The sequence below is a fragment of the Cibotium barometz genome, chromosome 33, assembly GCF_041138505.1.
Source record: "Cibotium barometz isolate CiBa-2024 chromosome 33, ASM4113850v1, whole genome shotgun sequence".
Taxonomy (NCBI): Eukaryota; Viridiplantae; Streptophyta; class Polypodiopsida; order Cyatheales; family Cibotiaceae; genus Cibotium; species Cibotium barometz.
The window spans coordinates 4,645,733-4,717,821 of record NC_141078.1 but is presented as its reverse complement, the minus strand read 5'-3'; the positions used below and the strand labels follow the sequence as shown (position 1 = coordinate 4,717,821).

At 44.7% G+C, this 72,089-nt stretch overlaps 1 protein-coding gene across 2 annotated transcripts; it reads left to right on the top strand.

Moving 5' to 3' along the window:
• Positions 1–20,575: 20,575 nt before the first annotated feature.
• Positions 20,576–67,270, top strand: LOC147619213 (uncharacterized). Of its 2 annotated transcripts, XM_086772846.1 has the most exons (12): positions 20,576–20,709; positions 45,596–45,663; positions 46,360–46,444; positions 46,632–46,715; positions 47,033–47,072; positions 47,694–47,739; positions 64,390–64,448; positions 64,623–64,690; positions 66,267–66,353; positions 66,431–66,546; positions 66,695–66,835; positions 67,152–67,270. In XM_086772846.1, exons 1-11 carry the CDS (start codon positions 20,654–20,656, stop codon positions 66,796–66,798), a joined length of 813 nt encoding a protein of 270 aa, XP_086628972.1. In that variant the 5' UTR covers positions 20,576–20,653; the 3' UTR covers positions 66,799–66,835; positions 67,152–67,270. The 2 variants fall into 2 exon arrangements, 1 of the variants encoding a protein (XP_086628972.1); XR_015261819.1 differs by lacking the exon at positions 67,152–67,270 and having other exon boundaries at positions 66,241–66,353; positions 66,695–66,836.
• The last annotated feature ends 4,819 nt before the right edge of the window (positions 67,271–72,089 follow it).

The following is a 72,089-nucleotide window of genomic DNA, read 5'->3' as shown; positions in this document are numbered from 1 at the left end:
AGTTCACAGCTCAAATATCAACTCAAATGATGGCGTAGAACGCCTGTGGGAAGGAAAAAACCAGGCGCCTACTGGTTTTTCCATGGAAGCTTGCTCAAGCTTTTGTTAAAAGTGTTCATAAACACTAACAAGTGTTGATTAACACTAATCATGCTATTAATCTAGAAAAGGAGAGCCTCTTAAGAGTGTTTTTAAACACTAAGTGTGTTCGTGAATGCTAATGGTGAATCTAATCACCAACACAAGTATAATAGATACTAATAATGTGCTTTTAAGCACTAATAGTGTTGCTAAACACTAATGGTGATTTTATGATTTTAATCACCAAAGAAAGTGTTCCTTAACACTAATTAAGCTCTCTCAATCAATATTCATGGTTGGACACAAACCCTAAGTGCTAAACCATAAGCTTAACCATCTTAATCTTCTATTTATGCAACATCCTTGGCTTGATTAAGGGTTGTTGCACTCTCATAAGCCTTTCTCCTTCTAATTAAGCCTAAATATCATAAATTTTTGGTTTTTTCTTCTTCATAAATCATCCCATTACTCTCTAATAACCTCCTTCAATACCCAATTTCAAAGGAAAACACCTAAATCAAGAAGTTCTCGGGAGAGGGCTTCCACACTTGGCAAGTCCTTTTCAAGTACAACATGATGTCCAAAGGTTTTTGGCCATTCATCTCCGGCACTAAGGTTATTGATCGAACTAAGGCTGAAGATATTAAAGATGATGAGAGGGCACAAGCCATCATCGTGCGTCATCTTGATGAGGCTCTCATTCACCATGTGGACCAGCTTCCGACTGCAAAAAGGAGAAATGGGATGAGCTTGATAAGCTCTATGGAGCTCGTGGTAAGAATTCCAAGATCTCACTTAAAATTGAATTTTTCAGCTTGGAACTCAAAGAGGGAGACGGCATTGGAACCTTCATCTCTCACTTGAAGGGCCTTATGGCTCAACTTGCATCAGTGAATGCGATAATGGATGAAGATGATGCAGTGGCTGTTTTGCTAAAAGCAGTCAAGAAGGTGTACCCCACCTTAGTCACCACCCTGAAAAACATACCTAATCCCACCCTCAAAGGAGTCATTCAATCTTGTCTTGATGAAGAAAAGAGTCCAAAGGGAGGAGATGAATCTTCAAATGCAACAACTTCATCGAATATCGAACAAGCTTTGTTGCATCAAGTAAGATGTGCCCACTGCAAAAAGGTGGGTCATTTGGCAAATAATTGTTGGATCAAATATCCCAACAAAATGAAATGTAACAAGTGTAAACAAATAGGACATATCACTTCTACATGTCCTAACAAAGAGTCAGAGGCTAACTTTGTAGTATCAATCCTGACTCCTCTGAGCACCTGTTTTAAATCTCGATGTAACAACACCTAAATTCCTAAACCTTGTACGCCTAATGTTATAAAGGCAACCTATGTCCAATACCACCTATTCCAATTCTTTCATAGTTGGTATTGAGGGAGGGTATTAAAAGACTAAGGTCGTGTGAAAGGGTAGGAGAAGGGTGTGTGTGTGAATGGACTTATGGTCCACTAGCTCACCTATTTAAAGATGAAGCTAGGAGGCATTTTGTATTGAGCAAGGCCAAGCTGTACTCATAAACAACTTAATAAACAAGATATTTTCTTGTATTCTTTGAGTGAATCTCCCCCACATATCTCATCAACCACATTTTTGCAACAGATAAGGGTCATGTTTTGGAGCGGGAGAAGGATCTCCATTAGCATTTCAAGCTTGGGTAGCCTATCTAGGTGGAGAAGGTGGTTGATAAGGAGGTGGAGAAAAAGAGACCTACACAAAGGAGAGGTTAGTCGGGTTCTTTATCAATGTAGGCATCTACTAACTATTGGTCATTGTCTTGAGTTTCTCATTGTTTTATTTTACATGTGTAAGACAAAGACAAAATTGTGGAAGAGCAGCCAAGGGTGGACTTATTAGATGATGAGATAGACATGAATATTGAGGATGCTCATGATAATGGTAAGTCATTATCAACCTCTCTAGAATTAAGCTTGGAATATTCTTTTTGTTGTGTTGATAGTACATTATGTCAAGTTATGGTTTTTGACTTTTTGACTATCCTATCGAGACAATTGCATGAATAAGGAAAGTTTTTTGACTGTAAATCTTTATTTGGGTTATTTTCAAGATGAGGGCCTTAATGGCAAAACAACAGGGATCATTTCTAAAATAATGACAACATATGTCTACCACATTTGCCAATTTTGAATGTGTCATGTGGGGATGGTCCAAAGTGTTTGGCTTTTGTTGGGGATTATATTGCTGTTAGCAAGGGTTTTATGATTGGCACAAAGAATGTATCTTACACCATAGTTCATAAGCACATGCAAAACTTCTCACCCAAGGGCAGACAATATGCAAGGAAAGGGAGATCAGTTTCTTGGGCAGAGTTGATTTGATATTTTTGGACATCCCTTTTAGTGGAGTAGTACATGGTGCCGCCGACTCTAGGCCCTTGTGGGATACAGTATCTGAGGACCATTTATGGTATGGAGTTGGTTTGGCTGCATCGACTCTTGGTGATTCTGGCTGGTTGTTGATTATAGCATCGACTCTTGGTGATTCTGGCTGGTTGTTGATTATAGCATCGATGGGAGAGGTAATATTCCATGTGTTGGAAGCTTGCGAGCCTTTCCTTTTGTCTTGCAATTTGTTTGATAAAAGCTATGTTATGTTTTATAGGAGAGACAATATGGTAGATAAGACTATTGGTTGGTTACCATTGGGGTTGTTTGAACACACAAGCTCTATATTATGTAGGTGCTGAATGCACAAGAGTGGTTGAGTGACTTGCTTTGGTGTTGCTTGGGTTACTTGGGTTGCTTGGGTTGCTTGGGTTGCCATTCTTGTTGAACTTTAGGTGAAGCTGTTAGGGTTGAAGTCGGTGGTGAGGCTTTCTTTACGTTGTTCTATTTTGGCAACCATATGATGGGATTACCATCATATGGTTGTTCTATTTTGGTAACCATATGATGGGATTACCATCATAGTATCCCTGTTGTTGAAGCACATGCACAGGCACCCATCTTTGATGAATATTACAAATTGGTGGGGCTGATGCGTTTGGTGCTGAGGTTTCCTTCTTTATGCAAGCTTAGGGGACTTTGTGATGTGCTTGGAAATCCAAGCATTAGTATTTCCTTGGTAGTACCCTTGTGCTTGTAGTAGTAGTATTTTGGTGGGGCTGATGCGTTTGGTGCTGAGGTTTCCTTCTTTATGCAAGCTTAGGGGACTTTGTGATGTGCTTGGAAATCCAAGCATTAGTATTTCCTTGGTAGTACCCTTGTGCTTGTAGTAGTATTTTGGGTACCCACACTTGTTGACCTAGAGGAGTTCTTTGAGGAACTTGCATAGGCTTTTGTGGACAGTGTTGTGGATTACTTTTCTTTTTCCTTGGCCTCTGAGTGCTGCATTGAGGAAGAGGCTTTGACTGTCAAGGCACCCAAATTTGATTGGCGATGTGAACCATAATATGTTTATAGATCAACCCACTCTAAAAAAGGAGGACCTAATGAGAATGTTCAACAAGAGAACAACCCATCGCCTGGAATTTTCCTTCAAATTACAAACCTCTCCTAACGATGCTACCATCTTTGCAAATCAATGATCTCCAATATCTCTAGTCCGGATCCTTCCCTCTCTTCTCTCCCATTATTAACATCTTTTAGTATCCCCATTGACATAAATCACATGTAACCTTGCTTATGAGATTGCCAAAAACACAGTGAGCAAAAAACCCTTTTTAAAAAAATGCTCACACAAATATAAAAATGTAGTCACTCGCAAAAAACCCCACCCACCACTAGGACTTCCCAATAAACCACTAACCTTTTCATTCACTAACTAGATTTTCTTATTCCTTCCAGAGGAATAAACCACTAACCTTCCCAATAAACCACTAACCTTTTCATTCACTAACTAGATTTTCTTATTCCTCCCAGAGGAATAAAGACCATTGAATGTCACTCAACATCAAAGCCATCGACAAAGCTTGTCCATTCTCCCCACACAAAGGTCTTCAACGCAATCACGAGGATGCGATCGCCACTAGGAAGGGGGAAATGTTAACCCATTCCTAGGGTTAACAAGAGCTACTACCATTATCTTACATCAAGGAGTTAAGGTAGATACACCAAGGGGTCATACATTCAAGATATGAAGCAATGGTGTCTAAAGCTACAAATTGGACGGGCACCCATAATGGTCAGATGGAATACTTAAAGTGATTCCCGCTTCAAGAGCTTGTGGTAGTAAGTTAGGATGAAGTCCTAATAAGTGATGTACTTCATGGATATATTATAAGAGAAGTCATTGTAATAGCATTAGGCCTCTTATGAGCCTAAAGTTCTTGGTTGGCCACAATTTAAGTGAGTGTGAACACTTATGGCCATGTATATAAGTGAATTTCTCTCATAATACAATATACTCTTCCATTGTGCAATTGAGTCTTAGTCTTGCTAATCCTGTTGCTAATATCTCTCCCTATTGCATGCTAGTGAGTGTGTGTGAGTGATGTGAGGTGAGATGAGGGACAAGTACCCATAGTTCAACGCAGCGATGTGACAACGCTCGCGGGAGACATGGTGGAATTGCTTCTCAAGGAGTTGTAGAGCTTGGAGACCTCAAGGGTTACAAGCTCGGCCATTGGAAAGATCCTCATGACAGTTGTGGTTCACCAAGTAATCTCTTGTTGGATGTGTTTCAAGAGGGGTTAGGGTGAGCCATAACACCATTACTACTCCAACTTTACATCTGGGACCAATACTGTAAGGTGCGACGATGAGAACTTAGGATCAACCTCGAGTATCTGCCAATCCATCGTTTTGATGGGCATGGAATCTTTTCCATGAGGAGCATGGCCAAGAACCCAAAACTCATCTACAATTTCTCGTGGATTGCTCCTCCGACGCTGCATAACCCGTGCACCAAAGCTAGCATGCTCAAGTGCCTACATGAGTTCATCAGAGCAGATATGATCAAGCACTAGACCCCGCTGTGGTCGCCACAATCAGATTCTTCAATCTGATCATCACACTGTTGGAGACCTTCCCAGATTGGAGCCATTACCACCATGAAGGCACTCAAGGCTTGGTCTTTGATATCAACAAGGGGCCAACACTGAAGCAACTATTTGGCTATTATGAGCGCATCCAGCGGATGCCTCCCTGGTGCCTCCAAACCTTCAAGGATATGATGGAAACAACCTTTGGGGACGAGTTACCGCATCTTCCATCGAGCCTCCCCACATCCTACATTGCGACGTGACTTTGTTCGGGACCTACTCGATCTACTATTATTTTTTTGCAAGAGTATGCATACTCCATGCTCCTTCAATCACAATGGAGGTTATCTGTAAGAAGGGGGTGAGCACAATCATGTGCCTAAAGAGAAGAAAACTTAAGTATAACTCTAAGTATAGCTTGTCTTTCAAAAAGGTAATGTTAAAATTTTTGGTTGATGGAACATTGTGTGTTTTAGGGAGAACATGAATTTTGTTATTAGGGATGCATATGTGTGAACGTCTGAAGGGCCTTAAAGAAACTTATATGGTGTATGGTGTATGGTGCATAGTGTATGGTTTAAAGGGCCATAATGAAATTTGTATGGTGTATGGTGCATAGTGTATGGTTTAAAGGTTGATTTATGTTCATCTTATTGTAAACGGCTGAAGAAAAGTGTCATAAAGGTAAAAAGGAATGAGAAGGGTACATTCGCTAGACGTGGACTAATTTATAAATTCTAGGACATGATTGATGGAATCAAGTGATTTATGGAGAAAAGAGTACATTCCCTAGACATGTGGACTAATTTTATAAATTCTAGGACATGATGATTGATGAAATCAAGGGATTTATGGAGAAAATCAATGGTACATTACCTAGACATGTGGATTGGTCGATAAATTCTATGATATGATTAATGGAAGGGATTTATGAAAATAATCATAAAGTAAGATGTTTATCTTACAATTGCAAAAATGATGTATTAACACTCATGCTAGTGGGATATTTTCATGAAAAGATTGATGTATTTTGACTCCATTGTTTTTTAAAGCTCTTTTTACTCAACCTTCAATTATTCCCTCTTTGATTAAAGTTCAAACTTGGTATTACAGCTAGGATGAGGTGTTGACATATGAGCTAAATTAGTGTGGATATGAATGATACAATTGGATGGTAGCTCCGCACTTATGCTGCCACCACTGGCATAACTTTTGGTGAGATTATGGTTGATATGCCACTAGTGGTTTACACGCTATATGATAGCCACTTTGGTTTACTAGAGCTATGGCATAGTTGTATGACAATTGCTTTGGTTTCCTCTAGTTATGCGGGAGCTCATATAGTCCACCGATTCATGCTATGGACCTTATATGTTTTAGTAGAAGAGTGCTTTCCCTTATAGTATGTACTCTTATCTTTATGGACATTGTGTGTTTTAGGGAGAACATTGTTTTTATAACTGGATGCATATGTGTAAAGTTCAAAAAGGGCCTTAGAGCATATGAAACTTATATGATGTATGGGTTTAAAGGATAATTCATGCTCAGCAAACTGCAAATGGTTGAAGAAAAATGTCTCATAAAGATAAAAAAAAGGGACATAAAGGATATATTCCATAGATATGTGGATTAGTTGATAAATTCTAGGTCATGTTCGATGAAATCAAGGGATTTACAGAGAAAATCAAGGGTACATTCCCTATACATGTGGACTAGTTTATAAATTATAGGATATGATTGGGGATTTATGGAAAAAATCATAGAGGAAAACATAAATCTCAATGTTTATGTCGCAACCATAAAAAAGATATATTAACATTCACATTAGGGGGAGATTTTGATGAAGAGATTGATGTATTCTGAGTCCGTAGCTTTTTAAAGCTCTTTTTACTCAGCCTTTAAATATCCCCATTGCTCATGAGGTAGTGTTTTTTAAATCATCCTTAGATTCAAGTTTAAACTTGGTATCACAACTAGGATGAGATAGGCACCTCCTTGAAGGGCCCCCTTTTCCTTACCCATGTGTCAAAAATGAATGATTACTCCAAAATATCTCATTTTTTTATTAATACTTCATAATTTTGAACTAATAAACCTAGTACTTAGTCAACTCTTCATCTTATGTGGGCATTTACTCATTTTTGGGTATTTTCTTTTATTCTTTGGATTTATCTTGTCCCAACACTTGGATTAATCTTATTGGTCCATAGGGACCTTAATTGGACCATAATCAATTTTTTTTGAAATCTTGACCCTTAGGTGAAGGTCTTCTAAATCATTTTTAATTAATTCCAATTGCACCTTGGAAAATCTATTTTGATTTTTTGTTTTAGGAAAATATTTTTTTGATATTTGTAGAATTTATGTATCCAAAAATATCCCAATATTGATTTACGACTCTCTAGAATTTTTTTATCTCACTAGGCAAAACAAGGAAAAATAATATTTTCTTGTATTCAGAAATATAGAATGATTACAAGGGATTGAAGTAGAGGCTTAATCAATATACAGCCCGAGGAGGAATCTTACATCATCTCCTACTTGAAAAACGCGAGATGTCCTCATCTCACAAAGTGGGGGTAATCCTTTGCCAACTCTTCTTCTTTCTCCCAAGTGGCGTCTTCTAGAGGGAAGAACTTCCACTTTACTAAGAATTCTCTAAGGACTCTGCTCTTGAGAATCTTCTCTCGAACGTCAAGGATTTCCTCAGGTTAAAGTACCATCTGGCCTTGAGTCGGAGAGATCAATTGTTCATCGCATGTGACTCAGGCTAGGTACATACTTCTTAAGCAAACTAACATGGAATACATCATGTACCTTGAGATGGGGAGGCAGAAGAAGTTTGTAGGCTAGATTTGCCAAGGCTTTCTTGAGGGTGGTATAAGCCTATTGGCATTCCTCTGTCCACTCAAAGAGGATCAAGAGTCCGTAAAGGGGGGCAGCTATATCGACATTCATCAAAATGAAATGCCGATAATAACCAACATGTCCCATGAAGCGCTGGACTCCCTTAAAATTGTTTGGTGGGGGCAGCTCAAGAAAGAACCACACCTTGTTATCGTAAGTGGAGATTCCTTGTTTGGAGACAATGTGTCCCAGGAAAACTCCATACCTAACCTAGAACTGGAATTTGAGAGGGTTCAATGAAATACGGTACAACCTGCATCTTTCTAGCACCTTCCGTAAACATTCAAGGTGTGCATTCTGCGTGGAGTTGACACAGAGGTCATCCATAAAGACGTCAAGGAATTTCCCACTCACTTAAACTATGGCTAGTCGGGCACTTTAGGGTTATAAGGCCTAATGCTATTACAATGACTACTCTCATAATATATCCATGAAGTACATCACTTAGGACTTCATCCTATCTTGCTACCACACACTCTTGAAGTGGGAATCACCATAAATACTCCGTCACACCATTATGGGAACCCGTCCAAGTTGTAGCTTTGGACACTATTGCTTTATATCTTGAATGTATGACCCTTTGGTGTATCTATCGTGACTCCTTGATGTAAGATAATGGCGGTAGCTCTTGTTAACCCTAGAATTGGGTTAACATCCCCCCTTTCCTAATGGCGATCGCGTTCTCGTATCGCGTTGAAGACCTTTGTATGGGGAGAATGGACAAGCTTTGTCGATGGCTTTGAAGTTAATTGATGCTCAATGGTCTTTGTCCCTCTAGAAGGAATAAGAAAAGCTAGTTAGTGAATGAAAAGGTTAGTGGTTTATTGGGAATTCCTAACGGGGTGGAAGGTGGGGTTTTTTTGCGAATGATTACGTATTTGTGTGAGCATGTTTTGTTTTTGGCTTAGTTTATTTTTGGCAATCATCAGCAAGTGTACAATGTGATTTTTGTTAATGGGGACACTACGAGATGTTAATAATGGGAGAGAAGAGAGGGAAGGATCCGGAGGAACGTAGACTTAATCATCAGAATGAGATGGTGATTCTCAGTTCCTCATTTGATTCATTGAAGTGACATTCATCATTTGAAGAAATTGGCCTTTGATGATGTCCCTTTATGTGGCAGGATTCTTGTAGTATAGTGGTGAGTAGGACATGTTCCTGTCTTCTTCTGCCCATGTGCTTTTTATGTTTTTATGTATATTTAAGTTCTTTCTTATAAAGCAGATATACATGAAGTACAAGAATCGAGTCATATAGACTCTTATTGAATTGCTTTGTGTTGAAGTAGCAACTTGTTGGTGAGGATTATAAGAATTACGTCGACTTACGCGACTAATATAGATATCTTCACTAAGGATTTAAGATCATTGATTTGTGAAGATGTTGGTGTTGTTTGGAGAGGTTTGTAATTTGAAGGAAAATTCCAAGCGATGGGTTGTACGAATGACCAAACTTTTGCCCACCCTGGCCCCCTCCAAAGATGTACCTCGAAGTTATCAATGGTGAGGCTTTGGTGTAAATGTTCTCCAGTGCATGAGTATGGATATTGTTAACAATCTAGAAATGGGATTAATCATGGTAAAGGACATAGATTAAGCATAAGAATTAAGGTGGATTAAACCAAACTAAAAACTCCATGAGAGAGAGAGGGAGATTGCACACTCAACACTATTCCCTTGTATTGCATATCACAATGAACCATACAATGATATAGGCTCTCAAGCCTTATCCCACTTTACACATCATCATCCATGTGGCAACTCCTTTTCCACTCTTTTGGTCAACACTCACACACCATGCAATATTACATGTGGCATTCCTATCTCACCACAATATCTTGCACTTCTAGAGTGCTTTCCCACATACACACATACACACAATATCTTGCACCTCTAGGGTGCTTTCCCACATACACACAACACCACGATTACATCTCTCAACACCCCCTCTTAATCGAGGTGTTCCACAACTCACCCATCATCCATCATCCATACAATGTAGCATTGCACAAACACAATCGCTATCTCTCAACACTCCCCCTCAATGATACATGGGAGGTCCATCATCCAAACATGTGTGCGCGTGTCTACCATCTTAGACACCTAGTCCATTTTGAGCCGACTCATTGCTCGCAGAGCGGAACCACTGAGTCCGATTTGAACATGGAAGTTCGGGTGGGAACCAACCCATGCGCATGCACCTCACACGTGCATCGCTTTTGCACACATCACAACAACTACCATTTCGAGCTTCTAGGTGAGCTCGGGTAGGTTACCCTCATACCATGGATGATTACAAAAAATTCTGTTTTGAGCACGCATGCTCGTGGACGATTTGTCCATCATCATATTTGGGTGAGAAATTAAATAATTACAAAGCCTTTTTGGCCAAAGCCGGGGCAGCGGACCCAATGCAAAAAAGCATCCATGGTGGCTGAAGCCAATACTTGCTCAATGTTTTAGAGTCTAAGGGAGATACAATTATATTTTGCATATTAAACCATACTATGGGCAAAAAATGCAGGAAGAATATGCACCACAAAAATAGCGGCTAAGGTTGTGACCCTTATGGTTTTGAGCCACAAAATAAGGAGCAATCCGTCATCGTCTCCTTCTTGACAATCTCCACCAGTCTTTTGCAGAGTTGGGACGCCTCGCAACTATTGTGCTAGCATCTTCATCTTCCTGGTTGAACATTGAGGGCACACATGTTCTCTTTCCAGATCGCACCAGGCCAGTGGTGGCGGGCTGGTGTTCCATTTTGTGTCTATCTCCATGCTCATCAGCAGGGCATTTAACTTCTTCTTGTTAAAACTTCATCATCACCACCATTTACCGCACTGCACATGATTATGTTCCTTGCTTTCAGAAACCATCGCTCTCATTCTTTGTTGCTCTGCAGGTTCAATAGTGCAACCTTCAGTGCTGTCTGGGGCCTTTGCTGTAACTTCCATCCAAGCCATTTCTGCTACTAGCTTCTATGCCAGCTTTGCGGCTTGCCCCTTTGGCAATGTAGCATAGCCTTGCTTTGATTGTCTCCTTTGCGCTTTGGCCGCTCATCAACCTGCTCGTCTCTTTGCTGGCACTACTACCTTCCAAAGCTTTGCTCTACTGTACCTTGCTATGAGCTTGCCACAGCTCTTCCATGGCGCCATTGTCTGCTCATCCTACGAGAGCCTACAAGTCCTTCTTGCCCTGGTCGTCAAGCACTCCCCCATGATTCTGTCGCCTCTCATGCTGGCTGACTTCCCAGGCGGACGTGCTTACTACTAGAAATGCGAGTTTTTTATAAACTCTACCATCAATGCCACAGTTTGTTGCATAATGAACCAATTACACCTTCTTGAATGCCACTCTCTACTCTCTGCCTGTGCAACCTGAGCCTGCCATATCTCTTTCGGTTCACATAGCCATCATCGTAGCTACAATGAGCTCCTTGATGAGTTCCAAAACTTACATGCCCTCCTATTTGCATGCCAAATCTTGAAGGGTGCTTTCTCTTCATTGGTTTCCTTAGAGAAACCATAGGTGCACAATCTCTCTTGAAAGCCTTCAATGGCTTCCACACAATTTTGCTCACCTTTCATGAGCAAACTTTAACCATGCTCCACCCCTTTCAGTGAGCTCAATCATGGGCTTCATTCCTTGCCCACACTACTTGTCCCTTACTTGGACAAGCTTGCACCTTCTCATGCCTTTTGCCTAAGTGCAAGAGCCATGGGATCCACTCATCCCATCACATAGCAACCCTTATCAAAAATGAGCATTCTTCCATGCCCAAATACCAAATTAGAGAGGCAAAATCACCAAAAATACCTTCTCAAATCTCCTTAGCAGCTTTCTTGTTGACAGAAATCTCCATTTCCAACTCCATTTACATCTTCCCTTGATGCAAATCTTCTCTTTGTTGCAAAACTCCATTTGCAACTCTCTTGGGGGCAGCTTCTTTGATTTTGATGAGAAGACTCCATAGTCTTCATAATGCTGAAATCTCCATTTTCAGGTTCTTTGATGATGAGCAGGCTTTCCTTGTTGCAAAACTCCCTTTGCAACTCTCTTGGGCAGCTTCTTTGCAACCTCCTTGTTGCAAATCTCCTCTCAAATCCTCATCACAAATGCAAATCCAAATGATAATATGAGTGTGCATAATTTTTTTTTCTCATAATAACTGAAAATAATGCTTAATCAAACAAACACACAAACTAATATACATAATAATCACCCATGACCAAGAGCCCATTTGGCTCTGATACCATGTTAAGATTCTAGAAATGGGATTGATCATGGTGAAGGACATAGATTAAGCATAAGAATTAAGGTGGATTAAACCACACTAAAAACTCCATGAGAGAGAGAGGGAGATTGCACACTCAACACTATTCCCTTGTATTGCATATCACAATGAACCATACAATGATATAGGCTCTCAAGCCTTATCCCACTTTACACATCATCATCCATGTGGCAACTCCTTTTCCACTCTTTTGGTCAACACTCACACACCATGCAATATTACATGTGGCATTCCTATCTCACCACAATATCTTGCACTTCTAGAGTGCTTTCCCACATACACACATACACACAATATCTTGCACCTCTAGGGTGCTTTCCCACATACACACAACACCACGATTACATCTCTCAACATATATGTACTCATGGTTTTAACCAAAAGAATAATAAGCAATAATCTTAACAATATATATAATGGCTATTGAAGGTCGTTAGGAAGGTGTTAACGCGTGAGATGGCTTAATCTGTGATATGGCTTAAATCCGTGATATGGCTTAATCTGTGATATGGCTTAAATCGTGAAAGTGCAGGTTCTTAATTCGTGCGAAACCTGAACTCGTGAGATTGCATGTTTTTTGGCCGTGAAGGGATATTTCATGAAATAGCCTAATCCCATGAGATTGCAGGTTTTTTGGCCGTGAGATGTAATTCCGTGAGATGGAATTCTGTGAGATGCAATTCCGTTAGATTGCAGCTTTTTTTTTGGTCTAGTGGAAAATACGATTTTTTTTTTGGGGGGGGGGGGGATATTTTTTGAATTAAAATGAAGAGGATATGGGCATTTTCCCAAAAAGGTATAAATGATTCCCAAAATGGACAATTTGACAACTCATGAGCATCTACTCATTGAATGCTCATTAGCCTTAATGAGTTATATAAAAAAGATGATTAAGAATTAATCCAAGATTAATCCTTTTATTAATCTTTTCCTCTTTTACACTAATCAAGGACTCTAATTAACCACTAATCCCTAATTAATTCACACAATTGAGCACATCATTAGATAGAGCAAGGGAATGCTAATCTTCGTGCATCAACTAATGTGTAAATTAATCTAAAATAGGTGATTAATTAGACTCTCAATTGTGGTCTCCTCTTTTAAGGCAAAATTAAGCAAAGAGAGTCAAATTTCTCTAATTAATGAAAAAATTGATGTAATTAGGTGTTTTGATGCATCTAGATGCTCTCAAAATGCTCAAAAACAGCAATTTTGACTACTCGTATGATCAATTTAGACCCCAATTAATGCATTTTCTATTTTTTTACCTCTTGAACAAGATGAATCACCCTTAATGACAAAAACCAGTCCATTAAGAGAAAATTAGTCAAATTCAAGGGTTTCTTGATGGTTTTAAGAAATTTTTTGAAAGATTAAGCTACTCCTAATGCTTGCTAACACTCTAATGCAAACAATTTCAACAACAAACACACAATTAAGCTAAAATTAATGATTTTAGTTCTATGTTTAACACTAAAGAGAGCTAACATTCACTAAAAATTACATTTTATTGCATTGTTTGATGTAATGGATGCAAACTAAGCCTAATACAAACTATGTTCAAGCCCTAAGAACATGAAAAACCATAATAACAACAACAACAAAAACAACAAATTAAGCTAAAAATTGGGCAAAAGGCATTCTTTTCAAAAACGAAAGGAGAGCTATTCTACACCAAGTCACACAAATCACCATAAAATCCACATCTTTTTCATGGGAAACCATTAATCGAGATAATGGGCAATGGGTAATGCGTAGATTAGAGGAAAAATGATGGAAAAAGCCAAGGGATGGCTCCCCAACAGTGACGCCAAAAATGTTATGGCTCACCCTAACCCTCCTTTTGTGAAACACATCCAAAAAGAGATTACCTGGTGAACCACAACTGTCGTGAGGATCTTTCCAATGGCCGAGCTCATAACCCTTGAGGTCTCCAAGCTTTATAACTCCTTGAGAAGCAATTCCACCGTGCCTCTCGCGAGCTTTGTCACACAACTGCATTGCACTACGGGTACTCGTCCCTCCTCTCACCTCACTTCACTCACACACACTCACTAGCATGCATTAGGGAGATAAATTAGCAAGAGGATTAGCAAGAGCAAGACTCAATTGCACAATGGGAGAGTATCTTGTATTATGAGAGATATTCACTTATATACATAAGTGTTCACACTCACTTAAACTGTGGTTGGCCGGGCACTCTAGGCTCATAAAAGGCCTAATGCTATTACAATTACTACTCTCATAATATATCCATGAAGTACATCACTTAGGACTTTATCCTATCTTGCTACCACACACTCTTGAAGCATGAATCGCCATAAATACTATGTCACACCATTACGAGCGCCCGTCCAAGTTGTAGCCGGGCACTCTAGGCTCATAAAAGGCATAATGCTATTAAGTACATCACTTAGGACTTTATCCTATCTTGCTACCACACACTCTTGAAGCATGAATCGCCATAAATACTATGTCACACCATTACGAGCGCCCGTCCAAGTTGTAGCTTTGGACACTATTGCTTTATATCTTGAATGTATGACCCTTTGGTGTATCTATCGTGACTCCTTGATGTAAGATAATGGCGGTAGCTCTTGTGAACCCTAGAATTGGGTTAACAATCGTGCACCATACTAGCTCCCTCTTAGGGTAGAGATGGGGTTTACCAACCGGATCCGCCGGCTCTCCAATGTTGGGTCATTTGCTGCATTAATGTAGCGGCTAGCTGCTTGACCTGTTGTTGTCTCTAGGGTGGACTCCTTGCTTTTTTCTTCAGATCTGGTGCTGGTGGTCTTGAATGAGGCTTCCGATGTACTCTCATGAAGTTCTTAGGAACACATTCCCTTGAAGGTGTCCTTGAAGTCCATAGCATTCCTACAGCATTGCTCGAAGGAGGTATGGGCCAAGGTATACAAAAGATTATGTAGGGGTACACCGCCTTTCATTAGAGAACTTGTCTCTGGAACTACAACGAGAGTGCAGATATTTGACCTTGTTGATGTAATCTCGGATGGTTTCACCATCCTTTTGTTTAACATTGTGTTAATAGCACTCCATCTGGCTCCTTGATAAGAATATCCAACCTTGAAGGCCTCTTTCAAGGCTTCGAAGGTGGCCTTATCTTCCGTTTTCAAAGACCTAAACCATTGGTTGGCTTTACGATCTAGAGTGAGACCAAAGGCACTCACCTTAACTTGGTTATCCACATGGCCGAAGGCTTCATAGATCTGGTTAAACATCTTTAAGGGCGGTATGGGGTCTCTAGTCCCATCGAACTTAGTGATTAGTTTTAAGATGTTAGCGGGTTTTTTTCGCTCTTGTTTGGGTCCTTATATTGGTTGAGCTAGTGCTAGGGTCGTGATGCGGGAAGCTACCCCCCTCCCTATTTCCATAGCTATCCTTAACATTTCAAGGGTTAGCCTGGAGCAGGTACTAGTTGGGAAACAATAGGTGGAGGAGCTAGGCCAGGCAGATAATAGACCATTGGGGGTCCCTATCTCATTGGAGGATTGGGCTGTGCCTCATGTGGCCCTATATGGCACCTTGGATATGCTCCTCGAGGTGGGTATTTTTGGTATATTGGTGCCCTAGGCTGATATGACAAGACCGAGTAGGCCCTTTCTCTTTGATACGATGTCTCGGGCCCTTGGAGAGCTGGTTCTAGCCTTGGGTTTAGTATTGGTCTTTGGGCTTGGTATGAATTGGCCACCCTTGAGGCGGGCATGACGCTCTAAACTGGTGGGGGATGAGTCTGGGTTTGATTACTCTCACTTTGCCCTATTTCCACTCTATGATCTAGAGGTGGTGTGGGCTCTCTTTCCTATTGATTTTCCATACCTCTCTCCCTGGGATGTGGCTCGACTGACTGTGTGTTTCCCAAGATAAAGTTTCGAAGCCTCGAAGCAAGGCTGCTTTGTGAATGGGTAGGGGAGGTAGGGTCTTGCTCCAAGACAGGTGGTTTGTCCATGCATTGAGCCTCTAGTTCTTCTATCTCTAGGTCAAGAGTAACTCGACCTATGTTGGGATGATCTTCACTCTCACTAGTGCTGTGAAAGACTAGCACCATTTGGCTCTAAGCTGTGTTGACTGATGTGTCTGAGCAAGGGAGCGTCAGGAGAGTTTAGATCATCAAAAAGAGGGTTATTTCGCACCAATTTTCCCGAGTGTAGGTGCATGAATGTGTGGAATTACAGTGCTGGATTCCCCTGTGAATAATCTTTTTTTTTGGAATGGTACGGTCGTATGCTTTCAAGATGGTACGGGTGTACGCTTTGTTGAGGACACGGGCATACGCTTCAGAAGGAATGGGCATGGCAGAGATGACATGGGCGTATGCTATAGGAAGGAAGACACAGACGTGGCTATAGGAAGGAACGGACATGCACTTATGAAAGATGAAGGAACGGGCGTACACTCCAAAGGTACGGGCTTGGCAAAGTTGCCACTAGCATATGTTTGCTATGATAGGGAAGAAGGAATGGGCATGGCAAAATAGAGGGAACGTGGCAAAGTTGTCATGGGCGTGGCTTCAGAGAAGGAATGAATGTGTGCTTCAGATAGTATAGGCGTACGTGTTTAGTTTTCAGAGGTTTTTAATCGTGCGGGTTCTGACAGCCACCTACAAATATTCCTTGATAGTGCAACTGTACCCCTTGTTTAATGCACTTTATGCTCAATTAATGCAATTTATTCCCTTTTAAATGCCCTCTACCAAATTGAATGGTGGAGATATCAAAAGATCTATTCAGGAGAAGGGAACAGGCATGACAAAGTTTCCACGGCCGTGGCACTGAGAATGGTACAGGCGTATGCTTCTCAGAAACTCTTCCAGAGAGAAAATTCCACCTACTCTCCTCCCTTAGATTTTTGCTAATTTAGGTGTTTCCCAAATGTTTTTTTAAGGTTTTTTTTTATGGGAGGCTAGAGCAGTCCCTAGCTACCTATTGATACCTAGAATGCATAAGGAAACATAATTAATTGAGATTAATTAGATGATTAAGCTATTTGTGCAAACTTAACAAATGCTGAATAAAAATTAGAAATTCAAGAGAAAATTCAAGCACCTACTCGAATCCTTCTACTTAGGATAGATATGTCTCTTTGCCTATAGGTCACCCCCATTTTATAGATATGTCTCTTTGCCTATAGGTCACCCCCATTTTATCCTTGTCTTCATTTTTCAACCTATACCTGTTTACTCAATTTATTCCTTAACTACTTACTCTTTGATTTTAGCTTTTAATTGCTTTTAACCCTCTTTGGCACTTTGGCTTCCACCAACAAATGTGGATGGTTGAGTTTAGCTTTTAATTTCTTTTAATCCTCTTTAAAACTTTGGCTTCCACCAACAAATGTGGATGGTTGAGTTAGTAGCAGGGAGGTAGTAAGGTCTGGTGTATTTCTTGGGATCTAGGCAGGAGGCAGTCCTCTAAGTGGCTTATTCCTAATAGCAATACTAGGTTTCGTGCATTCCTTCCAAACAACTAGGTATACTTTCTGCTAGACCTAGGCATCATACTATCACTCTTGTCCTAGAACAAGACTATGTGAAAAAGGGTATAGTTTAGGTCCAAGCTCACTAGTCATAGCAATACACTGGGAAGTGATTGTTGCTGATCAATGAGGTTGACTATGTGAGATAAAAGGGTTCAAACATTTAAATCTGGAGACACAAAAGTACACTACATGCATTTATTTTATGTGGAAAGTAGTGTGCCCACAGGAGACCCACACATGCAAGAACAATAAAACGACATCATGTATGAATATGACAAGATGGATGAAAGTATAAATAATTCTTATTTTCATTAAGGAGATTTATTGACAGTTTATGGTTTCATGAATTGTAGAGAACACAATTACCAAAAGGTTACAATATTTTCAAAATGCCAAAAGGTCCAAAAGTTCCAGAATGCAAAAGTCCAAAAGTGCCAAAAGTCATTGGCAACTCCTTTTTTTAGTTCCCCAAAAATGTTTCCACCTACTACATGCTATTGCCTATATAATTAATGATTGTTTCTTCTATTTTATTAACTTGCTAACCTACCCTATCCTATTCCACTAATGGCTTTTCCTACTCTACTTTACTACTTGAACCCATCATCTGATTGATGTTTATAAGCTGCTTGCTTTGCCTGCTTGCACTAGTCCTTCTACTTGTGCTTTACCTGGTTGCACTAGTCCTTCTACTTGTGCTTTACCTGGTTGTGCTAGTCCTTTTGATTTGCTCCTTCTTTTACTGTTTTGCTCTAGCTTATGTTGCTTTTGTGGGCCGAAAATTGTGCAAGTTCTTCCACAATCCTTAAAAACATGGCTTAGTACATTACAAGATACACTTCACGATGTACTACAATAATCCAATTAGGTGATAGAGCACGGCATAACAACTTGTCATAGTAGTAGAAGTAGCATAGGAAAAAATCACTAGTGGTATAGGCTAGATTAGGTCATTAGGTTAGAAAAGTATAAGTTCTAGTCATATTTTATACGAAGGCCTAGGTAGCAACATGTCATAGGTAAAAAGCCTCTAGAAGTTGTGCCATGACAACAATAAAAAGGAGTCAAGGGACTTTTTTTCTTTTGGCTTTTTGACTTTTGGGTCATTTTGGCAAATTGATGTGACTTTAATATACTCCGAATCTTAAACGGTAAACAATGAAAATGGTAATCATCCATAATTATTTTTTACCATTCTTGTGTGTGCATTGCTCTAATTATAATAAATGCTTGTATTATAACTGTGTGTGCATTGCTCTAATTATAATAAATGCTTGTATTATAACTGTGTGGGAAGACCCAACATTTTTTCCCATGCATCGTAAACCTAATTGTTAGTAAAATTGCTTCCTAGTAGTTAAAGCTGGCGATCTAAGATTTGACATGCTGCCCTTTTCACTCTGACTTATTCCTAGGGTGGGGGTGATTAGAAGGTGAGAAGTCTAGGAGTAGGAGGTGAAACCCATAGAGGTAGGAAATCCCAATATTGCTACCGATAGAAAGCAAGTAAGCAGGATGAGTACATTGCTTTTGAGAGGTGAGACAAACATTGCCCCCTTTCCTTACCCACCTGACTAACCATAAGAGGTAGTAGAGGGAAATCGTTAAAAGACACTTGAGAATAAATGCAATCACTAGACCAACCAACAAGAGGTAGTAGAAGGGAAATGGTTAAAAGAAACTTGAGAACAAATGCAATTGGACCAACCACAAGAGGTAATGAAAGGGAAATGGTTTAAAAAGAACCCTTTCATACCCATCGGCCAACCACAAGAGATAGAAGAAGAAAGCAATCAACACCAAAAACAAATTGCCAAAAGAGGAAGTAAAGACGAAATTGCAAGGGAAAGCAATAGACAAACTTGAGCTAGCAAAAGAGGAAGTAAAGACGAAATTGCAAGGGAAAGCAATAGACAAACTTGAGCTAGCAAGTGAAGTGGTAGAGGACCTAAAAATATCAATGTATAAGTGAGAAAAAAAATACTAAAGACATAAAATCTATCATAATAAAAGGTAGGATAATTATCAAAAGAAGAAAGAACCAAAGAAAAACTACAAAAGGTGGCAATAGCTACACTTCTAAGAACGGTAGAGGTAAACACAATCACTAAGGAAGGTGAAGGGAACAAGGACATATTCTCCAAGAAGGGAAGTTAATGAAAAAAAGCCATCAAAGATTACCAAATAAACCGAAGGAAGCATGGTCTTGATAAAACTAAAGATAGTAAGTAGTGGAGAAAACTATGCAATAGTAGGATTGAAAGTAACAAGGAGAAAGAGATTTTGAGGAATGTGGGATGACAAAGTGGATTTTAGGAATGTGAGAAAGATATTTTGAGGAATGTGGGAGGACACCCCAGACAAAGAGGAACAAAAAGATAGAGAACGTGCCCAAACAAGCAAGGCACATGTTGACACTTATGCTCGCATTGTAAGAGGATACACAATGCACAGTGTATACAAAAGTGTGAAGGAAACTTTGATAGCTGATCCAAAAAACTACTGAGATGGAGGTTGTATGCTAGTAGGAGAGGTAGGGAGCAAACTCATGGATAAACTATGTGGAGAAGCGACCGGTTGTTGTTTCTATATAGGCCTATATAGGTGGACATGAGCGCACGTAGGTCCACAGTCATAGTGGGTGATGTTGTATAAGATGAACTAAAAATTGCCATGCCTTTTTCCCCATGCTCATCTTGGGCGTTCACAATGTTAGGAGAAGGTCTCTAAGGCCCATTACACATTGCCATACCCCTGCCTGCCCATGCTGATGTGGTGGGGGTATCCACCGCCCATAATTCATGGGCAGGCAATCTCCCCCGCCCATAGGGTATGTGTAATGGGCCTAAGAGTAAAGTCTACCTCGAATATAATAACTACTGGCTTACAACCAAAGAACAAGTGAGCGATGGCGTCTTTCGCTGCAGTCAGGGCCGATGTGCTCGATCGAGAAGAACGAAAACGGTAAGATTTTTCTCTACAAATTTTCGTCGTTTTCTTCTCCATCTTTAGCAGATTCGTTACGCAGGCCTCTGAAGAAAAGTTTTAGGCGGCCCTTGAGGATTTTTACTTTCTTTGTGTATTTGATGAGTCCTTGGCAACATGATCATCAACAGATTGCAAACTGATCGCAGGCAGCCGACTTCTTCTCCAAAACCCATGTAGACCTTGATGCACGAGAAAGGTGTCACACAATCCCCGTGAGAGTAGTAGTCTGTAGGCATCCTTACCTTGTGAGATGATGGGGCCATTGCCAATGCCCGGAGTCATTTTTCTCACCTGGGCACTGGACATCAAAGCTAGATCATTTGATGTCGGGGGTGTCATCCCTACAACCCTTGCATTCTGGATTTGTCAAGTAGTAGATCCTTCAGAAGTAGTCCAATGTGCCCCCCCCCCCCCAAACCAACCCCTTTTTACCTGTTAGCATATATCATCTCCTGCGGGTGGCTATTTTGGTGTCTACGGGCGCCCTTCCCATGCTCAAGCACCCCCCTATTTTTATTGGGCCTTTGATGTGAGCTGCCCATCCTTTTTGGCTTTTATGCCTATTTTTCAGGTCGTGTAGGAGTCAGGAGGGAATCAGCCAGTTCATATGGAGAGTAATATATATGCTGGCCCTCCCCCCTCACTTTCATCATCGCTTTTGGTCATTTGGTGAGCACTTTCAGCCCTCTCCCTACAGAGATCACTCCTCGCCTAGGGGCTGGTTGTATCCATCTTTTTTTTGAGGATTAGTGCATCAACGTTTTGCTGTTTTCTCTTCTCACTTGGTGCTTCAACATTTTGTCATTCGTCTACATCTTTCCGATGCTCTCTGACATGGTATCATAGTAGAGGCGTCCAGACTTGGGATCACTGATTGGCGGCTGCTTGGTGCTGTTTTTTGCTGCGTTTTCACGCAAACTTGGTGGCTGCTTGCAGTGTTTCACCTCCGATTTCATCTCCGGAGAGGTAGATCTGCATTCTTTGCGTTTTTTTCTCCTCTCCACTCACTTTCTATCCCACCCACTCTCCCTACAAGTGCAGAGAACAGCTCTTGGGCTTTTTTGGTGTTTGCGTTTTTTAGAGGGGGTACATCATGGCACTCCTTCAACCTCGGGCAGTTCATATACCCACTCTTCCGACTTTTCCTTCAGATTCCAAGTTGGGCACAAACAATGACATCTGGAAAGTCATGGTGGAAGCATAATTTTTTCTTGTACTCGTACGAACCGGTTCGTACAGTTTGTATAATTTTGTACGGTAATGAAATGACCGTTGGCCGGCGCAGTTTTCGATTGTTTTTTTTTTGCCGTTTTGTGACCGTTTTTGCGCCCGTTTTGTGATTTTGTGGGTCTTGGATATAGCTCTCTTCTTTTTTTAAGTGCCCTCCCCCATGCTTCCCTCACATTCAACCTTGAGCAAGTACCCATGAAGCTCCATTCTTCATAGCTTGAGCCTTGAGCTTTGTTTCTTGAAGCTCTCTCTCTCTCTCTCTCTCTCTCTCTCTCTCTCTCTCTCAAGTCTCAACTATCAAGCCTCTCTCTCTCTCTCTCTCTCTCTCAAGCCTCTAGGCTCTCTCTCTTAAGTCTCTCTCTCTCAACTTCTCAAGCCTCTCTCTCTCTCTCTCTCTCTCTCTCTCTCTATTTGTCATGGCCCTGTGAAAATGGAACAGCACAAGTGTGGGCATGGTGGTTGCTGAGTCAAAATATTAAATGATTCACATTTGGGGTGCCCGGACAGAGATAATGATGTGTGGACATCTCCAGGTGTGAAGGGGGGAACTAGAACATTAATATTTTAATGTTTTATGTATGGTTGCCCCTAGGCCTTAGTGGCCCCTAGGGAACTTTAATTATTATTAAAGTTGGGGCCCTAGGACAAGTTTGGAGAGGGGGCAACTCCACTTTTGGAGTGCATGCCTCTCTCTCTTCACTCTCTCTCTTGCTTTTGGGAGGCGTGTGACAAACGTGTATGCTCAAGTGTGGAGAGGAGAAGGAAGCTAGTCGGCTGCTGCAGAGAAGTCAGGCTGCTGTGCAAAACAGGCCGTACAGTCCAGCCGTACAGCTCTGTACGGACAGGTGATACATCCACTGGTAGACAGTAGCTGAAGACAGGAGCAGGGTTGTTGCTGCAGGTTCTGCTGTTGGTACAGTTGTACGGACAGAGCAGGTACGGATAGCTGTACGGACAGAACAGGAGCCGGCGGCGTTGGACAGTACAGGTGCTGGCGGCGCTGGACAGACATGGAACAGGCGGCGCTGGATTGAGCAAGTACAGTCGGGTACAAAGGTTGTTTTCAGGCTGCGTAGGCAAGTACAGTGCCACGTGGACTGCTGATACAACCTGTATGGACAGGTACAGTTCTGATTTCCTGGTTTGTACAGACAAGTACAGCACTCCCAGTTGCAGGCAGAGCTTTTCCAGAGCTTGGTTGGTACGATAGTCAAGTGGTTGCAGGGGAAACAGTACAGACAGTCGTCAAGTGCAAACTGGTACGAACTGCTCCACAGGTGCAGAACCACGTGCTGACTTGGTAAGCTCTGAGCTTGTTCATCTGTCTTTCTTTCCATTGGCTTATGTCTGCTGCAGATTTGTGCTATCTGGCCCCTTGTGAGAGGAGGGGTATGGCAGATTGAAAAGGGTGGAAACAGAGATTGGGACAGTGAATGTATGTTTGAGCTAAGTTGTTGAATCATGTGCATGAGATATGCCAGATGTATGCTCAAGACTGTCCTGCTGAATGGTCTTGGCTGATCAGAGGGAGGCACAGAGTGTTGCTTTGAGACACAGATGTGTGTGTGTGAATGCTTTGTGCTAAGAGGTATTGTGGGCTGTCAGATTGGACATACAGGTGTATTCTCTTGGCTGATTTTGTTGTACTCAGCCTTTCATATTTTTGAAATTGAATAAAGAAATACCGCAAGGGGCGCCAAGCTTTGGGGCCAACAGGTGTCATTCTATTTTCAGATTTGGGGCACTCTAGCTCCAATCATATTTGTTTTCATATCTGGACTACAAGTGGAAGGGTGACTGCTAGTCTACCGCACTTTGGTTTCTACCAGAGGCCGGTTTCAAGGTTCCGTTGCCGGGACCAATCATCAACTTTCTTAAGGGGGTGAGCTCGTGGTTGCCTCGAGGAAAGCAATTGCTGAAAAATTCAGCAACATGTCTGATACAGAGGATGAGTACTTTTATCATGAAGAGGAAGAGCAAGAGACTTCTCCTGAGAGAAATGCATTTGAGGATATTTTTGCAGGAGAACAGGCTGCAGATGATGAGCATTATGAGGATGTAACACAGCCAGAAGATGTACTTGGTAAAGAGGATGATGATGCTCGGTTTAAAGATCGTTTGGTTGGTGTTATGGATGTGTTTATGCAGCTCACACAAAGTGAGAAGTTTGCTGAATTTATGAGATCCCGTACAGAGTCCGAAAAGAAGAAGAAGAAGGTGCGTTCTAAGAACTTTCCTCAAGGTCATAGTGGTGCCATCCCACAGGATCCATCTTTTGGCCAGTTTCCGAACATGCAGCATGCTTATGGTGCTAACTCTCAGAGTTCCTTCTTTGGACAGCCATCTATTCCTCAGCAGACTATGCATCCAGGTTATTTTGGTGGTGGCTCGGTGTTTCAATCTATGACTGGGGGTTATCCTCAGGGAGGCATGGGTATGCCAGGGCCTTTTGGAGCAAATTTTCAGCCTGGTATGCAGGGGAATATGTATGGTGGTATGCAGTCCGGTATGCAAGGAAATATGTTTGGGAGCATGCAACCTGGAATGCAAGCAAATATGTATGGTGGTATGCAGCCAGGTATGCATAATGGAATGTTTGGAAACATGGCTAGAATGTATGGCATTCCAGGTGTGGGAATGGGTAATGTTGACCCTATGATGGGCATGAATGTTGGGGGCAGCAATCTTGCGAAGCCGCTTCCATACGATAATCTAACGCCTATGGGAAAGGCGAAGGATTATAAGGAAGGGGGAGCTGCTGTGAAGTTTGATACATTCAGTGGAGCCAAAGATAAATTGAAAGCACTTACCTTTTTACAACAGTTTGATGCTGCTTTTTCTGGTGGGAATTACACAGAGTCCTCTAAGGTGAGGAAAGCTGCCACTTTTCTCAAGGGCAATGCTTTGCAGTGGTGGTCTACTCTTCTTTTGCAGGGCATAGCACCCACTACTTGGGTACAATTTAAACAGGTTTTCTCTTCCGTATGGCTCACATCTATATTTGAGGTGGATGTTATGACTGCATGGCACAAGTTGGATGCTTCAAAATGTGAAAATTTGGAAGATTATAACAAGAAGTTTTGGGAAGCTTTACTCCCAGTGACTTCTTACCGTGCAGTGCCTTTGTCTGAGGAGGTAGAGAAGTATTGTTGTGGGCTGCCCAAAGAGGTGCGAGATTATTGTATCAAGACTCGAGTAACGAACATGTCACAGATGATAGAGAATGCTATGACAGCTAATGCGTTACTCACTGGGGGATCATCTGGGTTTAAAGGAAGTAAGAACTCGAGTAAGAAAGCTGAAAAATCTGGGCATGCTTCTCGTGATACTAAAGGGTCTTCAGAGACAAGGTATAAGAAGTTGCCAATGCCCAAGAGAACTTCTGAGGAAAGACAGGCTTTGAGAGATGCTCGGAAATGTTTTTACTGTACTGAAGAGGGGCATGTCATTTAATTGTCCCAAGAGAAAGTCCCAAAAGGACTTTGACAATAAAGGAGAGCCCAAGTCAAAGAAACCAAAACCTTCTGCGGGGTTAGTTCCTGATCTTGTTGGGGAACAGCTAGGTGGTGAAGAGACAGAGTTGTGCAGGGCATGGGGCAAAGTGAGAGATCAGAATGCCTTGATATTCTTTGACACAGGTGCTAGAGCCAACTTCATTTCACCAGATTTGGCTGGCCGATTGGGGATCCGTGCAGAGGAGATGGGGCCGTTATATGAGGCTAACATGGCTTGTCCAGGGTATGGAGAACCCGTTACTCCTATCATTGGGAAGCTCAGGCTTCATTTGCAGGGTTATGTGGACAACGAAGAGTTTTTCATCGTGCCTCTGGATGGCTGTGATGTTTTGTTGGGTATGCCATGGTGCCACAGAGTACATGCGGTGGTGGACACATACAATAGGAGAATCACTCTGACTCATAGAGGGAAAGAACATGTTTTGGATGTAAAACTTAAAGGGGAATCTGTTCCTATTGTATCCGCTTCGGCAATTTCATTTGTAATGAAAAAGCATCTTTCCGCGTACTTGATTTATGTAAAGGATGCACAAGATGATGAGTCTAAGTCTAATTTGTCTATGTTAGATAAGGACAGGACTGATTTCTTATGTGGGTTCCAAGATTGTTTTTCCGAGTCATTGCCAGGAGAACTTCCTCCTGAGAGGCCAGAAGATCATGCCATTGATCTAATTCTTGGTAGTACTCCACCGAATAGACTGCCGTACCGTGTTAGTGCAGCCCAACAGGAAGAGATTATGAGTCAGGTGCAGGAGCTTTTGAATAAAGGGTTGATACAGCCTAGCTCATCACCCTTTTGCTCACCTGTACTCTTGGTGCAAAAGAAGGATGGTTCTTGGCGCATGTGTATTGATTACAGGGCGCTGAACAAGAACACCATCAAGAATCGATTCCCCATACCGAGGATCGATGACATTTTGGACCGCTTATAGGGCTCCACAGTCTTTAGTCGCATTGACTTGAAAAGCAAGTATCATCAGATACGTATTAGACCCGAGGATGTGCATAAGACAGCATTTCGAACCACGTTTGGGTTGTATGAGTTCTTGGTTATGCCCTTTGGTTTGACAAATGCACCTGCCACATTTAATAGAATGATGGACAGGATTTTCAGGCCTCAGAGAGCGTTTGTGGGCACATTCTTTGATGATATGATTGTGCATTCACAAACTGAGGAAGAGCATAGAAGGCATTTGGCCATTGTGTTTGCAGAACTCAGGAACCATAGGGCAGAACTCAGGAACCATAGGCTGGTTGTTAATGGCAAGAAGAGTGAGTTCTTTTTGCAAGAGATACATTTCTTGGGGCATATTGTATCTAAGCATGGAGTCCGTATGGATCCAGCAAAGGTGGAAGCAATTCTTAATTGGCCAGATTCGAGGACCGTGCATGATGTACGCAGCTTTCTAGGATTGTGTTCCTATTACAGGTGGTACATACGGTATTTTGCTGAAATTGCTTCGCCTCTTCATGCCTTGACAAAGAAGGCAACTCCGTTTAGATGGGCTGATTGGGAAATTACAGCATTCAAAAAGCTCAAAGAAAAGCTTACTTCGGATCCAGTATTGGTGTTACCGGACCTCCGAAAGGCTTTTGTTGTTCAGTGTGATGCATGCGGAAGTAGCATTGGTGCAGTGCTCATGCAAGAGGGACATGTGATAGCCTATGAGAGTAGAATATTGCAAGATGCCGAGAAGCATTTACAGGTTTATGAGAAAGAGATGTTGGCTGTAATTCACGCTCTTTCTACATGGAAACACTACTTGCTTGGGGCTGATTTCACTGTGCAGACAGATCATCAGACCTTGCGTTATTTCCTCACGCAAACTAAGCTTTCAGAGAAGCATATGCGTTGGGCAAACTTTTTGTCTATGTTTCACTTTCAGATCGTGCATGTGGAAGGCAAAAAGAATGTAGTGGCAGATGCTTTGTCACGCAAGTCACAGGTCTCTGCAGTTTCACTTGCTTATCATCATGAGCTTGATGAAATGAAAGAGCAGTATGCCTATGATGAGGACTTTGGCACGTTGTATGATCAGATGTCTGAGGGTCAGCGGCATGAGCACTATACTCTCAGAGATGGGTTTTTATTGATGCATGGCAGACTGTGTGTTACCAGGCCATTGCGACTCAAGGTTATGATTGAAAGTCATGCTCCATCGTATGCAGGTCATAGAGGTATTGACGCCACGGTAAAAGCAGTGGAGACTTTCTTTTATTGGCCAACCTTGAGAAGAGATGTTGATGCCTTTGTGAGGCAATGCATCGTATGTCAGAAGGTAAAGTTTGACCGTCAAAAGACACCAAGGTTACTACAGCCTCTACGTATTCCAGATAGACCTTGGGAGAGCATTGCCATGGATTTTACATTTGATCTTCCACGGAGACAAACGGGCAATGATGGCATTTGGACTATCATATGCAGGTTCAGTAAGCAGGCTCATTTCATTCCCGTGCGTAAAACGATCAAAGTGGATCATATGGTGAAGTTGTTCATGGCGAACATCTATCATTAGTGACCGTGATCCACGGATGACGAGTTTGTTCTTGAGAGGGTTGTTTAACAACATGGGTACAACTCTCAAGTTTTCATCGTCATTTCATCCACAAACAGATGGTCAGTCAGAAGAGGCTAACTCTACAGTGTTGGATCTTCTTAAGTGTTATGTGTCAGAGCACAAGCAACAATGGGAAAAGTATCTTCCTTTGGTGGAGTTTGCATATAACAACACTGTACATACCTCGACAGGCAAGGCACCTTTTGAGATTGTGGAAGGAGGAAAGAAGGTACCACCCATTTTGCATACAAAGGATAAGATCTTTGAGGCTGATCAGTATGTGGAGAGTATGGATGAAGCTTATCGGAGAGTTAAGTTGGCACTCCAGAAAACTCAGTAGAAGCAAAAGAAAGCCGCAGACCGTCACAGACGTGCTTTAGAGTTTGCATTGGGTGATTGGGTTCTTTTGCGCTTTGAAAAGGCTAGACTCAAGAAGATGAAGGGTAAAGAGCGTTTATTCCCTAAGTTGAGCATGCGTTATTATGGGTCTTTTCAGGTATTGGAAAAGATTGGTGAGGTAGCCTATCGTTTGAAGCTACCAGATCACTGGAGGATTCACAATGCTTTTCACGTGAGTCTCCGTAGACCTTTCCGTGGGGATGTGCCTGAGGATGTATCCGATGAGGCTCAGCCGGAAGTTGAGGAACTTGATGAAGTTCTTATTCCAGAGGAGATACTGGCACATAAGGAAAGAAAGGTACGAGGTAAAGTTTCTCGTCGCTATCTTGTGAAGTTCAAGAACTATTCACCGATGGATGCGAAGTGGATGGAGGAAGGTGACTTAACAGATTCACCTCAGGTTTTGCAGCTTTATCTCGATGCCTTTGAGTTAGAGCCGACTCTTGTTGTGGCTCATTCAGGTTCAGTAGAGCATGGGTCTGGAGCATTACCTGATGCTCAAGAGGGGGGTAGCACCTCCACTCCCTTGCTACAGATAGGCTCAGATGACATCTAGAGGTCGCTTGGTGCAGTTTTTTTATCTCACCCGAAGGTACTGATGGCTGACAGTACATCTGTTTATGGGACTTCTATGATATATGTGTACTAGTCACATGGGATATTGTGGTTGTGTATGGTTCACAATGGTATACAACTTGGACTACTACTACGCCATTGGTTTGCAGTGAATGATATTGATACATGTGCATGGCTTAGAGAGATTGGGACGCTGATCTTGCCATATTGTATATTTCACTTTGGATATTTTGCTGTATCACCAGAATGCAATCGAGGACGCTTGCCATTTTTCAAGAGGGGGGTATGTCGTGGCCCTGTGAAAATGGAACATCAGAAGTGTGGGCATGGTGGTTGCTGAGTCAAAATATTAAATGATTCACATTTGGGGTGCCCGGACAGAGATAATGATGTGTGGACATCTCCAGGTGTGAAGGGGGGGAACTAGAACATTAATATTTTAATGTTTTATGTATGGTTGCCCCTAGGCCTTAGTGGTCCCTAGGGAACTTTAATTATTATTAAAGTTGGGGCCCTAGGACAAGTTTGGAGAGGGGGCAACTCCACTTTTGGAGTGCATGCCTCTCTCTCTTCACTCTCTTGCTTTTGGGAGGCGTGTGACAAACTTGTATGCTCAAGCGTGGAGAGGAGAAGGAAGCTAGTCGGCTGCTGCAGAGAAGTCAGGCTGCTGTGCAAAACAGGCCGTACAGTCCAGCCGTACAACTCTGTACGGACAGGCTGCAGTTGATACATCCACTGGTACAGGCTGCGCAGACAGTAGCTGAAGACAGGAGCAGGGTTGTTGCTGCAGGTTCTGCTGTTGGTACAGTTGTACGGACAGTTGTATGGACAGAGCAGGTACGGACAGAACAGGAGCTGGCGGCACTGGACAGTACAGGTGCTGGCGGCACTGGACAGACCTGGAACAGGCGGCGCTGGACTGAGCAGGTACAGTCGGGTACAGAGGCTGTTTTCAGGCAGCGTAGGCAAGTACAGTGCCACGTGGGCTGCTGGTACAACCTGTATGGACAGGTACAGTTCTGATTTCCTGGTTTGTACAGACAAGTACAGCACTCCCAGTTGCAGGCAGAGCTTTTCCAGAGCTTGGTTGGTGCGATAGTCAAGTGGTTGCAGGGAAACAGTACAGACAGTCGTTGTCAAGTGCAGATTGGTACGAACTGCTCCACGGGTGCAGAACCACGTGCTGACTTGGTAAGCTTTGAGCTTGTTCATCTGTCTTTCTTTCCATTGGCTTATGTCTGCTGCAGATTTGTGCTATCTGGCCCCTTGTGAGAGGAGGGGTATGGCAGATTGAAAAGGGTGGAAACAGAGATTGGGACAGTGAATGTATGTTTGAGCTGAGTTGTTGTTTTCCTTCAAATTACAAACCTCTCCAAACAATGCCACCATCTTCAAATCAATGATCTTAAATCCTTAGTGAAGATATAAGGGAGTGAATGATCTAACTCAATGAGCACATGTGCCTTTTATAGGCCCTTTTAATCATTGGAGTGCTGGTCGACTGCTGGTCGGCTAGCCGACTGGTCATAAAATCCATAAATGAAGATGTGCCTGCAGCCGCCTCAGCCGACAGCTCCTGTGTTCTTATCTAGTTCAGCCGACAGCGCATCCAAGTCCTTCTCCAAGTCCAACCCTTGCCAATCTGCACCTCATGCTCAAAACTTCTTGGTTCTAATCTGTTTTCCTGGTTGCCCCTTCAGGATTAGCTCCAGATAATGTTCATGGCTGTCACGATTGTGACGTATTTATGTATCTGATTCTCTCTTCATTGCTGATTCCTGTTGCAGATGCAAAGAGTAACCAGCCAAAGGGAACCCCTACCCTCGACTGGTTGCGACTCTTCGCCAAAGGATGTACCTCTTCATCGAATAGCCACATCCCTTCGACGAATGGTTGTATCCCTTGATGAATGGTTGTGCCTCTACATCGAATAGACACATCCCTTAGCCTAAAGTTGTACCCTTTCGTCTAAGGTCATGTCCTTTCGTCAAAGGACATGCCTCTTCAAATGTGTCTCTTCATCTCCTATATAAGAGACCTATTGTACTCAGTTTAATACAACAAGTCAATTTAATCTTATCTCAAGTGTTCTCTTGAAGGTTCTTGTTCTAAGTTAATTACTTAAGTAGTAATTAGTACACAATATGCAGGATTAACAACATAATCCTCACAGTGGTATCAGAGCAAATTTTTTCCTACCCGTGGGTTGTGAAGCCCTCACCCTCTCCGCGGTACTCCCTCATCCACCTCTCCTCTCCTCTCGGTGTTGTATGGAAGAAGCAGAGCGATGGTGGACTTGGCGTGAATCCTTGCTCAAAGTAATGTAAACAAGAACACAAGGTCTCACACCCATACACACGCATTGTGTGTATAGCAGAGAGGGACCCCTGCTGTATTTCCGGACTACCCTCCCTCCCTGCTAACTGCTAACTGGTGGTGATAAGCGTTCACAAATGGCGCCCTTCACTGCTGAATATGGAGCCCCCCCCCTCTTCGTTGCCAGTTGTCGGCCCGGAGCCCTCACCGCCGACGAGCACCTTCTCTTCGTTTAGTCGCTGCTGGTGCTCTTCAACGCGGCGCAATCCTGTCGGCGAGGCTCTTCGAAGCGGCACATCGATTCACGGCGACGTGCCCGTCACCTTTACACCACCAAGAAAATAACCAAAAAAAATAATCAATCATACGCACTGTTGCCACGTGGATCTTAAAAAAATAAAAAAAAAACCAAAAAAAAACACCCAACAGGCGTGCGTAACCCACCGGGCTTGCGCTGGGCGTGCGCTGGGTGTCCGTTGGGATTTGTTGGTGTGAACAGCCGCCTTGGGTGATTCGGAAACCCCCCCGGCTGTTAGCATGCCGCCTTGTTCTTCCTCGCCGCCTCCTCTCCAGCGATTAGACGCCTTTCTTCCGGGGTGTTCGTGGGTTTTCCTGACCTTGCCGACACCACATACTGTGTGTGCTCTCGCCCTCTACGTGCATGCTTCATGGACAACTTTCCGGAGGAACCCGACATGCACATCTCTTACCTGAGTTACATCGACGAGATCCCTGAGGCTGTTCTTCCCGAACACAGTCCACCTCGTGCTCTCACTTCGGAATCAGTGCCACTACCCGCCGATGCTGGGTGGATTCCAAGTCTTTCGGCCTCTCCTATCCCAGCATCCCTGGCCTCTCAGGTGTACCGCATACATGTCAGCAGCCCGCATGTGACCGAACCCGACACTTGGGCGATTTGGACTATTTTCCTCACCTGCGAGCCACTGCATCTTACTCATTTCGAGTATTTTTTGTCACGGTACCCGCAGTTGGCACACTTTCTTCCAGAGTGCAGTGTGGATGGCTTACGCAATATCTCCTCCACGCGCCCTCCTGTGACATTTTACTGCGAGATCTTCGTCCCCGACTATACTCCATTATCTCCGGTGCCCAGTTCTTTGGCGGAAGCCGATGCAGTAACTTCCGAGGACGATCCCGAAGAAGTGGAAGACCCCGACTTCGCGTACGAGGATCCTGTTACTGCCTCTCCAGCAGCTATTCCTTCCATTCTACATTTCGCGTGGACCTTTCCTGCTTCACCACAGTACTCTATCTGAGTGCTCCAGATGTCGACTTCGCACGACAACGTGCCACCCGCTGATCCTCAGATGGAGGCCTTGCAGATGACTACTCTCCAACAACAGATGGAGGACTTGCAAAAGGCCTTTTTCGACGGTATGGCATCAATGAGATCACAAATGGAAGACATGCAACAACGGCACCAACATTAGCGCGAGGGATCCAGGAAGTCACAGCGAGCGCATCGTTCGCGTTCTCCAACATCATCATCGTTATCCTCGGTGGGCCAGCAGGACGATCCCTTAACTCCTCTCGATCCGACTGCCGAGGTAGACAATGTTGAACTTAAACTTTTATATAAATTAATGACCACAGCACAAACACGAAAGATGGACATCAAGTTACCTGAGCCCTACAATGGCCGCCGCGATAAGCGGTTAATCGATCACTGGCTCTACAAAATGGAGGTTTATTTCTCAAATACCGAATTGCCCGAGAACAAAAAGGTGGCATTGGCCAGTACCCTCTTGAAAGATACCGCCTTCCTTTGGTGGCGACGCAGGATTTCAGATGGCAAGTCTACTCCAACGTGGGATAAATTCCGGCGTGCTCTTCGCAAGGCTTTTGAGCCTGCAAATGTGAATTTTCATGCCAGGTCTTCTCTCCGCCGCCTGAGTCAAACTGGCTCCGTGGCCGTGTATATCTCAGAGTTTCAAAAATTGGCTCTGGAGATAGAGACACTCAGCCCCTCTGACCAGCTTCACAGCTTCAGTGATGGGCTTGAACCCACGATCCAAGACGAAGTCCATAAGTACAATCCTGCCACCCTGGATGAAGTAATCTCGTATGTCGAGCGCATTTGTGATTACCGGCGTCCCCCCAGGAATTTTTCCTCTGGCGCCCGTTCCTACCAGCGGAATCGATCCAATGGGACTAGCCAACCCCAGCGTCCTAATTCTGGACAACCCAACTCTTGGCGACCATATTCTGGACAACAGTCCTTCCGGCTGCGCTTTTCCGGGCAAACTTCCGCGTCAAATATAGGATCGTCTCAGAGCGAATCCTCTGGCAGCAGCAGAAACCGAGATCGGTCTCGACAGGACCGTCGCAACAATGATCGGCACAACTTCAAGCGAGAAACCTCTTCAGGACAGCAAACCTCTTCATCAATTGCCACTTCATCCCAACCTAGTCGCCCAGGCCTCTGCACAATTTGTTTTGGCGATCACCGGTGGTATGAATGTCCTTAGCATCCTAAACTCTCCAACACTCGGCGCAATTCTCAGGTGGACAGTTGTCACCATGCTGATCATGACCCGCCTCCTGTGAAAGACAAGAACAAACAGATGGCTTGTTCTGTTCGCGTTTCGGAGTTTGTCAGTACCCTGATGCTTAATGGCCAAAGTACCAACCCTGTTCCGGTGAATCTTTCCAAGCAGGTCCTTAGTCTTCTTGGCTTCATTGGCGACCATCCCATCAATGTGCTGGTGGACAGTGGCTGTTCCACTAATTTTGTGGGCACTTCTTTGGTTCACAAGCTCCGCCAACAGACCCGACATTTTGTGGATGCTTTTCAAGTCGAGCTTGCTGATGGTTCCTTCCTTGATTGTAACAAAAAGGTGCAACGGCTCCAGTTCCAGATTCAAGATTACCAGGATCACCTTAATTTTTCAGTAATGCCGTTGTCACATTATGACATGATATTGGGACAATCGTTCTTTTCTGATCGCATTTGTGTGCCTCACAATACTTCATTGCGGAAGATTCTTATTCAAGAGCATCATGAAGTCCCTTATGCTGCTCACCCTGGTATCAACAAGACATATCGGCTTTTGTCTGCTACATACTTCTGGCCTCAGATGCAGCAAGATGTTATCAAATTTGTCAAAGCTTGTCATTCATGTCAAACGATGAAAGCCTCTCGACATCTACCCATATCCACATCTCATCACATCACATTCATTCACATCTCATCCATTCATATCTGCCCCGATCCACATCACATCACATCACATCCATTTCACCTCACATCTCATTCATTCACATCTATCCTGGATTCACATCCCATCTCATCTCATCCATTCACATCACATCTCATTCATTCACATCTATCCCGATTCACATCACATCACATCACATCCATTCACATCACATATCATCCATTCGCTCATGATGTACTGCCATAGATGAAGATGTAGATGAGCTTGGGCTATCAAAGCTCTCAACACTCCCCCTCAAGCTCATCCCATGTACTCCCAACATAGTACGGAAGTACTCAAACTTCTCCCTGCTAAGTGGCTTTGTAAAGATATCAGCCACTTTCTCTTCAGTCTTCACACTCAAGGGTTACTTCAACCGTTGCCAGTTCCCAATGAGAGATGGGAAAGTATCAGTATGGATTTTATCACCACCTTGCCTCGTTCATCCAAAGGCAATGCTCAGATTCTTGTGGTGGTTGATCGATTTTCCAAAATGGCGCATTTCATTCCTTGCAAGAAAGCTGCTTCAGCCCCAGATGTGGCGTCATTGTTCGTGCAACATGTCTTCAAATTGCATGGTTTCCAAAGACCATCATCTCTGACAGAGATCCAAAGTTCACTGGACATTTTTGGACGTCTTTGTTCAAATCTCTTGGCACAAATTTGTTATTCAGTTCAGCCTATCATCCTCAAACAGATGGACATACTGAAAGAGTCAATCAGATTTTTGGAAGAAATGATTCGACATTACATTCAATTCCGTCTGGCATCATGGGAAGATTATTCACCACTCGTGGAATTTGCTGATAATAATTCCCATCATTCAGCAATTGGATTAACTCCATTTCAAGCAGCATATGGGCATACTACTCTTGTGCCTACAAACTTTGTTTTACAACACAAAGTGGCGTTGGCAGATCAGTTGGTTCAGGAGATGCAAGATGTGCTTGTGCAAGTTCGAGATAAATTGATCCATGTACAACAAAAATATCAAAACAGGCCAACAAGCATCGTCGACATGTAGATTTCCAAGAAGGAGATTTGGTCTTGTTATATGTGGCACCTCACTGCTACAAAACAGTGAAGTCAGTTTTTCCAAAGTTACGACCTCGCTTCTATGGGCCTTTCAAGATTCTTAAGAAAAATTCAGTTGTCAGTTACAAGTTGGAACTTCATCCTTCATGGGGAAAGATTCATCCGACTTTTCATATTTCTTGGCTCAAACAGTATGTTCAAGGAGATTCGCCTGTTCTAGACTTATCTTCATATGTACCAGAAATTGAAGATGACCATATTATCCTTGTTCCAGAAGTAATACTTGACGTACGACAGAAGGAAACAAGAAGAAAGTTGACTACATAATTTCTTGTGAAGTGGATGGACTTGGATGAGTCTGATTCCACTTGGCAAACAGATGAAGAAATGCAGCAGTACCCTAACCTTCTTCAGGAGTTCTTTGACAAACGGATGTCTATCATTTGACACATGGGTTTTATTTTAAATGGGAGGGAATGTCACGATTGTGACGTATTTATGTATCAGATTCTCTCTTCATTGCTGATTCCTGTTGCAGATGCAAAGAGTAACCAGCCAAAGGGAACCCCTACCCTCGACTGGTTGCGACTCTTCGCCAAAAGATGTACCTCTTCATCGAATAGCCACATCCCTTCGACGAATGGTTGTATCCCTTGATGAATGGTTGTGCCTCTGCATCGAATAGACACATCCCTTAGCCTAAAGTTGTACCCTTTCGTCTAAGGTCATGTCCTTTCGTCAAAGGACATGCCTCTTCAAATGTGTCTCTTCATCTCCTATATAAGAGACCTATTGTACTCAGTTTAATAATATAAGTCAATTCAATCTTATCTCAAGTGTTCTCCTGAAGGTTCTTGTTCTAAGTTAATTACTTAAGTAGTAATTAGTGCACAATATGCAGGATTAACAACATAATCCTCACAATGGCAATACTTGCACATGACATCTCTCTCTGCTAAACTTAATGGCGGGATTCCAACGTGTTCTTGGATGACTGTCATCATCCCATTCTATTCCCGAAGTCCCTCTGTCATCCATCCATCTCTGGCAACCCTTTTTCTCTGAAAACCCGGCCTGGTCTCCAAAACCACTCTGACTCTGAATAATATCTATGCATCTGTTTCATCCAGTCCCCAATCCATTCCTGCCCTGACTCTGAACTCTGTCTTGGTCCTCATTCCTGAGAAATGAGTCTGGCACTCACTCCACCCCCTTGGGACCGTTGCCGGAGAACCTATCTGGCTCACAGGACTGCCATCCCCTCTAGCTTTGTGGAGCACCACCAACAAACCTCCTGGGAGCTCTTCCCGATCTTGTGTTCCTTGCCTTGGGCTTCGTATCTGTGCACTTTCCTGTACCTTGGACCTGTACACCATCATATGGGACTGAATCAGCATTTAGCCTGGCTGAGCCTGATGCTCTGATACCAATGTAACACGCGGAAGCTCTGGGAGTCTTCTTTCAGCCCTAAACACCACTGAGAACATGCTGATGCAAAAACGCAGACAAAAGGGAGAGTAGAGAGAGAGAGAGAGAGAGAGAGCTGGAAATTCAGTATATTCATATGGTACAAAAAGGTATTCTACATCTACAGCCATAGGCTGCCTTTCATAAAAAAGTGGAATACACCAAAACAGTCCTACTATTGGGACCCACTCCATAAGGGAGTGAATGATCTAACTCAATGAGCACATGTGCCTTTTATAGGCCCTTTTAATCATTGGAGTGCTGGCCGACTGGTCATAAAATCCATAAATGAAGATGCGCCTGCAGCTGCCTTAGTCGACAGCTCCTGTGTTCTTATCTGGTTCAGCTGACAGCGCATCCAAGTCCTTCTCCAAGTCCAACCCTTGCCAATCTGCACCTCCTGCTCAAAACTTCTTGGTTCTAATCTGTTTTTCTGGTTTCCCCTTCAGGATTAGCTCCACATAATGTTCATGGCAATACTTGCACATGACTATTGAAGCACAGATAGCAACTGCTCGCTTGACATTTGTATCCTGGAGGACAGGAGATTGGAGTACAGATACCATGCTAGAGCTTCTTTCTGGACCTCGGTAGTGGACAGTCACATGTGATTTTTTTTCGACACCATGCTAGAGCTTCTTTCTGGACCTCGGTAGTGGACAGTCACATGTGATTTTTTTCTCGACCACAGGACCGCAGCATCAGTGGGATTGTGTGCACTGCCTCAGGGACTTGATGGGACGGTTTGTTGATGCACTTCTGGCAAGAGTGCCCAACAGTTGACCCCACAAGTAAGTACAAAATGATGATGATCCCACCAAGTAAGTCAACCTGGTACAAAATGATGATGATCAACAACACCAGCAGAAGAGCGGATACAGGTACAACAACAAAAGTATGGCGGAACCATAGTTGTTACGAGGCGTGCCTCTAACCGTTAGAGGCGTTCGAGGTGTACGAGTCTTCCGAGGCGTTCGGGCATAGTTGTTTTTTTTTCTGCCCGTTTCTGACTGTTTGGGATTTACCCGTTTTCGTCCGTTTGAGTCTCTAGACGGGGGCTATAAGGGCCCCTCTAAGCTCTCAAGACTCACACACACTCTCTCGAGTCTCTCCCTCTCTCGTACACACTCTCTCTCCCTCCCTTAAGGCTTAAACCTTGCACAAGGCAGCCTCTCTCACACACTCTCACACACACACTCTCTCTCTCTCTCCCTCTCTCATACACACCGAGGTGACACCCTCTCTCTCCCTCGGGCCTCCATCAAGGTTCTCTCTCTCTATATATATATCTATCATTATATATATATATATATATATATATATATATAACACCTCTAACACGCCTCTTAACATTTCTAAAAAATACGAGTCTTTCGAGACGCGTACCATACCCCCCTCCTACCAAACGCCTCTAACAACCCTGGGCGGAACAGGGCTGTAGGCTGGTACCACAGGTCGTACAGCAGGCGCAGCACAGTCTGGTCAGCAGGTTTAGTCCTGTATGGTCAACAGCAACACAGTACAGCGGAAATGTATGTCCAGCGATTGCAGGGCTGGTAAAGACAGGTGCAGCAAATGTACAGTACAGCAGAAGAGTATGAGATTGGGAGAATCAGCAATTGGAGCAGTACATACTGGTGCGCCAACTGTTCGGGTGTAGGAGAAGGTTGGCGACGATGATTAATAGGGGCCTCTTTAATGTTTATTTAACAAGTAAGGCCACATGTTAGGAGAGATAAGAGCTGGTTGTCCACCTTTGAAGTTACCTATGGAGAATGTTGGGTTTTATGCTCTGTATGCACCCAGAGGAGTGCTAGTGATCATCAGTAGGTTACTGGGGCACTTTTTACTTCAGTTAGTGGAGGTTTTTTCCCCCAGTTTAGTTCATTTTCACTTATATGCAGTTTATAAGTGTTTTGGTCCACCCGGCACATTTATGGCCGGTCATGTGAACACTTATCCTTTAGGGGTCACTATCATGTGGCTTGTACTTCACATTTTTCAATCATTGAGATATCTACAGCAGTCGTGTTCACTCCCTGCTTGTTTTCCATGCCTGTTTTCTTTCTGTAAACCCTAACCCTAACCCTGTTCAGTCTTCAATTGGTATCAGAGCAATTGAAGTTTTGCCCTTGCCCATTGCTGTACACTGCCTGCGCTCAGCACTACCCGTACATCAAACGTACAGCATCCGTACATCTGCGCCGCCTTCAGTCACACGTGCGCACTTGCTGTCCGTACTCCCATCGTGCGCCGCCTTCAGCTTCAGCCGTGCGCACTAGCTGCCCGTACATCCAGTCGCACGTCGCCTTCAATAAAGTACTACAACAAGCGTCGCCTACAGTTACGTACGTGTACCAGCCCCGTACTGTATGCGTACGTGTACCAGCTTCGAACAGTAAGCGCCGCCACCAAGTCGCCGCCTGCTGGTATTCGCCTGCAAGTCGACACCTGTGCGCCACCTATTGTGCAAGTCGACACTACAAGTCGCCGCCTGCTGGTATTCGCCTGCAAGTCGACACCTGTGCGCCACCTATTGTGCAAATCGACACCTGCTTCGAAGACTGTGCCTTTGTACAAACCTGCGCAGGACAGTACCTGCTCCGTACCTGCACAGTACACTCGAACAGAACCTGCAACGTCAACATTCTGCTTTCGTACATGCTTCCGTACAGCACCTCGACTGAGTTGCTGAGTACCTGCACAATACAGAAGTGGTAAGCATTACATATTTTGAATATTGGGCAGTCTTATTTTTCTCTGTGAAAAATATACAGGCACAACAAGCAGTTTTTTCTATCAAGAAAAATATACAGGCACAAAAGGCAGATTTTCTAGCAAGAAAATATACAGATTTTTGCACAGTTTGGGTGCAGCAAATTTGGGCATTTTTGGGGCATTTTGGCATTGTGTACGCCATTTGCTGCTCTACTCAGTCATTGGTGCATTAAGCTGCACATTCAGAGGATTGAGAGTGCAGGCAGATTTGGGTAAACTGTATTCAGTGGAGTACAGTTGTTATCAGGGTTTTTGCTTTTGGGTTTTTTGGTAAACAGGTACAACATTGTGCGTAAAGCATAATGGCAAATCAACAGCAAAGTGATGTATTCACATATTTGTCTAAGGAAGACAAATTGGATGGCACGAACTACTCCTTGTGGAGTTTTATGCTGAAAAATGTGCTTGTGGCAAAAGGTCTTTGGGATTTTGTTAGTGGTGATGAACCACGTCCAGGTCCATTGGCTCCAGAGACTCCTCCCCAAGGGGGTGCTCGTGGACGAGGACAACAGGTACAGGCTCCAGGACAGCCATTGCCTGTTCAGAGAACAAATGCTCAAAAGACATGGGATGCCAGGGATGCACAAGCATTGTCACTCATTGCATTGTCAGTTCAGAGGTCCATTATACCTCATATTCGTTCAGCTGGCTCTTCACAGAATGCATGGGTGACTTTGGAGCAAATGTATGCTGCTCGTAATGAGGCTAGGATCTCATTTTTGAAAAGAGAGCTGGAAAATCAGAAAATGAATGAAGGAGATGATATGTCTAGCCACTTAAACAAGCTGCAGGATTTGAGAGAGCAACTCATCAATGTGGATGAGATTATTCCTGAGACACAGCTTGTGTCCACCATCTTGCACTCTTTGCCAAGATCTTACTTGGCTTTCCATACCTCTTTGAACCTCAGCATGAGGAATGCTGTTGAACCCCTCAAGTATCAGGAACTTGTTGCTCTCTTACTACAAGAGGAGCAAATGAGGAAGAATATGAATATGAACACAAATGCTGAACAAGCATTTACTACAGGTCAAAAGGGGAAAGGGAAATCTCAGCCAAAGAGTGCAAATCAAAATTCAGGTGATGGTGGTTCTTCACAGGATACCAAGAAAAGTGATGCACAGCCCAAGAAGAAGGGCAAATGTCATTACTGTAAGAAGCCAGGTCACTACATCACGGAATGTAGGAAGAGGATTGCCAAAGAGAAGGCAAAGGAAGCTGGGATGTCTGTTAATGATGCTCCTAAAGCTCCTCCAGAGACTGCTTCTTTTGTTGAGGACAGGGATTACTGTTTCTATACATGCAGCTATGATGCCTCTTGGTCTTCACAGGCACTCAGTATGACAGAGCATGCATGTACTTGGTATTTTGATAGTGGTGCCTCAAAGCATATCACATCTCGCAGGGATTTGTTTAGTCATGTTGGCCCTGCCCCTGTTGGCAAAACTGTTCAGTGTGCCAACAATGCTTCATATCCAGTGTGTGGCATTGGGGAGATTCAGCTTACAGCCATTGATGGCTCCATTCTCCGCCTTACAGATGCCTTATATGTACCAGGGATAAAGAAGAATTTGTTGTCCATTTCTTCTTTAGCACATTGTGGAATGCAAGTCCACTTTGATGATGATAAATGCATGGTCAGAGACAAAGCAAATGCCTTGACCTTGATGCTTACTGGTACATTATGTCATGGACTTTATGAGTTGGATGCATTTCAGCCAGTGGATTAGTCTGCTTATCATGCATTCACTCTTACTCCAGCTATGGTTGATGCGGAGTTATGGCATGCTCGCATGGGGCATGTAAATTTTGGTAGTCTTATGCTTATGCAACGACATAATATGTTTACAAATCTACCTCTCATGGAGAAGCCTCCAGATCACATTTGTGAAGGATGTATTTTGGGAAAAATGCACAGGTTTTCCTTCCCACGTGATCAAGCTCTAAGAGCAACTGCAAAGTTGCAACTTATACACAGTGATCTTTGTGGTCCCATGCAGACGAAGTCATTAGGTGGTTGCTTTTATTTTGCAACATTTATTGATGACTTCTCTCGTATTTGCTGGGTCTATCCTTTGACACAGAAATCACAGGTATATGATGCATTTTTGGCCTTTGTAGCACTTGCTGAGACAAAGTCAGGATGCAAAGTGAAGACTCTCCGTTCTGACAGAGGGGGGGAATATATGTCACATGTGCTGAATTCCTTTCTTGGGAGTAGAGGTATAAAACATCAGTATACTACTCCTTACACTCCACAGCAGAATGGGGTTGCAGAAAGGAAAAATCGGTCACTCATGGAGATGGCCAGATGTATGCTAAAGGCAAAAAGACTACCACATATCTTTTGGGTGGAAGCAGTAATGTGTGCTTGTCATATTTTGAATCGATGTCCCACAAAGGCATTGGTTTCTATTACTCCTTTTGAGGCTTGGCATGGCCGCAAGCCTTCTGTATCGCATTTTCGTATCTTTGGGTGCCTTGCATATGCACACATACCCAAAGAGTTGAGGAGGAAGCTTGATGATAAAGCCACAAAATGCATTTTTGTTGGGTATAGCCGTGAGAGCAAGGGCTACAGGTTATATGACCCACTATCCAGGAAGATATTCATCAGTCGGGATGTGATTTTTGATAAAAAATCAGAATTATCCATGGCTGGTTATGAGGCAAATCAGGCTGAAAATGATGTATTTGAAGGTCTTCTACCCATGGAGTTTCATTCCACAGTTGGTGATCCAACTCATGAGGGTAATGGACAGCCAGCAAATGATGTAGGTGGTGCAGAAATTCAGCAGCCAAATGAGCCAGAAGCTGAACCAAATATGGGACAGCAGGCACCACAGTTCAGACATATACCTAGATGGTATTTGAGGACACTACAGGACAACCATTTAGAGGGTCCTCTTGCTGGTCGTACTCGTAGGGAGACAAGGACCAATGAGCATGCACACATCATGGATTTGAATCTGGTTATGGCAGCCAGTTTACAGGATGATGATGAGCCTGATTCATTTGTGGATGCACGAGATAATGTGCGTTGGAACAAAGCCATGCAGGATGAGATTGATTCTATTAAAAAGAATCAAACATGGGATTTGGTTGATCTGCCCAAAGGCAAGAAAGCCATTGGTACTAAATGGGTCTACAAGTTGAAAAGACATGCAGATGGATCCATTGACAGGTACAAAGCCCGTCTAGTTGCAAAGGGCTATGCACAGAAGAAGGGCATTGATTATGAGGAGACATTTGCTCCTACATCCCGTATGTCGACACTTAGGTGTGTCATTGCATTGGCTGCACATCGTGGTTGGGTTGTTCACCAGTTGGACATAAAGACTGCATTCCTACATGGGGACCTCGAGGAGGAAGTTTATGTATTTCAGCCCATGGGATTTGCAGAACATGGTCATGAGGGGAAAGTATGCAGGCTGAAAAAGGCCTTGTATGGTTTGAAACAAGCTCCACGAGCTTGGTATGCAAAAATAGATGCTTTTCTACTCACTCAGGGATTTGTGAACAGTCCATCAGAGACCACTTTGTATGTGAAGAAAGAAGAGACAGATCTGCTAGTCATCAGTCTTTATGTGGATGATCTCTTGCTCATGGGATCAAATGATGACAAAATTGCAGCATTTAAAGAGATACTGCAACAGACATTTGACATGTCTGACTTGGGCCTTGTACATTACTATTTGGGCATACAGTTTGTGCAGGATAACAGAGGCATTGGGTTGTTGCAATCACGTTATGTTGCTAAACTTCTGGAGAAGTTTAAATTTCAGGATTGCAAGCCTATTAGTACTCCTATGGAGCCTGGGATGAAACTGTCACTACAAGGTGACAGTGTTTCCTTTGATGCCACTACATATGCTCAGGCTGTTGGGTGCCTCATATACTTGTGTAATACAAGGCCAGATATTCAGTATGCAGTCTCTCAGTTGAGCAGATTCATGCACAGCCCACGGTTGTCACATTGGCAAGCTGTGAAGCGTGTATTCCGTTATTTGCAGGGTACCTTGTCTCTTGGGTTGCTTTATCCTGAGGGGGGTGACATGCAGTTACATGCTTACAGTGATTCAGATTGGGCTGGTGATTTTGATACCAGACATTCCACTAGTGGGAATTGTTTCTTCCTTGGCGCTTCATGCATTTCTTGGCTAAGCAAGAAACAGACCACGGTGGCCACTTCATCTTGTGAGGCAGAGTACAGAGCAGCCTACACTACTACTGTTGAGTGTGTTTGGCTGCGTCGTCTTATGACTGATATGGATATTTCAGTGGAGGAGCCTACACCTATCTATACTGATAGTCAGAGTGCCATTGCTGTGGCCAGGAATCCTGTGTTTCATGCTCGCACGAAACACATTGAGATTCACTATCATTTTGTTCGGGAGAGACTCCAGGCAGGAGATATCAGTCTGATCTACTGTCCTACAGATCAGAATGTGGCAGACATCTTCACCAAGGCATTACCACGTCCGAAATTTGAAGCATTCCGCAATGCTTTGAATTTGTTCCCTTTTGGTGGATGATGTACAGTGATCACATATCACTCCAGGGGGGTTTGTTGGGTTTTATGCTGTGTATGCACCCAGAGGAGTGCTAGTGATCATCAGTAGGTTACTGGGGCACTTTTTACTTCAGTTAGTGGAGGTTTTTTCCCCCAGTTTAGTTCATTTTCACTTATATGCAGTTTATAAGTGTTTTGGTCCACCCGGCACATTTATGGCCGGTCATGTGAACACTTATCCTTTAGGGGTCACTATCATGTGGCTTGTACTTCACATTTTTCAATCATTGAGATATCTACAGCAGTCGTGTTCACTCCCTGCTTGTTTTCAATGCCTGTTTTCTTTCTGTAAACCCTAACCCTAACCCTGTTCAGTCTTCAGAGAAGTCCGTGACTCATGTAAGGGTGCGTGACTCATAAAAGGGTGCCCATGTACTGATGCCTAACCCAAAGCATATGAAACCTTTAAAAAAAGTCCAGGCACCCCAATGAGGGTGCACAAGTTTAATTTGTACAGTCGTTTTATAAGCATGTCCACCCACAAAGTGCCACCATTACACACAATAAAATCCTTTTTTAAAGCCTTGTTCACATGCCTGTCTTTCTCTCAAATCATGGGGGATGGCAAAGAGTGTTTTCCTGCAGAGACAAAGCCTTTTGTGTCCATCCTCTTGTTCTGAGCACCTTCACAAGGTTCTAGGGTGCCGTAATCCTTGTACTAGATAATCCCCCATTTCTAAAGCTTGTACAATATGTCCAGTGGACTTGGGCATCCTGGTGTCTTCCAAAGCCCACTCACAATTTACAAAAACAGGACTCGTCACTAGAAAAGCATCAGGCAGAGTGTGAGCATTTGTGAGGAATTTTGAAAGCGTAGGTTTAAGCTGGCAGGTTGAATGCTATGTGGCAAGTTGACCTTTTTATGTCGGTCAGGTAGCTGCATCTTGTGAGCAGTTGATTGCAGCTAGCTAACAGATACTACGATCTCTCTTTGTGAGCAGAAATATCCTTGCTTTGACTATTGTGCTGCATGCACCGTAGTTTCTTTCCTGATAAAGCAAAGTACACATCTTGTGGGAGGGGATTGTGTGATTCACACCAGAGTGCTCTCCTTGTAAGCCCGAAAGGATTACCTAAATTTCCCATGAACAAGCTGGGACACTATTTTATTGATATACTTTACGACGTGTGAGAAGTTCTGTACTTTTAATGGTCTTGATTGTGAGACTACCATTGACATGCTTACTGACTTTGCAGGCATTATGAAGTTCATTTAATGGGACTCAATGCTTATGATCGGCATAAGAAGTTTATGCATGATTATGGTGCGTTTCTTTGATTTAGACTTTAATATTGTCATGTCCAGATGCTTTATTTTTGAATATGTCCAATGCTTTTGCATGCCTTCATAGTGGCTACGTGTAAGTTTTTTTTCTAATCATTTCATTTTTGTAGAGATGGTAAAACTTAGTGTTGTAGAGGTATCTTAATGCATACTGAATTGAACATGTCTTCGTATAGTGGCAAGAATAGGATGCCTCGTATTGTGGAGGGCTGAAGATTGGTCATAACAACCCAAGAAATTATCTTTCTAAAATTTATTAATGGTGAGCAAGATGCTTTGAGAAAGGGCAGGTTAAAAGCTACGATACTGCTCACTCAACACATCTAAAATTAAGGAAGAGGTTGTGGAACAGTCCTGTACGAGGAGTGTTTCATGGAGGGCTACACACGATCCTAAATGTTGAAGGAAGGTTATGGCATTCTGTTAGGGCCTTCTGTTTGCATTTGCAAGATGCTTTGAAAAGAGCAGGTTGAAAGCTATAATCCTGCTGAATCAATGCATCTAAAATCAAAGAAGAGGTCATGGAACAATCCTTCATGAGGAGTGTTCTTTGGAGGGCTACACATAGACCTCAAAGGGCGGGACATAATATTTGTGGACTACTTAAATGTTGAACTTGGATACTTAATGCTCGAAGAACATTATTAGTTTTCAAGCTGCATTTTGTTTGCTGCAGTGCTTCACTACGGTAAATCCTTAACAGCAGGAGAGCAGATGAGGCCCATAAAGACAGATCAGGACACTCTTCGAGAAACTTACAGGTCTTTGTCTTTTGATTATGTTACCGTTATTGGTGAGGAGTCCTCAAGAAGTTGGTCATTTATGCACTCTTTTTGCTTCATGTGGTGACTTTTATGAGAAGGATAGTTGCACTATGTTGCCAAGGCTTATGTAGAATACACTTTTCAAAACCCATCAGTGTTGATCATGCTGTTATTCTTTTGCAAGGTTCATTCGAACTGAAGAAGATGATTTAGAAAGTTCATGGGAACAAAGACTGGCGAAGCGTTACTATGATAAACTCTTCAAAGAGTATCCTTTCTTATATGTAAATTTAACATTTCAACAAGGAAACCCATTGTGTTTGCAAAAGGGTTTTAAAGGTTTTGGAGCTTAAAGCTAGTGTCTTTATTAAATTGTGGTGTGTGGTTTAGAATCTTTTGTTTTTTTCTTTTTGCGAGAGAGGATTACATGTCACAAGGGTGGATTCGAACTTGTACCTACCACAAGGGTGCTATGGCAGGGCTAAAGCGAAGGATGCATGTTTTAGGATCTTGTGTCATTGATTGATGTTATTATTTTTGCATAATAATAGTGCTCGAGTCCGTGTAACACTTAATGTCAACCAGATATTGTATTGCTGACATGGCTCGCTACAAAGATGGCAAAGTAAGGCTTCATGGTTATCCCTTGAGCTTCCTTCTGTTTGATTAGAGACAAATTGTGTACCTGGGCTAGAGCTTGATTGCAATGTCTTGCTGAGTAGGTTATCACATTCTCTGAGCCTTTTTATTGTCTTCATGGCAGATTGTATGGCAGACACTTTCCCATGAAGCTTTTTTGTGACCTTTCTTGATTCCAGGCTTTGTGTTGTGTGTTAGCTTGCTTGTTCTTTGCTCAGTGTTCCATATTCTCCAATTTTCCATATAATTTCATCAACTGAATCTTGTGCATGTTGTGTTTTTAGCTTTGGGCTTGATGCATTGACCTCCTCTTCATTCTGTTCATGCAAGCCTTTGTTAGCACAAGAATATGAAAAGACGGTAGTAGAGTATCCTTTCCGTATCTCTATATTTCCATATATCTCATTTACTAAATCTTGTGCATGTTGCCTTTTTAGCTTTGGTTTTGATGTATTGACCTCCTCTTCATTCTGTTCTTGGCTGCCTGCAAGTCTTTGCTAGCAAATTTAAAAAGAAGGTAGTAGGATTATGTGTTGCTTGATTTTGAAAATAGTTTATACGAGTACACAAGATAGTTCTGTAATGAAAAATGGGTTTGTTTGGACAGATTGGACTGAGATGGCGAGCCGAAAAGGAGGTTATCTCTGGAAAAGGTGATGCTTTTTTTGGGGGGTTTTTTCCTTTACATTGAGTATGTGTTTTGTTTTGATTAATGTATACCATAGATTTTTTATATGCTGCTGCTTCCTAACTTCTGTTGCTTTTCAACCATTGGATTCAAAGCACATGTGGAAAATTAAGGTGACCCTTGATATTTATATCATATCATGATAGTGTGCTGACTTCTTTGTCTTGGGTTTTGATGATGTGAGTAGGGATGTCATAGCGGGTAGTCTATGTTATATGCATGATGGAGTTGATGGTTTGAAGCTTTGTGAGTAGACTCTCATGGAGTCAAGACTGCACTAATTTTTGTTAAGTTTGGAAAATAACGGACTTTCCATTGGTATATGTAAGTGTGGTGGTTTTTGAAAGCACATAAAGAATTTTAACATATTTGTGCTTCTTTAAGCTTTTCTCCTTCATGCTGGTTTCACTTTCTGATGTATTGTGACCTTTGTCAATCGTATTAACCTCTCTCTCTCTCTCTCTCTCTCTCTATCATATTCCCCATCAGCCACCCCTACCCCCACCACCAGATCCCCGCCCCACCACCTCCACCTTCTTCACAAAGGGCATGGTCCTCGAGGCCATTTGTAGACTACGTAAGGGCGAGCCCAGGATCATGAGGGACTCACTGCTGAGTACATCTCGCATGCCGATGATACCGTGGCGCCCCTACTAGCCTACATGTTCAATAGAGCCCTTTGTGAAGGATTTCCACCCTCTTGGTCCACCAACACCATCATCCCCATCCTCAAAGCTGGAGATCCACTTGATCCTAATAATTACAGGACGATCATGATTGATCAAACTCTATAGATCGGTGCTAGAGGCGGAGCTCAGCTCATTTGCAGAGAGACAGGGATGCAGAGCCTCAAGAGAGGCAGGCTTTCGGAGGAGCTACTCTACCCTTGACCACATTTTCATCCTTTGTGCCATCATCGAGGAGGGTAGAGCACGACATCAGAGGATTTACTCTTGCTTTGTGGATTTCCGCAAAGCTTTTGATACTGTACCCTGAGCCCGCCTCCTACATCGTCTACAGGAGATAGGAGTCCCATCTGACTGTCAGAATATGCAGCGGAAATCATAACCAAACTTGGGTTGACAAGAGCAAGTAGAGTGCAGAAAATAGACAGCACGAGAAACACAGAGAAATAGGTGTGTAAACTCTTCTCTATACACAAGATCCCGCAAATAACTGAATGAGAAAGTGGGGTGGAGCATGGGGCCTATGTATATGCCCCATGCATGCAGTCGGCCAGCGCTAGTGGCTCTCCACGACTGCATAAAGCAGTCGGCCAGCAGTAAATACCTCCACGACTGCATAAGGCAAGTCGGCCAGTAGAAAAAACTCCACGCTTGCTGATTAGGCAGTCGGCCAGCCACACGACTGCTGAATGGACAGTCGGCCAGCCACCAGAGGCTCCTGCCAACATCTGGCATCCATCCACACCACCGAAAAAATGGGGAAAATAGGGAAAAAATATGGGGAGCGAGGAAAAATGATAAAACACCTATACAGACACCCACAACAAAGGCCCTGGTGTATAAGAATAGACAGGAGATGACTTCTAACACTGACATGGTTTGGAGCATCATTGCCCTTTATGAGTCCGTCACCGGATGAGTGAGAGTCCCAGGAGGTACATCACAAGAGATTTCCAGCACTATTGGGGTGAAACAAGACTGCCCTCTATCACCCACTCTTTTTGGCCTGTACATTGATGAGATCTCGAGCTTCATTGACGGATTAGGCGGGGCTGGTCCCACACTGGTAGGCATATTGATCCCCATACTACTTTATGCATCTATGACATCGTCGTCCTCTCAGATTCAGCTGAGGGGCTTCAGAGACAGTTGGATGCCTTACGGGACTTCTGCACTCAGCGGGACCTCTCTGTTAACCTCGGTAAAACCAAGGTAATTGTCTTCAATACTTCTTGCCCCTTAACATCGAGATTGAGCTTCACATAAAGAGGGGATCTTGTGGAGATTGTCTCATCCTATGTCTACCTTGGTCACTTTCAGTGGCCCATGCTTCACCATGCTTCCCGCAGCACATGCCAGAGCAACACGAGGATATGCAGCCTTGAGCTTACTTGAGGGGTAGTGCTTCCAGGCACATTTCTAGGAGCCCAGGACGAAGGTTTGGCTTTTTGACACCCTCGTCACAGCAGCCTTGATGTATGGAGCAGCCTTCTGGGGGCCGGATTTATCCGATGAGGATTGGCAGCGAGTCGAAAGGCCCCAAGTCATGATGTTCTCCTGTATGATCCGCAGCAAACCATCAGTCCCACACCAGATTATCCAGGCAGAGTTTGCTGCAGCCCCAATGGTAGTGGATGTACTCTTCCAGACAGTTACATACCTCCATCGCATCAATCACATGGATCCCCACAGGTACTTGAGGCTTGCCCTGGAGTCCTTGAGACAACTAGCACTTGAGGGCCACTCTGGAGTATGGTATGCATTAGTTTCCACTTGGTTCTCAGTATATGGGCTCCGCATGGACCGCCTACCATCCCTTTAGTATAGTTTGGACTCCCCTTTTATACGGTTGTCTCATGAGGATACCAACTGGGTTATCCGGTTAGATCTTCTCAGCCTCTACACCCATTGCACATGGATCACACCCCCGAAGCTCCCAACGAAGATGCACTTCTATGGAGATCACTTTCTCACGCTCACTGACGATGGATTCTTCCAACAGCTACCTGAGTGTTCACGTGGCCCATGCCATGCGGATTGCGATTGGCCAGATACGGGTTTCATCCCACCGCCTCAGAGTGGAGATAGGTGTTCAGAGTCGGGAAGCTCATACGGAGACCCAGAGAGGAGAGGATCTGTCGATTATGCCACACAGAGGTTGAGACGGAGGAGCATTACATATGCCTCTGCCCAGTATACTATGAAATCCGTGGGAGGTTTCACTCTCTGTTTCGTGAGGGATTTGGTCCACTCTCTAGGATCATTGACTTCCTGGACCAGTGTTGCCTAGGCCTCTTCTTGCTGGAGCTCCGTAGACACAGGGACACTTTCTTGAGAGAGCTTCGTTCCTGCAGCTTGGTTCTTGCAGGTCTCTCCGCATTCGCTCTGCCTTCGCCATAGCTTCAGACTTTGATGAAGGCTCCTCCCGCCCCACCTCAGAGGGACTCTTCCGCAGCCCCCTCGCCCGCCCCTGAGGATACCCCCATCAGGCTTTCTCTTTCGCCAGAAGAGGAAGGGAGCCTCGCCGCAGAGGTGGAACGCCTCCAGGCACATTCCACCATCTGTCGTATAGTCGGCACTCGCCCCAGCAGAGGGGAGATCCGGGATCTTCTCCAGGCCCGCCTGCTTGCAGATGTGGGCAAGATCCTGGACGTTCAGCTACTGGGCCGTGGACACTACCACATCGAGTTCGAGACAGCCTAGAGCGTGGCCCAGGTCCTTGCCATGAGTCCCCTTGACATCAGGGGTGCTCGGGCATTCTTCAGACCTTGGCATCATGGCTTTGCCCCAGCAGCGGCCGAGCGGGGAGGAGGTGAAGCCTACTAGATTTGGTTGGGCATGACCACAAAGACTACAAGCTTGCACTCATCAACACGGGTGCTAGCCATAACCTAATGTCCCATGTAATTTGGTGTGCATTTTTGCACAACAACCATTGTTGACACCCATAAAAGCAAGCATTAAATGAGTAGACACATTTAAAACCTCGTGGTGCAAAGGATCATTCATTGCTATGTTTTACATTGGAAATAATCCCTTAGAAGGGAAGTTCTATGTTATGCCTGCAGGTACCATACAAGTGCTTCTCCAATGAGGATGGATGGGGCACAATTGATGCCAAATAGACTGGGACTCACGAACTGCTATCTGGCAACTAACCACCAGATAAGTTAATCATCCTAATGAAAAATGGGGAGCCCATTTCTTATCAAACTTTAACACTATAAAATCATTCCCTAGGGATTCACATACGTGCTCCAATGCATTGAACATCCAAACGTATCCCACACCCTAGTGCCAAGCCAGTTAAAAAGAGGTTGATTCTATACTTGACCATAGGGGTGAGTGACCAAGCTCCATTAAAAGCCTCACCTAAGCAAGATCAACCTTCATCGTTGATGAGTATCCCCCTCCCAACACAAGTGGCCTCTCCAAAAACTCTAGTACCACTAACATTTCCAACCTTGCAAAATCAAGATTGTTGATACCACCCATCAATCCTTAGCACAACACCAATGTTTCCATGATAAGGACGATAAGTGGTGGGTACCCAAAGTAATTCTCCAAGAACAAGGTTACTATAAAGGGAAATGAAAAATCTAGGTAGTTTGCTTCCCTGGACTCCGTCGGCGAGTACCTTCCGCTCCTTTCGAGGCTAGGAGCACTGGTGGGCTCGGTGCTCGAGATTGGCCCCACAGCAGCTTCAGTGGTGGCTAGAGCAGCTGGGCTACCTTCGGTCAGAGTTTTGGTTCCTGACATCTCCTCCCTTCCAAAGGTCATTCAGTTACCTAGGATAGGGGGGGGATGGATTGATCAGAGAGTGGAGTTCTCGGGGCTCCCGAACCAGTGCTTCATTTGCAGGCAGGTCGGCCACCTGGCCAAGGCCTGCCCTCGCAGGAGACCCCGACCTTCACCGTAGCAGCAGGCCCGTGATGGCCCGCCCACAGATGCGGCTCGGCAGGCAGCCTCTGGGACACCTGCTCAGCCCACAGAGATTTCGGAGTGGCAGCCTGGACAGGGGCGCCGTCGAGGAGACAGCCACAGCAGCACGCCCAGAGACCGATGCAGCAGCAGCCACAGTCTCAGCATCACTGGGTTCCCGTGAGGAACAGCTTTGCTCCCCTCCAGGAGGAGACCCCTGCGCCGACTGAGGACCACGAGATGCCAGCACCCCCTCCTTCGCCTCCACCCCCCCTCCCCTGTCCCCCCCTCCCGCCTCGCTTCCACCTTGGCCTCCTCCCGTCCCCGCTCCGGTTTCGGCAGGGGCTCCTTCTCCACCCCCTCCTCCCCCCCCGCCCGCCTCAGCTCCCCGGGAGGCCCTGGCAGTCCCCTGGCGCTCACTTGTAGTACAGAGGGCCCTGAGGACCGACCTTGCTCGAGCACCGCAGAGGAGACTTACCATGCCGATTCGGGCTTCACGGATATCATCTATCTGCAGTCGGCTGAGTCGTCTCGGCACTAGACAACGCTCGGAGGCTTTTGATTACTCCTTCACACGGCTTTTTGGAGCAGAGGGCCCCCATGAGCCAGCACCCATCAGAGTGCATGTAGTGATACCTCCGGCCCTTGGGAGGAGGCACTTGATTCAGCAGTGGCCTTCTCGTTCCCTCTCTGTGGCCCATGCGACCGGGAGTGGACTCTGGAGCTCGCTCTTAGCACTTTGAAGACTCAGGCAGTTGAGTTTTCTCACCATGTGAGCGATCTGGAGGTGACAGATGTGATAGACCGACTATGGGAGTTGGCTCATTTTTTCTTGGATCCCGGGAGTGTGGATGCCTCAGGGATTCGTCATTTGGTCGTTCTCATAGTGGCAGACTTAGCACGCGACCCTGGATATGTATGCATACACGAGGTTGCTCTGTCTGAGCGGGAGGCAATCGCCATGGGACACAGCCACTGGCGCCTGATCCGTGATTCTTGCAGCACACCGGGTGGGCAGATTCGTAGCCGCTCGGATAGGGACTATTCTCCATCCAAGCTGCTAGCGAAGGCCCGCCGTACGGTTGAGACAGCATCCACCTCAGCAGGTCACCCATGAGGATCATCTCATGGAATGTACAGGGCCTTGGCGGAGCACATTATATACGTTATCGTGGTTGCTTGAGGCAGGAGCTTCAAAGATGCCTGGTTGGGGGCAGTATTGATATTTTGATGATGCAGGAGCACCACTTGGGTGAGAGCAGGATTCGGAGATATGGGTCGGTGATGCCTGGTAGATGGGACACCTTTTGGTCTGCAGGGTTTGGCCCTTTGGGTGGACAGGGACGAGTATGCATGGTCATTGCGGATGTATGGCAGTAGGCCATTGTGGATCGCGGGATCATTGTGCCTGGTAGAGCACAGTATGTCATTATGAGGACGCATGATGAGCTCTTTGGCGTGCTCAATGTCTATGCGCCCAACCATGCTAGTGCCAGAGCAGAGTTCTGGATCCAGGTTACGGATGCATTGCTAGAGGCCGCACATTGGTGTGTCGGGGGAGACTTCAACATGCTTGAGGACCCGGCCGATAGGGTGGGAGGCAGTCATGTTACAGTGCACGGCACGGAGCTTGCAGCTTGGGAGCGATTTTGCATGTCACTGAGGATCACTGATGCATGGCAGCATGGGGCCTTCTCCCGCTCTCAGGACAGTCTTAGTTTCTCTCGGTCGGATCGCCGGCAGGGAGGGACTAATCTATCACGAATCGATCGCTTCTATGTGGGCGACAGGTTAGGGGAGCGAGGGAGCTTTGTTGGCATTCTCGCGGGCACCTCTTTTTCAGACCATGCGCCAGTTATTTTGACACTTGAGGAGAGGACACGGGAGACCAGCTTGCAGTTGAGGATCCCAGAGAGGGTTCTTACAGATCCCAGTCTCGCTGAGGACATTGAGAGGATATGGCATGATAGTCAGAGCTCCGACCAGGATGCAGCAGGCCAGTGTGCCCAGGGACTCATCGAGCTTAGCTCTTTTCTGCACGCTGCAGCCTTGACACGGCTGGGAGAGACTCGCGAGCGGGAGCATCGGTTGAGACGCTGCATGTGAGTGGGTGGCGTCCTAGCTGAGCCAGGCACGCCAGGAGGTTAGAGAGGCAAAGGAGCAGAGACGTGAGTTCTACTATCGTTGCTAGGCCTCTCAATGGACGCAGCTTGGTGATAGAGTGACTGGGGAGTTTTTTGAGATTACTGGACCCCGCCATGCTCGAGCAGGAGTCCGCCAGCTTGGGAGGCCGGACGGATCGGTAGCTACTGAGCCCGAGGAGATCAGAGCCATTGCCACTGGGTTCTATAGAGACCTGCTTTCAGCGGAGCCAGCCACTGAGGCTCGGGATGCTTGCAGACAGACTGTGTGGGCCCATGTGCAGAGGAGGGTCACAGATCGTATGCGTACAGTTCTGGGTGAGCCTCTTTCAGAGGTTGAGCTTGCTGAGGCCTTGAGGGTCCTCCCGCGCCATAGTTGCCCAGGGGAGGACGGATTGACGCCTGCCTTTTTTATGCGCTATTGGGACCTTTTGGGGCCAGGCCTCCGCAGGGGCTTTCAGTATGTTTTGGACACTGGGGTGATGCCACAGAGCTTTTCAGAGGGCTTGATCTTTCTTATCCCCAAGGGGGAGGGAGTATCAGATGATATTCGGCATTGGAGACCTGTTACGATCCTCAATACTGTCTACAAGGTCTTAGCAAAGGCCTTGAGTTTGAGGATCCAGCCCTTCCTGGGGGAGTTGATTCATGCTACCCAGACAGGATTTGTCAAGGAGTGTAGTATCCTTGACAACATTTTCACCTTCTGGGAGGCGACGGCCCGAGCTAGATTTCTTGGTGAGGACTTGGTCGTGATGCTTCTTGATTTTGAGAAGGCATACGATAGAGGGGTGGCGGCTTTGTATTCCACAGCTCGTAGCCAGGTGTGCTGATTGCAGGAGGACAGGGGCCGAGTTTTGAGCTGACCAGATCAGTCCGTCAGGGGTGTCCTCTCGCCCCGTTTCTTTTTCTCTTCTTTGCTGAGGCTATGAGCATGTATCTGACGGCAGAGGAGGTTGGTTTGAGAGGACTCCACCTCCTAGTCCGGGGGGAGGACCTGCTCGATGTTGAGTTTGCTGATGACACGGGCTTATTTTTGCATGGCCCGGAGGCCAATCTTCATCGGGCAGAGCAGTCGCTCCAAGTTTTTAGTGCAGCTTCGGGAGCATTGATCAATTGGCGCAAGACAGTGGCCTTTTGGATCAGTAGCGCTCCCACTCCGGCGTGGAGCCCAAACCCGTGTTTTAGATGGATTCCTCCTGGCACATCAGTGCGATATTTGGGATGCCAGATTGGACTAGATTTGTCACCTGAGCAGCAGATTGCCCCGCTTCTTCTGAGCATTCGGAAGAAGCTTTTGTATTGGAGTACAGCTCGGCTATCCTTGGCTGGGAGGGTGGTGGTGGCAAATCAGGTGCTTTTAGCGACCATGTGGTACATTACGTCTTGCTGGATCTTCTCGAGCTCTTGCATTAGCCAGGTACAGAGGCTGATCAGGAACTTTCTTTGGTCTGGGCGGGATGGTCAGCCAGCCCGGGCAAAGGTTGCTTGGGCAGTTATTACACTTCCGCTGGTCGAGGGAGGCTTTGGGCATTATAGATACAGTTGAAGCTTATTGTTCGGGCGCTGCTCCAGGCGCTGAGCCTTGGAAAGAGTTTCTTTTGCAGCGGCTGCAGGCTCGGGCTCCCCCAGCAGGGGGCACTTGGGCACCAGAGATACGATGGATCTTCATAGAGATGAGGAGGACAGGCCTCAGTAGAGGATGGGAGGACAGATTTGCCTTGAGCATCCTGAGAGCTTGGGAGTTGTTGAGACCGGGGCTCTCTCAGAGACCTCCTTGTGTTGAGGAGCGGGCCAGACAGCCGCTCATCTGGAGCCCAGCAGTTCGCACAGAGCAGGGTCATATGCTGGGTTCTCGGCCTCGTCTAGCCTGGGGACCATTGGCGGCAGCCCAGCACGTAGTTTTGGAGATTGGCAGGCCTTCTGCAGCCTCCTAGAGGAGATCCAGGTGGAGAGGCTGAGTCACTTCAGAGGGGGGTTGATTATGAGGGATGACATTCAGGAGGCACTCACAGAGGAGTGGTTCACGCCTCTCGAGCTAGTGGCCCCACGGTGGATGGGAGCCTTTACACAGTTGGAGATCCTGATTGCTGTTAGAGCTTGCACTGAGGATGGCAGATGCCTCTACTATGAGATCCAGGATGAGGGCAGACTTCAGAGAGTGGAGGTGGAGTCGCCTTTGGTTGCAGAGTGCATCTTTCAGAGGATACGGGTAGTGGCCGCCGCTTCTCGGAAGTGGCATATTGACCCAGACCCTGCAGATGTGCTCCCTGATTGGCGCATATGGGCATATGCAGCGCACCCCTTGGCCCGGCTCCAGTGGGACCTTGGTGAGTATGAGTGGCATGATCCTTATGGATCCCTTGAGGTCACAGAGATCACCTTTTTCCAGTATACTGTTCGGTTGGGGGCGACATATTTTGACGGCGAGGAGGATGGTCTCTCCAGCTGCATCGGGGCACTGGCGGCTACAGGGACTCTCACAGGAGTTCCTGGAGGATTTTGGACCCGGCTCTGGGCTAGTCGACAGGCACGCAGGATCTCGACTTTCCAGTGGCTGGTCGCCCACAGGGGCTCAACAGTTGGCACCTGGCTTGTCTACAGCGGTCTTCCGGCGGCCTGCGTCCGATGCGGCCACCCTCTGGAGACACAGAGACATTGCCTATGGGACTGCCCTCAGGCGCAGCAGATTTGGCTGCGGATGCTGCGCATTCTGCCCCCCTCTCGCCAGAGGGTATGTATACGTGGGGTGCCGCTGCTTGGTCGACTTTGTCAGGGCCTGCTCTATGGGCTATGAGACGGAGCAGGACAGCTAGGCCATTAGATTCATTAGGGGCCAGCCTCGCCTTGTTCCTTCACCGGATTTCTCGTCCGCCAGCTGGACACAGGAGAGGGATCTACGATGGGAGCTCCTCAGCAGCCTCACCATCTGGTTCACCTGGAGGGCCCGGTGTTTCAGGGCCTTTGAGGGGAGACTGGAGCCACCAGCAGAGACTTCGGGGGATTTGGCAGGAGTTGATCCACACCCTGCGAGGACAGTATGACCGCATCCGGGGCGACTCGGATGAGGCGATCTTGCGGCGCAGGCTTTTCACACCACTTGGCGCAACGGCCCCTTCTATACCCTACATGCGGGGTCCCCCCGTTGGCACTACAGGCCACCTGTTTGGCTTTTCCCCCCTCCTATTGTATGATATAGCCCTCAGTTCTTTGTACTGATGCTTGTACTTTTCAGCACCTAGGGAGAGTCTCCCTGGCTGCCTTGTTTTGTTCTCTGCTCTGTTTTCTTATGAACAGGAGAGGATCTTTTGTAGCCCTACGGGCGTTTTTTATATAACTAATGAAAGGATCTTTTCTCGGGGGGGGGGGGGGGGGGGGGGGGGGGGAAGCAGCCCGGTACTCTGCCTCTGTCGAAGAGAGGGCAATAGTTGGCTGCCTCTTGCTGCTAATGGCTCACAAGGATCAGTAACGGTTAACTTGAGTTCAGGTCCATCGGTGAAGTAATAGGCTTGTAGTTCTCCATCCCAAAGGCCTCAAGCAACTCATGAACATACCGCTGCTGAGAGACGAAACATCCCTCTGGGTCTGCCAGATCTCCAATCCCAAAAAGAAGTGGAGTAAGCCTAAGTCGGTCATCTCAAACTCCTTTGACAAGGCAGCCTTCGTCACTCCAATTTGCTCCACATGACCGCCAGTGAGAACGAGATCATCCACATAAAGGATGATAATCGTGACCATGCCGCGTTCCCGAAAAGAGATACAGGTTTGGATCTGCAACCGATCTCTGAAATCCAGTCCGAACAAAGAAGGAATCAATCTTCTGATTCCAAGCCCTGGGAGCTTGCTTAAGACCATACAAGGCCTTACGTAACCTGTAAACCATCCCTTCAGATCCTGGAACAATAAAGCCTGGAGGCTGCTCACAACATACACCTCCTCTTGCAGGTCACCATTAAGGAACACAGATTTTACATCCATTTGATACACAGGCCACCTCTGAGAAGAAGCAAGGGCAAGAACGGTCCGAATCATGGACATCCGTGTTGTCGGTGCAAAGGTATCCTCGTAGTCGATGCCTGGCCGCTGAGCATAACCTTTAGCCACAAGTCTGGCTTTGTGTTTGTCCACCGACCCATCAGACGCATTTTTGGTCTTAAAGACCCATTTGACACCAATGACTGACCGTTTCGACGGCCTCGGTACCAACTCCCAAGTGTTTGTTCTTCTCGATGGCATCAAGTTCCACCTGCATGGCTTTCCTCCAAGTATCGTGTGAAAGGGCTTCTTTGACAGAAGTGGGCTTCTTGTCCTGCATAATACGAGACATTAAAACGTAGTTCACCTGAAGAAGCTCCGCTGTATTGCTTTTATCTCGGACTCTGTGTGATCTTCGAGGGCTGTCCTCTGGGGTCCACTCGGAGGGTAACTCCGTGACACCTGACTCCCGAAGGGTGTCTAACAACCACCTAGGTACTCGAACAGATCGGGGAGCCTCCTGAGGTCGTGGGGGCTCTACTCCAGCTGGGGGCTGAACCTCCTGTAGTGACTGAGGTTGATCAACTGGAATAATGGTCTGGGAATCATCATCAGACTCCTCTGGATCTCCAAGAAGTGGCGGCTCCTCGACAGTGGATACTGGAACATGCTCGTCAAAGACCACATCACGGCTGACAACAATCTCGTTCCTGTCTGGATCATACAATCTGTATCCCTTGGAAAGAGAATTATACCCCACAAATACAAGCTTGCGGGACTTAGAGTCAAGCTTTCCCCTCTGCTTCTTCGGAATATGTATATACGCGTCACTCCCAAAAACACGGAAGTGCGAGACATCAGATTTCCTGCCAAAGTATGCCTCAAATGGAGTCATATGGGGTACTGAAGTCATCGGAGATCGGTTGAGGGTATGGACAGCCGTTGCCACAGCCTCTCCCCAAAGTGGACGAGGAAGATCACGATGCTCCAGCATGGTCCTCGCCATCTCCACCACAGTCCTGTTCTTGCGTTCGACAACTCCATTCTCCGAAGGCGATCCTGTATTGGCCAGTTCCCTTTTGATGCCATGATCTGCACAAAATCTGAGAAATACAGTCGAGGAGAATTCACCTCCTTTATCAGCCCTGAGAGTCTTGACCTGAAATCTAGACTCTTTCTCCACCATCACGTGCCAATCCTCGAACCGTGCAAAAGCTTGGTCCTTCTGGGAAAGAAAGTAGACCCACGTGAATCTGGTACAATCATCAACAAGCAGCATAAAGTAGAGAGATCCTCCCAAAGATGGTGTCTGTTGAGGTCCACACAAGTCAGTGTGAATCAACTCCAATGGTTTCGAAGTCCGCCTGGAAGCCTGCTTCGGAAAGGATTCCCTGTGCTGCTTACCACGTATGCAAGAACTGCAACGTCCTTGCCTACTACCAACATCTGGCAAGCCAACCACCATTTGGTCTCGGAAAGCTCGCCTCAATGCATCCACATTTAAGTGGCCAAAACGAAAGTGCCACAAATCTATGACCTGAGAACTTGTCAACGAAGAGAGTGCAGAGAGCTTGTAGATACCATTCTCCACACCGCCCTCCCAAACAACCTGGCCAGTCTCACGGTCCCGTAGAGCAACTGAATGCTTCTCAAATTCCACCCGAAAGCCAGTCTTGCATACTTCATGCACTGACAGAAGATGAAAACCCAGAGCAGGGACATAAAGAATACGGGAAGCATGCTTGCCTCCCTTGCCGTCGTGAATAATCTCCATCCGGCCCTCACTATGTATCGGAATAGTGGAGTTGTCGCCAATAAAGATGCGACCTGACTGCCGTTTCAGATCCAGAAAGAAGTCACGGGATGGAGTCATGTGCCTGGAAGCACCACTGTCAAGAATCCATTCTCGGGTATCCTTCGCGATGAAGCCAACTGCCTCCTCGCTCGAAGATGATGAAGCGTCGGAGTCCATCATCTCTAAGTGCACAAATGCCGGAGTCTTTGCAGCTGAGGCTGAGGAATCAGCACTCTTCCCTGTCCGCTTAGGACACTTCCTCCAATAGTGGCCTTTCTCGCCACAATCATTGCAGAATCTTTCGGCCTTCAGCTTCTCTCGTTCTGAGTCAGGCTTCTTATCATAAGACTTCTCCGGGGAAGCCTTCCCTTTGCCCTTGTTGTTATTCCGGCCTTTCGATCGTTGGCCAGTTAAGGCCTCCGAACCACCGCTGTGAGGAGGGTTCGTAAAACGTTCCTCTTGGTCCAAGACCATTGGCACAAGCTCCTCCGAGGTAATGGTGCTGAGCCTGCCACTCGTAATCAACGAGGAGTAGAAAGCAGAATACTGAGCAGGCAAGTGGGACAGCAAAGTGATGGCCATGTCTTCAGATGATATCTTCTTCCCAGCTTGTAGGACTTCCTGCTGAAGGGCCTGCAGCTTGTTAATGTGTTCCCGCATCGTCGAGGACTTTGCAGGGTTCATAACTTGCATCTGCACTTCCAAGGAGATCCGTTTCATGGGTGATACCCTCTTATAAAGAGAAGCCAAGTGCTCCCATATGCATCTCGCCAGCGTCATGTGCTTTACGTGATTGATCACTTGTGGTGTGCAGTTGAGGAAAATAAATGACCGGACCCTGGTGTTGACACGATCCCACATGTGTGCCTGTGCCTCTCGGTCCTTCCTCATCGACAGTAACTCCCCTTCCTCTGCTTCCGGCCGTGGAATCCCGATGATGATGAAATCACCAAGGACACGATCCCACATGTGTGCCTGTGCCTCTCGGTCCTTCCTCATCGACAGTAACTCCCCTTCCTCTGCTTCCGGCCGTGGAACCCCGATGATGATGAAATCAGCAAGGTCATATGCTTTCAGCACAGACTCCATCATAACCTTCCAGATGCCGTAAAAGAACCCGTCCAATTGACGGTCCACTGGGAACGTGGGGAGAGTCGGGATCTTCACGTGCTTCTCAGCCATCTCTAGTAAATCTGCTATCACGGGGATTAAACTGAAAAAGGGTGGGTGGGTGGGAAAAAAAAATCTCTAAAACCTGCAAGTGGCTGTCCAGCACCTTAGCCCGCCTTTCTCTTGCACCTTCTCTTCCCAAACAGTCCAAAACAGTCCATCAATCAGCAACCTAATGATCCCCCTCTTGCTCAGAAAACTCCCAAGATCTATCACGAGCCTAGGGCTCTGATACCATGTCAGAATATGCAACGGAAATGATAACCAAACTTGGGTTGACGAGAGCAAGTAGAGTGCAAAAAATAGACAGCACAAGAAACACAGAGAAATAGTGTGTAAACTCTTCTCTATACACAAGATCCCGCAAATAACTGAATGAGAAAGTGGTGGGGAGCATGGGGCCTATTTATATGCCCCATGCATGCAGTCGGCCAGCGCTAGTGGCTCTCCACGACTGCATGAAGCAGTCGGCCAGCAGTAAATACCTCCATGACTGCAGAAAGCAAGTCGGCCAGTAGAAAAAACTCCACGCTTGCTGATTAGGCAGTCGGCCAGCCACACGACTGCTGAATGGACAGTCGGCCAGCCACCAGAGGCTCCTGCCAACATCTGGCATCCATCCACACCATCGAAAAAATGGGGAAAAAAATATGGGGGAGTGAGGAAAAATGATAAAACACCTATACAGACACCCACAACAGAGGCCCTGGTGTATAAGAATAGACAGGAGATGACTTCTAACACTGACATGGTTTGGAGCATCATTGCCCTTTATGAGTCCGTCACCGGATGAGTGAGAGTCCCAGGAGGTACATCACAAGAGATTTCCAGCACTATTGGGGTGAAACAAGACTGCCCTCTATCACCCACTCTTTTTGGCCTGTGCATTGATGAGATCTCGAGCTTCATTGACGGATTCGGCGGGGCTGGTCCCACACTGGCAGGCATATTGATCCCCATACTACTTTATGCATCTATGACATCGTCGTCCTCTCAGATTCAGCTGAGGGGCTTCAGAGACAGTTGGATGCCTTACGGGACTTCTGCACTCAGCGGGACCTCTCTGTTAACCTTGGTAAAACCAAGGTAATTGTCTTCAATACTTCTTGCCCCTTAACATCCAGATTGAGCTTCACATAAAGAGGGGATCTTGTGGAGATTGTCTCATCCTATGTCTACCTTGGTCACTTTCAGTGGCCCATGCTTCACCATGCTTCCCGCAGCACATGCCAGAGCAACACGAGGATATGCAGCCTTGAGCTTACTTGAGGGGTAGTGCTTCCAGGCACATTTCTAGGAGCCCAGGACGAAGGTTTGGCTTTTTGACACCCTCGTCACAGCAGCCTTGATGTATGGAGCAGCCTTCTGGGGGCCGGATTTATCCGATGAGGATTGGCAGCGAGTCGAAAGGCCCCAAGTCATGATGTTCTCCTGTATGATCCGCAGCAAACCATCAGTCCCACACCAGATTATCCAGGCAGAGTTTGCTGCAGCCCCGATGGTAGTGGATGTACTCTTCCAGACAGTTACATACCTCCATCGCATCAATCACATGGATCCCCATAGGTACCTGAGGCTTGCCCTGGAGTCCTTGAGACAACTAGCACTTGAGGGCCACTCTGGAGTATGGTATGCATTAGTTTCCACTTGGTTCTCAGTATATGGGCTCCGCATGGACCGCCTACCATCCCTTCAGTATAGTTTGGACTCCCCTTTTATACGGTTGTCTCATGAGGATACCAACTGGGTTATCCGGTTAGATCTTCTTAGCCTCTACACCCATTGCACATTGATCACACCCCCGAAGCTCCCAACGAAGATGCACTTCTATGGAGATCACTTTCTCACGCTCACTGACGATGGATTCTTCCAACAGCTACGTGAGTGTTCACGTGGCCCATGCCATGCGCATTGCGATTGGCCACCGCCTCAGAGTGGAGATAGGTGTTCAGAGTCGGGAAGCTCATACGGAGACCCAGAGAGGAGAGGATCTGTCGATTATGCCACACAGAGGTTGAGACGGAGGAGCATTACATATGCCTCTGCCCAGTATACTATGAAATCCGTGGGAGGTTTCACTCTCTGTTTCGTGAGGGATTTGGTCCACTCTCTAGGATCATTGACTTCCCGGACCAGCGTTGCGTAGGCCTCTTCTTGCTGGAGCTCCGTAGACACAGGGACACTTTCTTGAGAGAGCTTCGGCCCCAGCCGCCACCCCCCCCCCCCGCCAGCCAACCATCACCAGTTTCTTCCAGACCCAGGAGTTGGACACCGATACAGTGGATCTTGTCGACCCACATCGAGCTGCTCCAGACCCACCTCGCCTGAGAGGAGTTACCTTGGACTGGGCCTCCACACTCCAGCATGCCCAACACCCTCGGCCGTCGGCCACGATCCCCTCATCAGCTTCAGATTGAGGACATGCTCCACCGCCATCGAGCTATTTTTCCACATGACATTGCTGAGGGAGATCTCTCGGCCATACCCATTAGCCCCATGCTTGATATTTTGGAGAATGGTATACCTTCTTCTGGGAGTTGATGCTGCTCTCATGTTTCTATGTTCCTAGCATTCCATGATGAGCTTCCATGGACAGTTTTGTATCACCCTAGTGAGATAGATATGTTTATGTTTTGTTTCTGTTTTATTTTTTCATTCCATGATGAGACATGCCATGGACATTATCGTATCACTTTGGTCTCATAGGCCCATTAGGTCTTTACTAGACGATTAATCTCTCTCTCTCTCTCTCTCTCTCTCTCTCACATGCAAACCCACTCGTAAAATTGGGCTCATTTGTGTTGTCACCAATGTTGTTGTGTCTTCTACTTTTAAAAGAACTTCAAGTGCCATGGTTTGACTTGGCTTTGCTTGCAAATGAAGATACTCATACTATTGTGGACGCTTTTCTTGATGTGATAATCCAGGACAGTTTGTATGTGGAAATAAGAAATGCGATGCAAAGGAGAGCCTTTCCAGTTATGAGGCATGTTTTGGTGAGCTTTGGATGTTAATTCTGCAGGATAGTTGTTCCCTTACGGCACTGTCTTCTCTGGCATGGAAAAGAACTGTGTATAGAAATCGACTGGTTTACTTGTAGACCTTTTTTGGAGGATCATATGATGCAAGTGCTCTTGGAATGGGTTTGCTTATTTGGCAGGTCAACTTTGCATATAAGGAGGCTGGACAAAGCAAGCAGGCGTTAGTCAAATTAAGAGTCTGCCCTCGGTAATCCATCTTCCATTCATTAGGGTTTCCTGCTATGGATGCTGTGGTTTATGGAAAGAGAAAATACATAGCCTAAGGATTAAATTAATCAATTCAAGGGGGAGATGAGAAAAAGTATACAGCCTAATGTTACTAATGCTAATCTCTGCATGCGCCAGTGACCCCGGAGGGACTGGGGGGGGGGTGTTTTGTACAAAGCACGTTATTTGATAGAACACACTTCAATTTATCACGAAGGGACATGAAGTATAGTGGTCTGGTGTCTAGTTATAAACATGGGTGCAGTTACGAGAAAAAGAAAACTGCCATGATTTTTTCAAAAGAGAGAGAGCACCTAGGGGAGAGCTGGAAGCAATATGGTATACATGTCATCTGTACATACTGCGAAAAACTTTATGGCCAATCTATGGCTTCGGTGTTAAAGTGTGTCAACAATGCTTTTTAACTGTAGTACTTTCATTGACATGATTTAATGGAATGAAGGCACCAGTAGGAGGGTTTCTCGGTTTTTGGTGTGTAAGGGTGTTTGTGTCTGTGTGTATAACACAGATGAGATGGTCCATTGTGTAGTCCGATCCATTTCTTTCCAATGCTAAGCTTGCTTTCAATTGGCTTCTCTGTTGAGTAAACTACTCAAGGCTTCTTTTGGCTTGAACTGAGGATGGAATTCTGTCTAGGTGGTGTTCATTGACGTTGGAAAATTCTTTAACAGCTTTGTAAGTTTGCTGGATATACCAGAGACCTACATGTCAGGGGCGATACTCAGGAAAAAGAGGTCAGGAGAGTTGTGAGGCTAGCTGAAAGAACAGTCGAATGTACATTCTCATGCTGAGGTATAAAGCACTGCCTGATTAAGCTATCTTGGGCAGAATACTAGAAGAAAACAAATAGCAGCAAGTTGTTGAGCCTTGGAGGGGCAAATTTCCCGCAGACACATGTCCTCAGCTCTGTGGCATGACTCTATGGAAGGGTTAGGAGGTTTGCAAGCAGGCCATTCAGAGTAAGGTGTTTGCTTTCCCTCTTCATTTTCAGCTTACCATTTCCTACAAGAGTGCCTGGAGTGCTCAAAATCCTTATGACAGACTTCACATTGTTAAGGAAGAGAAGCAGCCCCATGTCAGGTCTGCATTAAGGTCCTGCAGAGACTCTCTTGATTCCCTAGACAGCATGGTTTCTCTCCTCCTAGGTCTTATGTATCGGGCTTCTGTGATCAAGCTTTTTCTGCTCCTAGGTCATGGGCAAATAGGCGACTACTAGAGTTTGGGTGCTTCATCTAAATGATGCACTGCAGAGTCCAGACGTGGGCACGCATGCCCGGGGGGGTGGGTGTGACGCCTGGAGGAGGGGGGGGGGGGGGGGGCGCAAATCATCGGGATTGAACAGTGCATCGTGTGCATCATGTATGCCTTTCTGTATTCACCCTCTTAATTGTGCTGTTTACTAGTCCGCCAAAATTCACTATTTTTTTGAAAGAAAAAGTGCGTGCAAATGTGTGGTCAGAATGCCCCATGAACTTTACAGGGCACCTTTATTTTTTCCTCATTTTATAGGAGTAACTCCAGTGTCTATGATTTAGATGTGGAGAAAAGCTGCATTACCGAAGGGAGAGAGACCGTGAAAAGCTGCTACGACAAGAAGAAAAAGATGATAGTAAAAAGAGAAGGTTTTTATCTCATCAAATGAGTTGAATACATAAAATGTTGTTGGTTCAGAAAATTGATTGAGAGGCTTGGTTCACAGGTCGGAACCCAAGGGGAGCCCAAGGCGCTCGAAGAAAATGCGTACCGAGGATGCACAACTAAAATACGATGATGATGTTGATGATGATTTTGAAACGAAGCTCATGCATCCGAGTAGTAAGCACACCCTCTTTGTTTAACCCCATACATGTGCACATGTATTCATACAGAAGATATAAAGACGATTTAGGTCTTGTTTACATAAGTAGCGCTGCACCAGTTATTGAAGCATTTAGATTGTACATAATTATAGGTCTGATTGCAGGTCATTCCAGCTTGTCACCTTCATCTGAAGGAAGAAGCAAGGTGACCCAACGAAGTAGTAGAGAGGAAGAGTACGACAAATATTTCAAAGGGATGTTTCTTTGACATAACCTTGGTCTGGTTGTGTAAATTTTGGAAATGGCAGCTTTGCCATGTAGGTTACACAATTCACTGGCCGTGTTGTCTCCTGGAATGCTGGAAACTATCTATTGAGTGGGTTGCTTTGATGAACAGTTCATGTAGTGGCATTAAGCATATCTTATTACACATGCATGCTCAGAACTGAGCAAGTGCAGTTAGTATTAACTGGGCGCTTTATCATATCCCGTAAGCAATTTTTGACACTATATGTCGTCATCGACATCAGTTTAGAAAACATCTGGTTTGTATCTAGAGAGCTATATTTGCTTGACTGGCCTCTTGTGTGTGCATGCTCCTTAGTTTAGTCAGTTCTTCTTTTCCACAGAATCTAAGTAGGGTGGTGTGTTATGAATATTTGTTGTAGAAGGGATATAAACCAAGTATGCTGGTTTATTTATGAAGGGATATAAACTAAGTATGCTGGTTTATTTATTAACTTTTTTTTTCCAAATTTGTTTCATTTTTAAACACACAAAATTTTTTAAAAAACTTTCAACCACTGCAACACAGGCATAATTCAATTTGTTTCTTCCTTATCGTTGCAACACATGCATAATTCAATTTGTTTCTTCCTTATCATCGTTGCAGCTGACATTCCCTTGCGGTGCATGGACCTCTTTCCCAATATCAATCAAATCAAAGTTTTTAAACATAGACTAACTAAAAAGCAAGCAAACCAAGTCAATCTTTGAATATTATGTCTAGTAAGATGTGAGAATTAAGAAAAGGGAAAAAAGTAAGCTTATGCGAGGAGGCATGTGATAGATAACTTTGTGTTCATGGGATGGAAAGTTCTGATTCCAAGTCTTTATCCACGGATTCAAATGGGATAGTTGACCGTGTTTTGAGCTAACGTTTTGAGCTAGCGTTCTGAGAATCGACTGAGATCCACGGATTCAAATGGGAAAGTTGACCGCGTTTTGAGCTAACGTTCTTTGCATTGCAAACAAGACACTATTCGATTAGTAAAGGAATCTTAAACACTCTTACACGTTCTACAGACATGGAATTTTTTCTAAAATGTATTGGTTTTTGTATTGGGACATCCCATTCAGAAACCAACCCCCATTTGCAAGGCATTCATTGTTCACATGGGCTAGTTACTAACTATTATTACCAATAATTGCTTTTTAGGCCAATTGGTGTTCAATTATTATAGCACACTGGAGCTAGTTACCATAGATATAAGATGAGAAAGACAATCATGAATTTTGATAATTATTACAAAATTAACAACTTAGATTGAAAATATCATTGCTGTTTTTATACAGAAGAACCTTGTCATAAGTCAACCTCATTGTAGGCAAGTCTCCAAGAAAATCCAAGCCTCTATTAATAATGTTACAGCTAGACTCTAGTGATTTATACATTTTAGAAATGGAATCTATCGCGAGAAACTTCAATAGAATTCTCTTAATCTTCGTCTCATCAAATTTATTAACCTAGTAAATAGAAATTTAAATTATATGAGACACTAAATCATGAAAAGAAGAGAATGAGTAGACATCCTTACCGATCATCGTTGGAATTCAAGCCTTCTAAATTGGAAAAAAGCAAGTACACAAGAGTGAAGAAATTTTTGAACTAAAATAGATATCAACTACGAATATCTTTTTGTACATTCACATGTAAGTTTTTTGAAGTGAAGTGGATGTCTAATACCTTACTTTCTAGAACCATTGTTTGCCTTCTTGATTTGCATAGTGTGTTCCATATTTTCACTCCATTTCAAAGAGGGATTATATATATATATTTTATTTTTTCATGTAACAGAAAGAAAATAAAAGCTACATTGTAGCTAAATAGACAAAGAAGTAAGAAGTTGGATTCAGGATCTTCATGGGGCTTAGGTTTGAAAGCTTGAGTAAAGTCGTCTTGCAACATGTAAATATTTGGATTTGCATTTGAAGTGTAGCTTTGAAACAAGTAAACAAGAAGAGGTGGCTAGGAGGACCCCAAGAAAGAAATTTGGCAGATAAGTGTTGACATTATGAACAAGAACCAAGTCTTGTTTGATGGCCGCCCTATTTTCATCAAGAACTTGATTGCTCACTTGTGGCAAACAAAAAAAAAGGACATTGACAAAGGAACCAGGGATGAGAATGAAAAAGCAAAGAAACCTAAAAAAAAAGCTTGCAAAAAGGCCAAGAAAGAAGAGGGAGTCCAAAGCAATGCTTGCTAAAAGCGTTTTTCTAAACCAACTAAAAAACCTTCTATTGTGAATCTCTGTCGGGATTTTCAAAAGCCAAACGATTTATAAAGGCACAAACATCCCCATATGAGCATAAAAACATTGTAAAATAGTAAAGAGGATTTCTTAGCCTAGGCCGCATCTTGTGGGCTATCAAGAAAAAGGTCCAAGTATGCTCCATCTCTAAAAAGGACTAAGCTCACCCAACTTGTGGGCTATCAAGAAAAAGGTCCAAGTATGCTCCATCTCTAAAAAGGACTAAGCTCACACACCTGGTGATATATTAAGAAAAAGGTCCAAGTATGCTTCATCTCTAATAGGACCAAGTTTACTTCATAAGTGTTCACACACTCTTAAACTCTAGCCACCCAAAGCTTCTATATGGCCTATTTCTTGTACATTGCTCATCTCATAATACAATGATGCATTACAGCACTAGGGAGCACATCCTACCTCACTTCCACACGCTCTTGGAGCGAGAAATGCCATTAATTATCATCATCCAACCTTTATGGGCAACCTTCCAAGTTTGAGATTTGGACACCATTGATTTTGATGTATAAAGCATATGCAACATCCCTGTGTGTGTAGATGATTGAGCTAAGTGATTCTTTGTTGGCCTGATTATTGATCGCCCTCGTGATGCAAATCACAACGTGATTCGTGTGCCGCGTGAATGTAAAATCACGACAACCAAACCTTATGGGATTGCTGATGTAGAGGTTCATGCATACTCTTTCATGCTTATGGATCATTTCTCATACCATTCCTTAGCTTTCTATTGATTTTTAGCAAGCGTGATTATGGAGCCACAGGCGTGGTTCTAGAGAGAATCAAGGTGAACCTTTGTAGAATTGACCTTATGTAGTCTTTGTCCATTATAAGGTGAATTCATTAGTAATCACCACTTAACTTGATTGTTCAATGAATTTTGATCAATGTGATTTTTAGAATCACGGGTGTGATTTTTAAAGAACCACGACGCGGTGAAAACTCTTTGAATCCTTGTGTGTCCTTTGTCATTTGACCCTTGAAGTATTTTATTGCTAGGAGTTGGACACCAATGAGTCCAATTTGACCCATATATTGATCTTTCTTTCTGGAATTGGACACCAATGAGTCCAATTTGACCCATATATTGATCTTTCTTTCTGGCAACACCCATTTGGTTATTGATGATGTTTTTGACCTTTGCACTCCTTCTAATAATGATTCACCAGATTGTGTTTGTGGGAGGTTCTTGTGGAATTCCACCTTTACAAGTAGTGGTTCTTGTGGCTCCCTGCATTTATTTTACCACCATGTGAGCAACAGGTTGTATCACAATTTTTAGGAGAGTAGGTAATTGTGTTTACTATTGAGCTTCTACAACCTCAACTACTACTGGTTAAAAGTGTGGGTTCATGTAGATGACCTATAGGGACATCTCCAATTGCATCCCTTCATTGGATGAAGTGATAGGCAATTTCAGTTGTTGTTGTGGTTAGGCTGTTTTTGCTCCACACCATAAAATTCTTTTGAGTACCTTGTATTTTAGTTGATGAGGAAACTTGATTAATCTTCATAGGTTTAGGTATCCATATGATGGTATTACTGTCATAGTATCCTTGAGCCTAAAGTAGGTGTTGACTGTGTTTGATGGAAGCTGGCGGACTAGTGGGACCTAAAGAACTAGTTATCAGATGTAGATCGACAGTAGACGGCAACACACATGCGCACACATTATAATCATATGTATTTTCTTGTAACAGTCTTGTAACAGAAAGGCTAATGGCGGGACAAGAAATAGATTCCTTCTAACTTAATAAATTAGGAATCGGATAGGAGAAGAGAGGGGGAGAATAGATAGATAGAGTAAAATTATACAAGTTTAAAAAACACAATAATACAGAGTGTCTAAATATTATTCATTGTGTACTGTCTCAGCAAGCGAGTGAGAAAGTGAGCATCTGTGTTTTCTGCGTGCTATCTGATCAGTCTATGAGTCTGTGAGCTCAAACTCATTGGGCTTAGGCATTGAAAGATCTATTTTCAATCTATAAACGTGACTGTCTTATCTATCAGATTGACCACCGGCACTTTGGCAATCCTACTACATTCACTCTCACCATTTTCTCACTACGGCAACATTTTGGTGCAACACTCCAACAAGGGAGAGGCACTTCTTTGCAGAAGTTATAGTAAGACAACAACTTGCCAATTTCGTGCAACATCACTTCTGCCCATAGTAGCATGCCCCGCTTGGCTTGGAAAATGCTTCCCCTCTCCCTAACATCAATTCAAAACCGAATGGCTAACCAAGGAGGAAAAAACAAGTACCCCACCTACAAAGGGGAAAAAGGTTGAAGACCCTGACACACACATCATGAAGTTCGAGGCTACTTGGTAGGTGAATCACACTCGCGCAAATGTTTTGGATGAAAGAAAGAGGGATCAATTCCATGCCACATTGGGAGACATCAAAACTGAATGGGTGTCCTAGTATGAACTAGACCACTTTCTCACCTTCCAAGCACTAAAGAAGGCATTCCTCAGAAGGTTCCAGACTGTCAAAACTAACTCGAAACTACAAGACAAGCTAAGAAGTCTAAAATAGAAGACGTTTCTAGAGTTGAAGACTATGCAAAGTTCCACACTCAAGGCTATCTCTAGTAGATAGACCCTTAGAAGAAGGAGTCTTGCGGGCTGGTTTTTGAATGGTCTAAACAAAAAACTGAAGCCAATGGTAGCGGCCACACCAACATTGACAATGAAGGGTTTGATGGGCTTGTTGAAGCAATAAAACGAAGAGAATGGAATATGGGCTTAGAGAAGAAGTCCAAGAAAAAGAAAAGCAAGAAGTACGACTCTTTAGACAATGACTCTAGAAGCGAGTCAAAACCAGAAAACTCAGAATCTAAGTTAGAAGCAGGAGGAGACGAGGCGTAGCAAGAAGGGAAAACGCAAGGGCTAGAAGGTTATGTAGAAGCTTGCTGTGGTGGGCTCTAGAAAGATCTGACTATAGAATAGGTGTTTTCTGCCCGATCTACAAGAATTAGGGACATATGAAAGGAGAATGCAAGAC

Bases quoted from the DNA above. Each gene is read 5' to 3' on its own strand.
- LOC147619213 (XM_086772846.1), top strand. From the start codon at position 20,654: ATGGCGTCTTTCGCTGCAGTCAGGGCCGATGTGCTCGATCGAGAAGAA. The intron at 20,710-45,595 runs GTAAGATTTTTC...CTGACTTTGCAG, and splicing joins GATCGAGAAGAACGAAAACG to GCATTATGAAGTTCATTTAA. The intron at 46,445-46,631 runs GTCTTTGTCTTT...TTCTTTTGCAAG, and splicing joins ACTCTTCGAGAAACTTACAG to GTTCATTCGAACTGAAGAAG.